At 38.5% G+C, this 72089-nt stretch overlaps 2 protein-coding genes and 1 pseudogene across 5 annotated transcripts; 2 read left to right on the top strand and 1 right to left on the bottom strand.

The window, feature by feature from the left end:
• Window positions 1-55804: 55804 nt before the first annotated feature.
• On the top strand, window positions 55805-57312 carry LOC104118497 (protein PLANT CADMIUM RESISTANCE 8-like). The gene is made up of 4 exons (XM_009629745.4): window positions 55805-56075; window positions 56432-56503; window positions 56590-56802; window positions 57062-57312. The coding sequence occupies exons 1-4, from the start codon at window positions 55913-55915 to the stop codon at window positions 57142-57144; spliced, it is 531 nt and encodes a 176-aa protein (XP_009628040.1). The 5' UTR covers window positions 55805-55912; the 3' UTR covers window positions 57145-57312.
• Window positions 57313-58362: 1050 nt separating this feature from the next.
• On the top strand, window positions 58363-65577 carry LOC104118498 (probable CoA ligase CCL8). Of its 4 annotated transcripts, XM_070197762.1 has the most exons (18): window positions 58703-58838; window positions 59014-59107; window positions 59579-59748; window positions 59951-60124; window positions 60406-60589; window positions 60684-60772; window positions 61375-61446; window positions 61584-61634; window positions 61738-61845; window positions 62325-62423; window positions 62614-62708; window positions 62814-62889; window positions 63053-63157; window positions 63311-63401; window positions 64054-64127; window positions 64269-64448; window positions 64803-64856; window positions 65164-65577. In XM_070197762.1, exons 3-18 carry the CDS (start codon window positions 59599-59601, stop codon window positions 65209-65211), a joined length of 1650 nt encoding a protein of 549 aa, XP_070053863.1. In that variant the 5' UTR covers window positions 58703-58838; window positions 59014-59107; window positions 59579-59598; the 3' UTR covers window positions 65212-65577. The 4 variants fall into 4 exon arrangements, with proteins under 4 accessions (XP_070053862.1, XP_070053861.1, XP_070053860.1 ...); XM_070197759.1 differs by lacking the exon at window positions 59014-59107 and having other exon boundaries at window positions 58367-58838; XM_070197761.1 differs by lacking the exons at window positions 59014-59107; window positions 59951-60124 and having other exon boundaries at window positions 58363-58838.
• Window positions 65578-66515: 938 nt separating this feature from the next.
• On the bottom strand, window positions 66516-67430 carry LOC104118499 (protein NRT1/ PTR FAMILY 1.2-like; annotated as a pseudogene).
• Window positions 67431-72089: the final 4659 nt, after the last annotated feature.

Raw genomic sequence — 72089 nt, 5'->3', positions numbered from 1 at the left:
AAATGAGATTCGATCCTCTTTCTCAAGTCAAAGTGTGTTTTTTATAAATGAATATCACATGTCCCCTATCATTGTCTCTTTTTCTATTTATATGGGACATGTTCCTAGGGAACCCTAATAGTACAAGTGCAGAGAATATCCATTAGAATATTCTCTTTAGTATCCTATCTTGAAAACTAGCCGTTACAATTATGTCAACGGTACTCGACCTCGACCTCGACTCTTATTGACACCTCGACTACGAATCTCATTGTCTCTTCGACCACATATTTTGTTGTTCCTTGAGCCATTTCGACAAACGACGACTTGGGAACTCCTCCCCTAGTACTATCTTGGCTTAAATATTCTAAAGACATATTTTAACCTATACAGTTAGTCCCTCCGCTTATTGAGGCCGGATTCAGGCGGGTTTGATGAGGGATCTTGTTCTAAGTGGTTGACACAATTCATCGAGCTGTGCAGGTCGCAATGGTTGTGGCGAGCTGGCAACGTGGCCCTACGTGGGCCGCATATTTCAAACGCTTCGATTTTTCCGGGTGATTCGCTGGAACTGTGCTATCCACGAGTTAGGATGACGTCATGATGTCATGCATCATTATAACGCATATTCCCGATGAGTTGCTTCGTTTCGTGTATGACCTCTGATTGAACCTGCCGCTTTGGTTTCGGTGCCCAGTTATGATGAACCGTTTTCGGTCTTGGTGCCAAGATCCTTATAAATAGAGATATTTGGGTGTGATTTTGAAGTTTTAAGTTTTCTGTTGTTTCGAAACCCTATATCCCTCTCTTGCTCTTCCCTTGCTTTACACCTCTCCTCTATGTTCTAGTATTTGCATTGTTCTCAATTCTTCATCGCTTGATACTTCTCTTTCTTTTATTAAAATATGTTTAACATACCTTCTGAGTCTAGTGAGGGAAGTGATGCGATCCCTTTAGCGATGGTGTTTCCCCCTCACGAGGAGAATGTACATGCCGTCGTCGAGGATGGAAGCTTCTCATCGGTGGAGGAGATAGTTCCTCGCAACCCTGCTTCCCGATCTGATTTCTCCAAATTACCTGAAGCTGACCCTGGAGACTTTCGGTCGGTGATGACGGTGAAGGAATTGGGAGAGCTTAAGGCTAAGTTCGGCATTCCTAATCTTATTGAATTAATCCCAGCTGGGTGGGATACAGTGCAGGTCCACTGTCCTGGGTACTCGCCTTCTATGCCTACCCTTTCCAAATCGGCTACACTCTCCCTCTCTTTTTGCTGGCGGAGGAATTCTGTCATTATTACGGCGTCTTCCCAGCTCAGCTTGCGTTGTACGTTTACAAGCTTATAGGGATGCTTACCAAATTTGCCGAGCTAGCTGAGGTCGGACTGACTATTCGGCATTTAATACATCTGTGAGCCCCTAGCTTTTATAGGGGACGATGCTGAATCTTTGCCATCGACGAGGCAAGTGCTTGGTGGTGAAGATGGATGACAAAGCCAACCACTAATTCTGGTTCAACTTCTTCTTCGTCAGAACAGAAGACATGGTGGCCAACTCGTAAGTACCTAATTTACTTATATGTAGGAATCTGATTTTTCTCTCGTGCTTGGTCATGGGCTTTGACCTCTTGTCCTTTTCTCATGCAGCCAAGACCTCGCATCCTCCTTTGCTTGAACACATCTCTGACTGGGTTGGTTGACTCCTCCCTCACATCGTAGGGATTCGTGAGTGGTCCGGTTTCTTTAAGAGGTTTGGGCATACTCTTCCTTCGACTGGTAAGTTCCTTTTATCATTGGAGTCTTAGTTCTTTTTCTTTTTGTTTACCTCTGCTGATCTTTCCCTTTCCCTTTGTTTTTCTTAGCTTCATCCATGGGATCTTGGAAGAGGTCGAAAGCTCCCGCACCCTCATTCCGAAATAGGAAAGCTACTGCGTCCTCGACTCCCCTCCCTTCTTCGATTGTGGTTGATTCTGCTCGTGTCTCGGTCCCTCATGTTGTTACATCTGAACCAGCTCCTTCCTCGGCTGTGGGGACTTCGGCCATGGAAACCTTAGCTTCTTCATTATACCGTCTTATAGATGAGGACGATGAGCTTTTGCCTGGCGAGGAAGATTTGATGCCTCATAAGAGGAGGACCGTGGACATCATGGGGGAGAGGTCGGCGGCCACTGATATGGGAGACTATGGCTTTATCCTTCGGGAGATGGCCACAGTGCACATCAAGGAGATCCCAGAGGATAAGGGGAATGCTTATGATGTATGCAAAAAGGGTAAATATTAGGTAAGTGGGGCGAATCAGTTTAGCGGACCCTATCCTCGTGTGTGAAGTGTATGAGATGTCATTCGGGGGTACGTCACTATAGTACTAATGTATGTTTTGGATGTGGAGTAGAGGGGCATCAATTAAGGTACTGCCCTGTCAATCTAAAGTCATCGAGTAAGTCACTCCTTGCTACCTCATTGTGCACACTGCATTATTTTTCTTGTTGTATATGTACATCCATATTGAAGGGGCCTACATAAATATGGTCTTAACCAAAACGCTAAATCACAAAATATTGCACGTACCTACTCTTTGAACGAGACGCAGTATTCGTGAAGCCTCTCGATCATAATTCTCTTATTTACGAGCTCTTGATGAATTGAGTTTTATAATGATTTTTTTAAAATTGAGTCACAATCTTAGGGAAATACTTCCCACTTGCTTCGCTAAACTTCTCAACAGGGGACTACACTTGATGAATTTCTTATAGAACCTTTTCAATTAAATGGATAACATCTGCTAACTTGTGATTATGCATGCACCATCATAAAGTTTACCTATGTGGTATCAAATCCAATGTAAGGCAGCCTAGTGTTGAGATCCTTCTTAATCCACTCTTTCTCTCTTCGATGTATGTGGCTCATATAGCTTGAACAGTCACTCTACTGCTTTGTGAGTAATATCATGGAACCTTTCCACTGTCTAGTAACATGAGAGCATATCTCAGCACCTATCATATGTGTACCTGTCAATTGAAAGGGGCCCACTTATCCGCATAAAGTTTCTGAGAAATTTGAGATTTATCACACGTCACATGAAGCTCTTGTTGTTTGCCCATCTCAGTATGACTTTCATGTTAACCTAAATCGTCTCACACTAAGTAGATCACTTTGTACCTAGTATTGTAGTCTTCCATGAAGTGGCCCGGTATTGCAGTCTGAGAGTTATTATGGCAAAGACATGTCTATCTCATAGAAAAATGTTCATTTTCTCTAACCAATACATGATTTCATCCCAAATATTTAGATGTCCCAGCTATGCGGTTTCACTCGTGAAAGGTTGAAATTAGATGCTTCCAGATTTTGGCACATATCATGAGTATATTGATTTGAAAGACAAGTTTGTCACATCTCTAGTTCTCTCATATAGGATCAACTATCGGAAAGGGGTTAAGCTGTCATAATGATAATAATCTCACAAGCGTTCAACTTCTTTTTTATCCTCGTAGGCTTGTGGCATAGATTCCTTATGCTAGTTATTGTTAAGAGCATAATGCAACTTCATGTATTTTGAAACCCATATCACATTCAGGGTGCTAGAATATTCTCATCTAGAGTTAAACTGATTTTCCCTACATTCCAAGAGGCGACTGGTGTCACGTACATGACTATTTCTCTTTAAGGCCTACTATTGCCGAACAAGGCACATATGAAATGAAACAATTGTTGTTGTCCTTTTCATGACTCTTAATCTTCCAAGAATAACTGACGCTAATGTATTTATCCTCACGACCATGCCTCCCATCGTTGTCCTCCATGCACCCGATGCATCATATATCTAGGTTCCAGAAGGTTGTTGGAAATCCTTTGCCTATCATTCTGGTGGAAACTATTGAAGGTGAAGTTAATGGGTAATTGGCTTATAAGAGGTACCTAGTTTTCATCTCAGATAGAAAAGTCCGAAAATTGAGATCTGCCTCCGTCAAAGTAAAGGAAGTATTCTCACTAGCCTGTATAACCAAATGGTTGTGATTAAAAAGGGTACTTGTTATGTGTTATGATTTAAATATGTGCAACTCATGTCTAGATACCACTTCTGTTAATGTAATGACCTTAATGTTGAAATCAATGTTGTTGATATATATCATGATACTTTGTTGAGTTGTGGATGTATTGTTAGGAGTTGTTTTGGTGGTCCTCTAGCAGGTGGTTAGGCCCAATTACAGAGGAGACTCTGCCGAAATTTCTGAAAAATTTGGGAGTTAGTCAAATTTGGGAGATTAAGATGTGTGGAAGAAGAAACAAGTTATGTTAAGTGTTTGGGGACGGACTCTACTCCTCATTCTAGGACGAATGATCCTAAGTGGAGGAGAATGTAAGGCCCCGTAAAAATTTTCTAATGATTTAAGATTTTAAAGTGTGCCAACGGTATTTGGGAATAACGTACTTGAGTCACATAATTTTGAATTGATAATGTATTTTTAAGATGTGTTGGAACATACTAAGGAGTTTTGTGAATGGCAAGAACTTGTGTGGAACAAGTTGGATACATTAAGTGGAAAGGATGTTTCAATTGGCACAATACCCAACTTCAAATGAATAGAACTCCCTCCATATAATGACTTAGGTGGTGATCTACCTATCATATTAAAGCTCTTTAAGTCTAGTTTCCAAACCATCAAACTGTTAATCATTTGGATATTTCTACAGAAAGTTATGTCCATTTTACTATACCTATGTCATATGCGCGCTCAGATGCGCGGCTGCGCATATTTGAGAGTTTCTGCCTCAGGTGCGCGGCCAAATGTGCGGCTACTTGCCCAGGTGCGTGGCCACGCATGTAGGAGCTCATTTAATACCCCCAAGGTCGGGTAGAGAGAGGGGTTAAGTCATTTTTGACCTAAAACCTAATATTTTAGAGAGAAGTGAGAGTGTTCTAGAGAGAGGAAGTAGATGAAGTGTTTTGTTCATCAAGATCTTGTTTAAGCCTTGAAATCCAACAAGAAAATCTCACAAGATCTTCACTCAAGAGGTAAGATTCAAACCCACAGTCTTCAATTTCGAGTTTGGGGTAAAAGATGGGGGATTGGGAGTATGATTTTTGGGTGTAAGAGTGTTAATTATAAGTGCTTGTACCAATAAGGTTTGTGGGAAGATTGTTGAGCTCAAATAAGTAAGGATTGGGTTGTGGAATGAAGAAAATCTTGTAGAAGAACCTTGTAGCCAAATTTGCACACCTAGTGTTTGATAAAATGCTCAAATGAGCTAAAACCATGAATATCTTTCTAATTATGGTTCAATTTTGTTATGTCTCAAAATAGATTGGGATTGCTAGAATTTTTGGAACATTGTATTAATTTAAGGAAAGCTCAAAGCGAGGTATGTTGGCTAAACTTTCTCTCTTAGAATAGATATCCATAATATTTCTGTAAGATCAAGTATGATTGGCTCAAGATTCCTAACTTCTATATTCCGGGTTATTCTCTATAAACTTGTTTATTCTGAATGAGCCTTATGTCGAAAGATAGATGTTCAAAGTATGGTTTGCGTATTAAAATGTTGTGGCTTTGAGTCGTATTTTAAATGAGAACTAGTATACCAATTGAGTGAGAAAAACTCGATATGCTTAAGACTCATAATTGCTCATATGTATACCTAAAAACTTGATTGGAAGTGTCTTGTTGTTAATAATCTTTAAAGATGCTTGAAAATGAAATAAGCGGATTGAAGAAATAGAGTGTGGCCAACGTGCCAAGAATTTAAGTTATAATTGTGGCTAGTAGTGCAAATGATTTGAGAGGATGCGATAAAGAATATGAAATGAGCCTCAACTCCAATGTTTTAAAAGTGATTTGGAAAATAGAATTTGCCTAAGAGCTTTTATACTCAATTCATGCCCATCAGTGGCTGCTTTAACTAATGCTTGGCTTTATAAATATATCCAGTGCGATTCAAGTTCTATATACTCATGTGTTGAAATTGTACATTGTTATTTCTGGGGAAGAGTATTGCAAGAATAAATAGTGTATTGATTGTTTATGATTTTTCATGTGTGTTTCTATTGTTGGTTGGTATGCCTCATTCTTTGGGAAGAAACCATTTGCGTTTGAAGTTCCCGTTTCAAATGGATATGAAGTATATGATTTCTGAAATATTATATATATTGATATCTGATGGTGATCTTTGAATTTGAAAGAGGTGAAAGTATGGGATATGAAATACGGCCATCGTGCCAGGAATAAAGAAGCTTGTGAATGGCCAAATGAACTAATAAAATATTGTTGTTGTGAGTGATTGGAAATACTAATGAGAATTTATACAATGTGAAAGATGTTGAGGTGAGTACAATTATATTTATGTTACCTTTGTGTTCAAATGAAATCAAAAATATTTTTGGGAGCATCATTAGCAAAATCGAGGAAGAGTGGGTCATAAGGCCCACACCTGAAACTACACGTGTCGGTGTAGGGGTGGATTGTGATTATTCCCCTTATTTGGGATGAAATTGGAACCTTTGGGAAATTGTGATATTATTCCCCTTAATTGGGATGAAACTGAAACCTTTGTGGATTAGAAAATTCAACTCACATGGCATATGTGGGAAGGCAGTCTAGCTGATTGGGTGGAGATCGAATGCCGTGTTGCGCACATGGTGGTACTACACTTGGTAACAACTTTCTTTCGCATCACTTGTCAAATCACATTGTTCGTGGGGAGATGGCCTAACCGATCGGGCGTGGTCGGACTCCGTGCTAACAAAGACGGTGGAATATCGGTGCTAATGATCTCCCAACCAAAATTGTATATGAAGTTTGTATTTTAAAAATTATTATGTTTTAACTGAACATTTGAATATTGTTGATTATGACTTGTTGTTTATATGTGTTGCCTCTTTTTTTATATGGGCATTCTATTTTGAAAGAGGACTTTTAGCTATACATACTAGTGCTATTCGACAGCACTAACGTCCCTTTTGCCGGGGGCGCTGCATCTTTAATGGATGCAGGTGGTTCTACAGTAGGCGGCATTAATCAGTGATAGCAGTACACTCTTTTTAGCTGATTTGGTGATCCCCACTTCATTTTTGGGGTCATGTATCTTTTGTTTCTCATGTACTGTGTTTTGAGGTATAGCCGGGGACTTGTTGCCAGTATTTTCATATTACTCTTCAGTTGTACTTAGAGGCTCCGTAGATAGGTTGTGGGTGGTGTTTGATGTGAGGAAATGAACTAGAAATATTGGTATTTGGAAAACATATTTTTTATTATATCTATAAACTCGTACTATTTTGGAAATATTGAATGATGTTGTTAATGGGAATGAAATGGAAGCGGTTGATGAAATCTTTTTAGTATTTGATTAACGGAGTACATCTCCTCTTTATTCATGGATGAATTTGGGTAGAACGAAATCTAACAGGCTTGATCAGTCGGGTTTACTCGGTTGAGCGCCGGTCGCGCTCCCCGAGTTTGGGGCGTGACAGATATGAATGACATCGACTTGTCTAATAACATTGTTGGCCTTGCCCTTCGGGTATGTACATTTAATGTTAGTTGTTTTCCTTTGGTTTTGTTCTTTCATAATCTCTAACCTCTTTTGTTCGTTTTGTAGACATTCGTCTTAGAAATTGCGAGTGCTTGTAGGGAGAAGAGGCGTAAAGATATCTACGTGAAGTTGAAGGACAAGTTCTTTAGAGTCCTTGAGAAGTACCAGGAGCTTCGGTGTTAGCATTGTGAGGGCGGCGATGTACGCCAATTGAGGGAGGAATTGAAGGCCAGGGATGAGGAGCTAGTCGTATGGTGGGGAAGTACAACGTCCTGGAGAGGACGTTGAAGAGCAAAGAGAAAGAGCTTGAGCTCAGCAAGGGGGTCGAAACTCAATGCAGCGATCTCCAAGCTCAGGTGGTTTCGCTGCATGCCCAGCTTGAGGAGTGTCAATTTATGATGAAGGCTCTAAGTGGCGAGGTTGCCGAAAAGGCAGAGGATCTAGAGAAGACGGAGTCTGCTCGGTCGGAGGCTTTGAGGAAGGCAGAGTCTCTTGAGGTGGTGATCCAGACTCTCCGTTCTGAGCGACAAAATGACTTAGCAATGGCAAAGCTTAAAGAAGAACGCCTTGATGAGAGGATTGGAGAGTTGGAGAAAGAGGCTCCTGGCCTCCACGATCGAGTAGTTGCTTTGGAGGCCGAGAAGGCCCAATTATTGGTGCAACCGTCCTTTTCCTGTGCTTCAGATTTTTCTAAAGTTCCTCGGGATTTATATAAGGAATGGATTCACGCCGAGGTCCAGTTAGATTCTTTCGAAACTTACATGCGACAGGGTTTATTTATGAGGCTGCCCTCGAAGGTGTTCGTGTTAAGGCTCGAGTCGCTTGTGGGTATGATCCCGCTACGCCTGAGGCCAGTGAAGACGAGTGGGCGATGGTGAGGGTGCTGGCGGTCAGGGTGGCGACGCTGTTTAGGGCTAAGTTAGCAAGGATGTTGAAGGTTGTGATGGTGGTGTCCTCTTTTGGTTTTTTGTATACATATATATATATATATAAATATTTTTTATCAGCGTCTTAATGAGCCTATTGTAAACAGTTTTAAGTATGTGAAATATCAAAGTTGTTCCTTGCATCTTCTGCTCTTTCTGTGGTTTATTTTCTAAACTTATGTATATTTTTGTTTCTTTGTTTGGTTGTGGCCAATGGCCGATAGGTGTTTGTTTGGGCGAGGTCGAACATAACATTTTGTTAGATCACGGCCGAGGACCGATAAGTGTTTGTTCGAGCAGGGTCGAACATAACCTTTGGTTAAATTGCGGTCGAGGGCTGGTAGGTATTTGTTCGATCGGGGTCAAATATAAACATTCATTAAATCGCGGTCAAGGGCCGGTAGGTGTTTGTTCGAGCAAACCTTTCATTAAATCGTGATCGAGGGTTGGTAGTTATTTGATAAAGTGGGGTCGAGCATAACCTTTTGTTAAATTGCGGCCGAGGGCCAGTAGGTGTTTGTTCGAGCGGGGTTGAACATAACCTTTCATTAAATTGCGGTCGAGGGCCGATAGGTGTTTGTTCGAGCGGGGTTAAACATAATCTTTTATTAAATTGCGGCCGAGGGCAGGTAGGTGTTTGTTCGAGCGGAGTCGAACATAACTTTTCATTAAATTGATACCGAGGGCCGAGAGGCGTCTGTTCGAGTGAGATCGAACATAACCTTTATATGAGAGAGGGGTGCTGATAAGCATAAGTTTCTTATTGCTTTGACATTGTTGCTTTGGTTACATACTTGGAGAAATTTACAGATTTTTGGGTGTTGGCTGATGTTCCAGTCCCAGTCCCAGTCCTAGTCTATCTAGTCCCTTGATTGGTCGACTTGGAGAGTATTTAGAAGTCGAGAAATGAAATAGTAACCACGACCCTACCTTCGCGTACTTCGACTATAAGTGTTCCCTTCTCCGCCTCGTTAAAAACCTCCTTGGGAAAACCTAAATAGGATAAAACTCAAGTGAGGGAAAAAATAGTACGACTTGGGGGATGCTTTTTCTCTCAGAAGTTAAAGTATTTGAGGCGGCTGATATTCCAATTGTTTGGTAGTAACTTTCCTTCTATTGTCTCTAGTTGGTATGAACCTTTGTTCGCTTTGGCTGTGATTTTATACGGACCATCCCAATTTGTTCCCATCTTGCCCTCTCTGGGATCTTTGCTTGCTTGAGTTTTAGCTTTCAGTACGTAGTCCCTGACTTTGAGTGGCTTGACTTTTGCTTTCTTGTTGTAATAATGTTCTGCTTGTTGTTTTTGGGCGACCATTCTTATGTAGGTCATATCTCTTCATTCGTCGACTTTGTCGAGTTCCTGCTTTTTGCTCTCGCCGTTACTCATGCCGCTTTCATGGGAGTACCTTAGACTGGGTTCTTCAACCTTGACTGGTATTACTGCCTCGGTCCCATAGACCAGAGAGTAGAGCGTCTCTCATGTGCTCGTTTTTGGAATTGTTCGGTAGACCCATAATACTTCTGGTAGTATTTCTGGCCATGACCTCTTGGTGTCTTCGAGCTTTTTCTTCATAATATTTAGTATTGACTTATTGGAGGACTCTGCTTGCCTATTACCCGCGGGGTGATATGGGGTTGAGAGTATCCTCTTGATATGCCATTTCTCGAAGAATTCAGCGGTTTCTTTCTTGTGAACTGGGGTCCGTTGTCACAACTGATTTCTTTGGTTAGGCCAAAATGACAGATGATGTTTCTCCATATAAAGGTGATTACCTCATGTTCCCGTATTTGGGCGAATGCTCATGCTTCCACCCATTTAGAGAAATAGTTAGTTAAATCCAAAAGGAATCATACATTACCTCGTCCTGTTGGGAGGGGCCCCATGATGTCCATTCCCCATTTGGTGAATAGCCAAAGGGAGGTGACCGCGTGGAGATGTTCGCCTGCTTGATTAATCATTGGGGCGTACTTTTGGCATTGCTCGCATCTCCTCACGAAGTCTGCGACATCCTTTTTCATGGTGGGCCAGTAATATCTCGCCCGTATGAGGCATCTGACTAGTGCTCGATTGCCGGAGTGAGCCCCGCAATGGCCTTCATGGACTTCTTCGAGGACGCGCTGAGTTTAGCTTGGGCCCAAGCACTTCACCAGAGGGCAGCCTTAAGTCCTCGTGTACAAGTCGATGTGGAGGATATTGTATCTGGATGCTTGCATTCTTAATTTCTTGGCCTCTTTTTTTTTTTGATAGAGAGTGTGTCGTCCTGCAAGTATGTGATAATATGATTGTTCCTCGACTTGGTCTAGTGATGAGTTGAGGAGATGGACCACATTTTTGTCTCCGGTCGTGATGCTTTTGGTAGCTATGGCTAATTTGGCGAGGCCATATGCCTCGGTATTCTGTGCTCGCGGGATTTGGTCGAGCCGACATTCGTCGAACTCAGGCAATAACTTGCAGATTTCGGTATGGTATTTTTGCAATCTTTGTTCTTTGATTTGAAAAGTCCCTGTGACTTGGTTGACTACGAGCTAGGAATCACAGCGCAGAAGTTTCAACCGTTTCGTTACATATTTGAGTGCTAGCCTTAAACATGCAATTACAGCCTCGTACTCGGCCTCATTATTAGTCATATTCGGGCACCTTATGGACTAGCGAATCACTTTGCCTGTCAGGACCTCGAGTATGAGTCCCGGTCCGGACCTTGATGCATTGAATGCTCCATCGATGTATAGGACCCATAGGTCTCGTGGTTGGAGGGAAGCTTGGACGACTTCCTTTTCGACCTCAGGCATTATTTTTGTACTAAAGTCGGCGACAAAGTCAGCGAGTACTTGTGATTTTATCGCAGTTCGTGGTTGGTACGTGATATCGTGCTCGCTGAGATCGATGGCCTATTTGGCCAGCCTTCCCGATAGCTTGGGTTTATGCAAAATGCTCCTTATGGGAAAATTTATAACGACCGAGATGGGGTGGCATTGGAAATAGGGTCTAAGCTTCTATGAAGCTACGACCAAGGCTAGAGCCATATTTTTGAGGTGTGGGTACCGCGTCTCGGCGTCGACGAATGTTTTGCTAATGTAATAATAGATGGGCGATTACGTACCTTTGTTTTCTCGAATTAAGATTGCGCTTACAGCTATCTTGGATACGGCCAGGTAGAGGAGAAGTTGCTCCCCCGACTTGGGTTTTTAGAGTAAAGACGGTGATGAAAGGTATGCCTTTAGTTCTCACAGAGTGTGTATGCACTCGGAAGTCCATTTGAGACTGTTATCCTCTTCGACTATGCCAAAACATTTATGGCATCTATCCGGCGACTACGAGAAGAACCTTGATAGGGCGGCGATATGACCAGTCAGCCTTTGGACATATATTTTGGTGGTTAAGAGTTCTGGTATCCCCTCGATGGTTTTGATTTGGTCTGGGTTGACCTCGATCCCTCACTGTGATACCAAAAAATCCAAAACTTTTCTCAAGGCTACACCGAACACGCATTTTTCTGGTTTCAACTTTATTACATACCGTCTAAGTATGTTGAAAGTTTCTTTCAAATGATCGATGTGACCTTCCACCCTTTCGTATTTAACCAGCATGTCATCTACGTATACCTCCATGGTTTTGCCTAGCAGGTCTTTGAACATTCTTGTTACCAATCTTTGGTAAGTGGCCTTTGCATTCTTTAGTCCAAACGGCATGACCTTATAACAATACTTTTCTTGGGGGAGTGATGAACGTGGTATTTTACTGATCTTCCTCCTCCATGAGGATCTGGTTATAGCCCGAATAAACGTCCAAGAAACTTAATAGCTCGTGCCCGACTGTTGTATCGATAAGTTGGTCGATATGAGGTAACAAGAATGAATCCTTCGGACACGCTTTGTTCAAATCTGTGAAGTCCACGCACATCTACCATTTCCCATTTTTCTTTTTGACCATCACTACGTTGGTGATCCACTTTGGGTACTTCGACTCCCTGATGGAGCCGTTTTCTAACAGTTTTCCACCTCCTCGCGGACCACGTCGTTGATAGCGGGGTTGAATTTATGCCTTGACCTATCTTACTGGGGGTGGAATGGGTCGACATTTAATTTGTGCGTGGCGATTTCCTTTGGGATGCCCGGCATATCTGCATGGCTAAAAGCAAATAAATCTGCGTTAGCTGTTAAGAACTGACAAAATTTACCTGGTTCTTGAAGTTTGCAACCGATATAGGCCTTCTTGCTATGGTCATTGAGGTCCAATTGAATGTGGTCGAGGTCTTCTATGGTGGATTCTGTAGCTTCGATCGTGTCGGGATCCTTAATGACATCCCCGTTCTCGTCTTGCTCCGACCTCGACCATGTTGATTGCTATGCTTCTTTTTCTTTGTCTTTTCTCTGTTGGGTGGCTGTGTTGTCAAAGGCAATGCGGTAGCATTCTGGGGATGTACGTTGTTCTCCGTGTGTACTGCATATCCCTCATGGTGTTAGGAATTTAATCACTTGGTACAGGCTAGAGGGGACGACTTTCATGGGATGTATCCATGGTCGTCCTACTATGGCGTTGTATGCCATGGCATGGTCTATGATGTGGAATGTTATCTCTAGAGTTACGCCGCCGTCCAAGATAGGGAGTGCAGTTTCCCGGGATGTCTGTTCAACTGCATTAATAAAATCAGTTAGTGTGATGCAGCGCGACACTATCCTATCTTTGAGTCTCATTTGGGCGAGTACTCGGGGATGGATAATGCATCCGTCTATTCCTTCATCTACCATAGTGCGTTTAACATCGGTATCTAAAATGCGTAAATAAATAACGAGGGTGTCATTATGAGGAAATGTCAAATTGTCGGTATCTGACTTGTCGAAGATGATACTTTCTTCGAGTTCGTCGTACCATTTGCGGGTGATAGATCGTTTGAGTTTGTGGGTGATGGTGAACATCTCGCTATTGATAGAGGCATCATCGCCGTCGCCAATGATCATGTTGATAGTACGAGCTGGTGATGGTGGTTTCAGCGGTCCTTGGTGTTCGCATCCTCTGGCAAAATTGGTTCTTCCCCTATCGCTTAGCAACTCTTTAAGGTGTCCTTACCACAACATGTTTACGACTTCTTGCCTGAGGGCGATGCAATCTTTGGTTTTGTGCCCCTCGTTCCTGGTGGAACTCAGAGAGGGCGTCTGACTTTCTGGTGTTTGGGTCGGATCTCATCTTCGGCGGCCACTTTACTTTTGTTCTAAGGTTCTCCATAGCGTAGACTATCTCTGTAGGTGACACACACAAAATGTAAACAGATAATAAAAGAGGCATACCTCTTTCGCTCCAATGAGTTTCTGTCCTTATCCGGGATGGGCCTTCTTCGTAACGGGAGGGCGCGGTGGCCGTCCTGACATATGGTTGGTGTCGTTCCCTGTTAGGTCGCGGAATTGGATGATCTCTTCTGGTGCTGTCTTTTTGTTCTTTTTTGGATTCAGCTTGTACTGAGGTTAGTCGGTGAGTTGGCCTGTTGAGATCGTCCTCGTCTGCTCGGACCTCGGCACAGTAAGCATTGTGGATTTAGTCCCAAGTGGTTGGGGGTACTTCATTAACCGGCTTAGCACTTTTCTAGTTGCTCTTGAACCATCTTTACTCAGCCCGTTCTGAAAGGCTAAGACCGTCATTCCTTCGGATATGTTTGGCAGAGATTGGTGGAGCTAGAAATAAGTGGAGTTGAAATTGGTGGAGATTCAAATGGAGAAGCATTCTGGGACCTAGGTTCTTATACCAACTTGTCACGACCCAAAATCTCACCCGTCGTGATGGCGCCTATCTCAATACTAGGCAAGCCGGTAATCTCAATAAATCACATATCTTTTAAATTTGAAAACATAATAATTTAATTTAGCGGAAGAAATCTCATAAGTATAAATATAAGTACTCCCAAAACCCGGTGTCACTGAGTACATGAGCATCTAATATGAATGCAAGTCTGGACAATACAGTCCATAATAGTCTGAGACCAGATACAGTAAATAAGGAGAGAGGGAAGGAGAGGCAAGGTCTGCGAAACACGGTAGCTACCCATGAATCTCTGGAAAAATCAACTGTGCGAAAAAAATCAACACCCTCTATGTCTGGGAACATTTGAATCTGCACACGAAGTGCAGGGTGTAGTATGAGTACAACCAACTCAGTAAGTAACAATAATAAATAAAGAACTGAGAAGGTAGTGACGAGCTATACAAAGATAGTTCATTTTCAATAATTCCTGCAAAGAATAGACATGCTTTCAAATCCGGCAATTTAAATCAAATCAGTTTTATACAGTTCAAGTTCATGTAATCCGGATATAAAATCTTTCAGAAATTTCACAACAATGACAGATAGCAACTAAGTGCAACAACAAATGAAAAGCAAGTATAGCCTCTCAGGGTAACAATCACCCAACTCGTCACAACGGCTCAACCACTCGGCTCTCATCCCTCAGCACTCACACTCAATGGGTACCCGCGCTCACTGGGGGTGTACAGACAGGGGTTCCTACAGCCCAAGCGCTATAATCCGCACACACAACTCACGTATTGCACGTACAACTCACGTGCTATAGTATCAATATCTGGATCCGCACGGACAACTCATGTGTTGCACGGACAACTCACGTGCTATAGTATAATATCTAGATCCGCACGGACAACTCACGTGCTGCACGAACAACTCACGTGCTATAGTATAGTAATATCTAGATCCACAAGGACAACTCACGTGCTACATAGACAACTCACGTGCTATAATAATATCTCACAATCAGGCCCTCGGCCTCACTCAGTCATAAATCTCTCCAGTCTCTCGGGCTCTCAGAAATCATGAAATCAGCCCAAACAACAATGATATGATGCATCAATAATGAACAACAGAGACTAAGATAAAATAAACAAGTAAACTATGATTGAGTACAAAACAACCATTAAGAAGATAGTTCAACATGTATACGACCTCTGTGGGTCCTACAGTGCCAACATATAATTTAGACATGATTTGTGGTTCAATTTCTCTACTACATGGAGAATGTACAGATAACAACAGATTATTCAACTTTACAGTTTCACGGGACGGACCAAGTCACAATCCCCTCGGTGCACGTCCACACGCCCGTCACCTAGCATGTGCGACACCTCCATAATAATCACATGACACAAAAATCCGGGGTTTCATACCCTCAGGACCACATTTAAAACTATTACTTACCTCAACCCGTGTAATTTCTTATTCCGCTATGCTTTTGCATTGTGAATTGGCCTCCAAATGCCTCGAATCTAGCCACAAATAATTCGATTCAGTCAATAAAAATTGTAGGAATTAATTCCATATGAAAATATAATTTTTTCATAAAAATCTAAAATTTCATCCAAACATTGCCTGTGGGGCCCACATCTCAGGACCCGACAAAAGTTACAAAATATGAACGCCCATCCAACCACGAGTCCAACCATATAAATTTCACTAAATTCCGACATCAACTCGACCCTCAAATCTTCAATTAAAGTCTTCAACAAGCCCAATTCACCCATACATATCCCTTTTATCCTTAATAGATTTCATCTTTGGCCTTTAACCCCCAATCTAGGTTATATGATTCAATAGTTAATAATTATTAAGCTATTGAAGCACTAGAAACACCAACCATCCTAACAAGATTCAAAAATTCACTATTCATCTTCTTCTCCATTCAAGAACCCTAACTCACAATACCCATTTCAAGGACTTGCATAATTCTTCAACCAATTGATACTTTCTACTTCACAATACATTCCAAATACTTAATCCATAGTTGTATTTAAGTGTAGGGTGGAGAATTTACCTCTTGTAGCTCAAACCCTAACTTGAACCCTTTTGAATGATTCTTGAAGATTAGAGAAATTACTATGAATTTCAATCCATGTAGATGTTAATACTACCATTAACTAGTGTTAATCCATTATAAAAATATCATAAAACTCACCTTTGATGTGTATTTGGGTTGAGGATGCTCCACCTTCTCTCTAGAACCCAAAACTTAGCCAAAAATCTTATCTTTTTCTCTCTCCCCGAACCTCCCTTGTTTTATAAAAACATGAACTGCGTAGGCTGGCTGCGTAGCCTACGTAGATTGGCTACGCAGCTTAACCTTCCCCTCACTTCCATACTGATTTTGCCTACGCAAATCTGCGTAGGCTACGCAAGACTCGCATAGCTGTTCTATCACTCTTTAGTAAAAAGGTCATAACATCTTGTAGAAATCTCCAAATGACGAACGGTTTGATACGTTGGAAACTAGACTCAAAGGGCTTTACTTTGATAGGTTATACACCATATAAATCTTCATATCTTGAGAGTTATGCTCGTTTAAATTTAGATCTTGTGCAAACTCACTTGAAACTTTATCTCATCATAAAATTTTTAACTTGACTTAGCCTTAGGGCTCTTCTTAGACCCTAAACCATTTTTAATGCACCTCATACATATATTATCATGATCAATTAATATCATTATATTACCAGTCTTGTTCATACCCGAATTGATATAATTAGCACCCGCCAATCTTCTTAATGGTCTTAAAACACTTAGAAATTTTTTCGGGGTGTTACATTCTCCCCCACTTAAGAACATTCGTCCTCGAATGTTTTACAAGTCATTATTAGGCACAGTATTATCCTCTTTTCACCTTAACCATCATCTCTAATCGTTCTTGACTTCATATAGATCTTAGATATTCTTCCAACATTTCAACTTCCTTAAGGCCCCAAAATTTGGCTAACTCCCAAATTTTTTAGAAATTTTGGTGGAGTGTCCTCTACAATTAGCCTAACCACCTGCCAGAGAATCACCAAAACCAGTCCTAACAACATATTCATGAACCAACGACTCAACATAACATTAAAAAAAAATGCCAACCGTGGCCTCACGATCAGTATACTACCAAAAAGGAACATCTTTAACATCAGCTATACAGTTGATGCATAATTCATAGAAGGTAACTCTTAGCATTTTCGCAAAACACAACTTTATAAATACATGACTATTCAAACAAATGAGGGTACTTTTTCTTTATTTCCTCCTCGGCTTCCCAGGTGGCCTCTTCAACCTGTTGGTTTTGCCATAACACTTTCACGGAGGCAATTTCTTTATTTCTCAACTTTCGAACCTGTCAGTCTAAAATGGCCACCAGCTCCACATCATAAGTCAAATTACCGTCCAGTTGCACTGTACTGAAAATTCAGAATATGAGACGGAACCCCGACATACTTTCGGAGCATGGATAGATGGAATACTGGATGAACACCTGATAGACTAGGCGGCAATGCAAGTTCATAAGCCACCTCTCCAATCTTCTTAAGTATTTCAAAAAGGCCAATATATCGAGGGCTCAACTTGCCCTTCTTCTCGAATCTCAACACACCCTTCATAGGTGAAATCTTGAGCAGAACCTTCTCCCCAACCATGTAAGCAACATCACGGACCTCTCGGTCGGCATAACTCTTTTGTCTAGACTGCGTCTGCTCCTGAATCAATTTAACCTTCTCCAAAGCATCCTGAACTAAATTAGTACCCAATAGTATAGTATCACCCGGCTCAAACCAACCCACCGGAGACCGACATCGTCTCCCATATAAAGCCTCATACGGAGCCATCTGAATACTTGATTGGTAGCTGTTATTGTAAGAAAACTCTATCAATGGTAGAAATTGATCCCAAGAACCCCCGAAATCTATAACACAAACGCGTAGCATATCTTCCAATAACTGAATAGTGCGCTCGGAATGTCCGTCCGTCTGAAGGTGAAATGTTGTACTTAGTTGAACCTGTGTACCTAATTCTCACTGTACTGCCCTCCAAAACTGTGATGTGAACTGCGTGCTAAGAGTTGTTCCTAAACCTTCGAATCACTATTTCACCTTACTACGCACATACTCGGGGGTGATCTCACGTCATCATATTCTATATAGGCCTGACAACACAACATAACTGAAAATCATTAATTTAACCTTAGCCCAAAAACCTTGGAGCCAAATTTCTAACATTCAGAATTCTTTTCAAGACCCGAATCTCACATCTACACACGGTATTAGCCTGAACAAGCCGTATCCAGCCATAACCATAATCCCAGATATAATCGCATAACATACTACACAACTCGCATACTCGTAGCACCATTTCTGATCACAATAACTACTCAAAACCAAGCAAGTACTAGTATAAAACCCTGCATTCAACAGAACCTCATTCCAAAACCTTCGTACACTGTCAAAGATGAAAGAAACAATCAAAAACTCATAACCACTCATCAGATCAACTAGCCATAGAGCTCTCTCGCCCCAACTATAACCACAATCCTCTCCTAAGCCGACTTTCAATATTATCCTCCCGAATATACCATAATCAAGCATGATAGTACCCATTCTAGGTCCAATGACCTTATTTTATTAAACACAATTATCCCACAGACAAGCCACATCAATATAACTCAAGCCACAACTGCGCGATCCATGTAGCTAAATATGGGAGATGTTCCAAGGAAGAGAACTATATTGCAAGTTCAACAAGCACCACCACAACCATAATGTTACAACCAACTCCTCAAATTTCATGAAGAGGATAATCATAGGCACATGTGCATAATTGTAGAGGAAGGAAATTAATGAATCAGATAAATTATCATAGAAATAAAATTTCCACATACTGCACGGATAACTCACGTGCCAATAATATGAATCGCTTGACATGGTCACACGCCTCCAGTCCCAGCATATCATACATAAGCAATTAAACAAGTACACATTTATATGATAATAAAATAAGATTTTCATGCTCCTGGACTAGTATAAATAACATGCCATAGCATAAGCATGTGCAAAGTCTGCTATCACACTTCAAATCGGCAATTTAACGCAGAAATAATAACTACCCCATTTATTTAGGGAATTAGCCTCTTTGTAACCTCAAGTGTAGCCCAGATAGATCTCAACAAAGGTAAGAACACGAGAAACGTTATAACTTTACGCTTAACAGTCAACTCTAGGCATATCATAGCCTAAGCATCCTTTCGAGTATAAATACTTGCCCCGATACCCGCGCATTGGCTCAAACCTTACATATATGCACACTTATAGTGCGTAGCTATCACAAATAATTAACGCAACTAGTGCCTCCACTGAGTTAAAATAAAATACTCACCTCAAACAGGCCGCAACCCTAAACAATATACTTCTGAGAACTCCCAGTCTCCAAATTCATCAAACACATGAATCACCGTAACTGATCCCAACTCCAGCACTAGAATGACTAACACATCTTCCATTCACGATCTTCCATAAGGAATACTTTCATAATTCTTCCGTGCCACATAGCAACAATTTGAATATCAACAGTCTATCAAGCAGGTGAGTACTGCAATATCAATGAACATCCGTATGTCAAAACATAATGTGCCTTTTGAAATACGCACCCTTTTCAGAGATTACCGAGCAGTTGTAACATTCATCTAATTATCTAAAATTGACCATTCTGTCCAAAATTCGTGATCTGCCTTTCAAGAATGAACTTCCACCTTGTGCATGTAAATCTAAATCCAGCACAACACACCACATCTATCATGTGAAAGGCACAAAAATCTCATTATAAACTCTAAGTCACCAGCAAATTACATACCCTATTAGTTAGAAACCTCTCTCTTGCTTCTTTCCAGGAGGAAATCACAATACACAACACGTTCCATACACCGGTAGAATATATCCGGTTCAACCCATGGTAGAAACCATTAAGAACACTTTGAAATCCATTTGCACATAACCAAACTATCAGCACTGAATTCCTCAACTCCACTAAGCCACACAGGTTGCCAAATCCGAGAGTATTGCCACAAAACACCCGTAAAGCCCCACCCCATCATAAGAACCAAAAGAACCGAGCATACCATTACCATACTGATCCAGCATGTTACCCATTTGTCCTATTTTTTTTCGAGTTTCTTCTGAATTACCCTCAAGTTGACATTTCTCCTTGTCAGAACACTACTATCCTTACCCAAAGCCCATTACAAGACATCCTAAGATAAAACCACATCGCCCTAAGGCCCATAAGCCATTGTGTTCTTCTTAAGCACCTCCATAAATACCCTAACCGTAACACTCACTCTGAAAATACCTTATGCAAATTTAAAATTGTTCCTCTTTCCTTTCTTATACTGAAATGTAGAATCCATAGTCAAACAGAATTACCGCATGTCCCGATACCATCCAGTGTAAGTAACTGATTCTAGTGATATACTATTCGAAAATTTTTCAATTTCCACATATACATTTTGAATCCATTAGAACCCTCTTGAGAGTAATCCACTCTGCTCAAATCTAATTTACTCTGCCCCAAACGGGCTGAAAGACATGTGCTCCTTTAGCACAATCAATACTCAAATAAGTAACCCTGCCTTAACACGACCAATCAAACTCATATTTCGTATGCACTACATCCTTCAAAATAACAACTTAATCATTCAATAATTTTCATAGTTTCACAAATTGCAATGTAACCCATATCCAGGAATTTACTTACCAGAGTCATCCTCGATCTCCACCTCTGTAAGTCATAACTAAACCACAAGTATGCCTCAGACCAAAACTAAAATTTAACATATATCCATGAAATTGAATTGTCAATAGCAGACTCCCCCACTTGGCTTAAAGCCATAGAACAAAACACTCGATAACTTATAATACCCATACTTTATTACTGGCATAATACTGCAGTCAGTTCAACGGAAATACTTCTCAAGCTTATGCAACACCCACCATAAAATACCTCAATCATCCGCTAAGTTCGCATTTATTTTCGCGACAATCAAGTCAACTTTCTCAACCAGATTCAAATTCAAATCTCAACACATACGCCCCCGCTGGTAGAAAAGAAACTCTCCACTCAACATTATAAGGAGCACACCTACGTAGATTACTCCACATGAGATAACTCACCTGCTTAGCCTCAAATTGGCATCTTGCTATATCCTTTCGCACCCATAATTACCACGGAATCACTTAATATTTCTGAGTTTGAACTCATCAACATGACATGAAAATCTACTTCGCTCCACAATTAAACAACATGACAGATCCCTCAATGCACTCACAGCTCAAAACTGTACGTCACATCAAAACAGGTATCAAGTACCCAATAGAAGACTCTTGAGTCACAAGTAAACTTTATCCGTCTCATTCAATCCACCTGGAACATGCCACATTCACACCATACTAATAATATAGTCATTTCCACCGCTCATCGAGCCACAAATTCCAGTCGTAGGGACAGTATCGGACATATGAGTCCAAATGTACAAGTTCTCACAACCAAAACTACCGAGCCTAAGCTGCGGGCTAACCACGGCCTCAAGTCCTCCAGAAGCCCATCATCAAAACACAGAATACTCACCTTGAATCTCATTCTTGGAATCACAAGTCGGCGATACACAGCTGATATCGAGCGCTCACATACGCACACGAATGCGTGGAAGGAATTCAAATAGTTATGTTTCAAGCTGAATCAATTCCGCACAATAGAATACAAGAAAGTGAAATTTTTCTAAGGGTTCGGCAGCCTCTCGAAGATAAGTACAGACGTCTCCGTACCGATCCGCAAGACTCTACTAAACCTACTCATGACTCGTGAGACCTATGTAACCTAGGCTCTAATACCAACTTGTCACGACCCAAAATCTCACCCGTCGTGATAGCGCCTATCTCAATACTAGGCAAGCCGGTAATCTCAATAAATCACATATCTTTTAAATTTGAAAACATAATGATTTAATTTAGCGGAAGAAATCTCATAAGTATAAATATAAGTAATCCCAAAACCCGGTATCACTGAGTACATGAGCATCTAATATGAATGCAAGTCTGGACAATACGGTCCATAATAGTCTGAGACCAGATACAGTAAATAAAGAGATAGGGAAGGAGAGGCAAGGTCTGCAAAGCACGACAGCTACCCATGAATCTCTAGAAAAATCAACTGTGCGAAAGAAATCAACACCATCTATATCCGGGAATACCTGAATCTACACACGAAGTGCAGGGTGTAGTATGAGTACAACCAACTCAGTAAGTAACAATAATAAATAAAGAACTGAGAAGGTAGTGACGATCTATACAAAGACAGTTCATTTTCAATAATTCCTGCAAAGAATAGACATGCTTTCAAATCTGGCAATTTAAATCAAATCAGTTTTATACAGTTCAAGTTCATGTAATCCGGATATAGAATCTTTCAGAAATTTCACAACAATGACAGATAGCAACTAAGTACAACAACAAATGAAAAGTAAGTACAACCTCTCAGGGCAACAATCACCCAACTCGTCACAACGGCTCAACCACTCGGCTCTCATCCCTCAGCACTCACACTCAATGGGTACCCGCGCTCACTGGGGGTGTACAGACTTCGAAGGGGCTCCTACAACCCAAGCGCTATAATCCGCATGGATAACTCACGTGCTGCACGTACAACTCACGTGCTATAGTATCAATATCTAGATCCGCACAGACAACTCACGTGCTACACGGATAACTCACGTGCTATAGTATAATATCTAGATCCGCACGGACAACTCACGTGTTGCATGAACAACTCACGTGCTATAGTATAATAATACCTGGATCCGTACAGACAACTCACGTGCTGTACAGAAAACTCACGTTCTATAATAATATCTCACAATCAAGCCCTCGGTCTCACTCAGTCATAAATCTCTCCAGTCTCTCGGGCTCTCAGAAATCATGAAATCAGCCCAAACAACAATGATATGATGCATCAATAATGAACAATAGAGACTGAGATAAAATAAACAAGTAAACTGTGACTGAGTACAGACAATCATTAAGCAGATAGTTCAACATGTACATGACCTCTGTGGGTCCTACAGTGCCAACATATAATTTAGACATGATTTGTGGTTCAATTTCTCTACTACATGGAGAATGTACAGATAACAACAGATTATTCAACTTTACAGTTTCACGGGATGAACCAAGTCACAACCCCCTCGGTGTACGCCCACACGTCCGTCACCTAGCATGTGCGTCACCTCTAAAATAATCACATGACACAAAAATTTGAGGTTTCATACCCTCAAGATCATATTTAAAACTGTTACTTACCTCAACTCGTATAATTTCTTATTCCACTATGATTTTGCCTCTTGAATTGGCCTCCAAATGCCTCGAAATATGAATGCCCATCCAACCACGAGTCTAAACATACAAATTTCACCAAATTTCGATATCAACTCGACTCTCAAATCTTCAATTAAAATCTTCAACAAGCCCAATTCACCCATACATATCCCTTTTATCCTTAATAGATTTCATCCTTGGCCTTTAAGCCCCAGTCTAGGTTATATGATTCAATAGTTAATCATTATTAAGCTATTGTAGTAGTAGAATCACCAACCATCCTAACAAGATTCAAAAATTCACTATTCATCTTCTTCCCCATTCAAGAACCCTAACTCACAATACCCATTTCAAGGACTAGCATAATTCTTCAACCAATTGGTACTTTCTACTTCAATATACATTCCAAATACTTAATCCACTGTTTTATTTAAGTGTAGGGTGGAGAATTTACCTCTTGTAGCTCAAACCCTAACTTGAACCCTTTTGAATGATTCTTGAAGATGAGAAAAATCCCTATGAATTTCAATCCATGCAGATTTTATTACTACCATTAACTAGTGTTAATCCTGTAAGGACCCGTAAAAAATTTAAACCAAAAACTCGGAGTTTCGTGGTGCCAAGTTAGATTCCTGCGTTATTATAGTAGAAAGCTCGCCGCGGTTCGGACTTTTTGGATTGAACAGTACCCTACGGACTTAGAAGAAAATATTTTGCGGAAGAACGCATTTCTGCGGCCCATTATGCGGCCGCATAATCACTCTGCGAACCGCATAATGACCGCAGAGTGAAGCAGTACGTTGGCCAAATTGAGGTCAGCTTTGCGGTCGATTATGCGACCGCATAACTACTATGCGGACCGCATATCGGTTGTAAAATACCTCTTGCGTTTTTGCGAAGGGAGTTCTGCGGTGCATTATGCGACCGCAGAACAAGTATGTAGACCGCATACTGGTCGCATACCTGGGCCGAAAGTTCAGGCCCGTGAGGGCCCTTTTTTTGGTCACTTTGCAGACCGCATAACCATTATGCGGTCGCATATGAGACCGCAGACATGTATCGGGAAACCCATTTTCTTAATTTAAAATCCGACCCCCATTCCATTAAAACAACCTTTTAGTCTATTTTGAAGCTCATTTCTGATATTTCTAGTGTGAGAGAGAGATGGTTCTAGAAGGAGGGCCTAATTTTCATCAATTAATCTTCAACCATCACTCAAGGCTTTGAAAATATTCAAGTAGAGCACTAAATTCTTCATCCAAAAAGGTAAGACCTCATCATCCCAACTCTTAATTTCAAACATAGCTATAATTGGGGTACTAGGGTGATACTTCATGGGTATGAGGGTGGTTCATCTTGCATGCTTGTGATAAAGAGTGTGAAAAAAATAATAATAATAAAAAGTGAACTAGAACCATGAACGGTTTCCTAATTTTGAGTTCAATTTGTATATTGCTAAAATAGATCGAGGTTGCTAAGGGTTCCGGATAATTGTAGATTCTAAAGAAGCACAATTGAGGTATGTATGGCTAACTCTCTTCTTCTTAGAATCGAACTCCTGGTGTCTAAATAATTGGTGTAAGTTCCGACTTGATCATATTAGAATTGTTTGCCTTAGTGTGTTGGATTGAACGATTCATGCCCCCAAATTGTTCTAGATGTTCACCGTGTCATCATGCTATTTGAGAACGTAATTGTGATACAAGCTCCTTCTCTTATGTGTGCAATGCCTTGTGTGATGGTACTTATCGACAAGAATGATGATGTTACTTGAACGAATAAAAAGGGAAAGACTTGAATTGTAAAATGTGCCAAAGTTCCAAGAACTATCTAATAAATGAGGATGTTTGTGCCATGTAATGAAAGATGGGAAAGAGATGTGAATTGAGTGAACAATTGAAAGAGGTTATGTCTCAAGTGAGATGGCTTAGCCGATCGGGCCGAGATCAGACGCCATGCTGTACATATGGTGGCATTTGTGTTGGAATTATTGATTTACATTGTAGATATGGATATGTCTCACTTGAGATGGCTTAGCCGGTCGGGCCGAGACCGGACTCCGTGTAAAAAAAACACGGTGGCATTATGAGTTGTGGCTTTGGCACTAAAGATTATTAACCTAAAAAGATGGAAAAATTGAACTGGAAACTATGTGATCCTTACTTGGTGTTTCTTTGTATTTCTATGAAGTACTTATTGATTATTATGACTGCCTTCTCTTTGTTTCATTGTTCATTCTACTAAGATTGGTGTTTGCCTTACATACTAGTACTATTCGACAGTACTAACGCCCCTTTTATCGGGGGCGCTACATCTTTGAATAGATGTAGGTGGTTCCATCGTAGATAGTGCTGATCGCATATAGTGGTGCTCTCCCTCACACTCATCACAGTAGTTTTGGTGAGCCCCATTTCTTCCTGGGGTCATGTAGTCCTTCTTTTGTATAAGTTTTCATATTTTGAGGTATAGCCGGGGCCTTGTTGCCGGCATTGTCGTGTTGCTCTTTCGTACCCTTAGTGGCTCCGTAGACGTTTATGTGGGTCATGTATGTGTGTTGGGGTGGTCGTTGGATCGAGATGTATTTTGGAAACTTAACTATGTCATACTGTATATAATGAAAAATAGACTAGCAACGTTTATGCATGTATACCTGATCTCTCCCCTATTTAGTAGATGATAACGCATCCTCTTTTCGGATCATGAATGAGTCGGGTAGGGAAGGTCTAATAGGCTTGCTCGGCCGGGTTCACTCGGTTGAGCGCCGGTCGTGCTCCCCGAGGTTGCGGCGTGACAATATTGGTATCAGAACCTAAGGTTTTAAAGTGTTCTAGGATGTCTCGGAGCCGTGTCTAGTAGAGCCCTTCTTATCGGTGTGTTGTCGACCACATCTATAATTAGTGGGCTACTTGGACATTTAAGAATGATACCCTTCATTGTTGTTCTATATCGTGCGATAGAGCGGAACGTGAGGTTGTTTTCCCCTAACTCGTGCATTGTTCTAACTTTCAGTAAATGGCACCTAAGAAGAAAGCGAGAATTGGCCAAGAAGCCAATACCACCCCAGGAGTGGTTGTTGATCCCTTACTTGATAATGCGGGTGAGGATAATCCCCCTACTATCACGCTGCCTGATTCGTCTACTCCAGAACATACTACCCCCAGCTCCTACACCCGTGGAGGATACCACAATCCCTCCTGCTGATATACCTGTTCCACCTCCAGCCCCAGCTCCTGGTCCCGGTATTTCCGATAGGGATCTTAGGGGAGCTATTCAGATGCTGACTCAGTTAGTAGCTTCCCAGGCTCAGAGGTCAAATGTTGCACCCACCTCATTTAGCTTGCAAGGAAATTTTTCCGGTTCCAGGGTAAACAGGTTCCTTCAGTTAGACCCTCCAGTGTTCACAGGTACTGATCCCGGGGCAAACCCTCAAGATTTCATTGATGAGATGCCTAAGACTCTCCGAGTTATGCGTGCTACAGAAACAAAGGGAGTAGAGTTGGCCTCCTATCGTCTGAAAGGGGTGGCATATTCCTGGTTTGAGATGTGGGAGGATTCCCGTGAGGAGGGGAGCTCTCCGGCGGGATGGAGTGAGTTCGCGGATGCCTTCATAGACCATTTCCTGCCTGCCGAGACTAAGGCAGCCCATGATGTGGAGTTTGAGATGCTTAAACAGGGTAGTAGGAATGTGTGGGAATATCACATGGAGTTCGTGCGCCTGTCAAAGTATGCTGCTCATATGATGCCGACTACGGAGACTAGGGTGCATCGATTTGTGCAAGGCCTTAGCCCTTTGGTCATTAATGAGGCTGCCACAACTGCTCTAAATTCCGACATGAACTATGGAAATATGGTGGCATTCACCCAAGCTATGGAGGCTCGAAAGTTAAAGCTCAGGATGGAACGCGAAAGTAGTAGTAGGGCCCGATCAGCGGGCAACCTTGGGAATTCATTCGGAGGTGGGAGATCAGCTTTTCGGGGAGGATCATTAGGGCCGCCCCAGTCTTATGCTCAGTCTTCAGCTAGTGCCCCACCATCAGGGCACGATCAGCAGTAGGGGAGTCACTTTAGGCCCGGTCAGGGCAGCAGGGGGTCCCACCATCAGGGCCGATCAGGAGGGAGATTCCAGCAGTAGCAGAGGGTCCCATGCCCTAAGTGTGGGAGGATACATTCGGGAGTCTGCTACCTGGACATGCCAATATGTTATGGATGCGGAATGAGAGGTCATATTCAAAGGGAGTGTCGTGCATCCCGTCAGGGTGTATGCAGGGGCACAGCTCAGTCATCCAATCCTACAGCCGCTACATTTTTAGCACCCCCTCCAGCTCGAGGCTCTCCAGCACCCACAGGGCATGGTGCAGCTAGGGGTGGTGCACAGAGTTTGGGAGGACCCAACCAATTCTATGCTATGAGTGGTCGACAGAGTGCAGAGGCTTCCCCAGATGTCGTCATAGGTATATTTACTGTTCAATCTCATGATGTGTGTGCCCTTATTGATCCCAGATCTTCTTTGTCCTATGTTACTCCTTATGTTGCTACGAGCTTCGGAATAGAACCGGAACAGCTTCATGAGCCGTTCTCTATATCTACTCCGGTTGGCGAGTCTATTATGGCCGCACAGTTTTATAGGGATTGTGTTGTCACGGTGCGTGGTCGGGATACCATGGCCGATCTTATTGAACTAGGGATGATTGATTTTGACGTAATAATGGGAATTGATTGGCTTTATTCATGTTTTGCCAAACTCGATTGCCGAGCCAGAATCATGAGGCTTGAGTTTCCTAACGAGCCAGCTATTGAGTGGGAAGGGAATAATGTTGTGCCAAAAGGTAGGTTTATTTCTTACCTTAAGGCTGCGAAGATGATCAAGAAGGGGTGTATTTATCATTTGATCCGAGTTACGGACCCTACTGCTGAGGTGCCTATCCTTGAATCTGTACCAATTGTGAATGAATTCCCTGACGTATTTCTGGATGAGCTCCCTGGAATTCCTCTAGACAAGGAGATTGATTTTGGGATTGATGTGATGCCGGACACGCAGCCTATATCCATTCTACCTTATAGAATGGCACCGGCAGAATTAAAAGAGCTAAAGGAACAACTAAGAGATTTGCTAGAGAAAGGTTCATCCGACCGAGTGTGTCGCCTTGGGGCGCATCGGTTTTCTTTGTCAGAAAGAAAGATGGATCGCTGTAGATGTGTGTTGATTATCGGCAACTCAACAAAGTCACAATAAAAAACAAATACCCATTGCCTAGAATAAATGATTTGTTTGATCAATTACAAGGTACTACGTTCTTCTCCAAAATTGATTTGCGGTCCGGGTACCATCAATTGAAGGTAAGGGAACATGATATTCCGAAAATAGCTTTTAGAACCCGGTATGGGCACTTTGAATTTTTGGTAATGTCTTTCGGGCTAACAAATGCCCCGACAGCTTTCATGGATCTTATGAATCGAGTCTTCAAGCTGTTCCTCAACTCCTTTGTGATAGTATTCATTAACGACATCCTTGTGTATTCACGAAGTCGAGAGGATCACGCCGACCACCTCAGGGAAGTTCTACAAACTCTTCATCAACACCAATTGTATGCAAAGTTCTCGAAATGTGAATTTTGGCTTGAATTTGTTACATTCCTGGGTCATGTCGTCTCCGGAGAAGCAATTAAGGTTGATCCTCAAAAGATTGTAGCGGTGAAGGATTGGCCTAGACCTACTACTCCAACAGAGATCCGTAGTTTCTTGGGTTTGGCCGGGTATTATAGGAGGTTCGTGGATGGATTCTCCACTCTTGCCTCTCCATTGACTAAATTGACGCATAAGGCGGTTAAGTTCCGGTGGTCCGATACTTGTGAAAGGAGTTTCCAGGAATTGAAATCAAGATTGACTTCGGCGCCGGTATTGACCCTGCCAGAGGGTACCGAGGGGTTTGTGGTGTATTGCGATGCTTCAAGGATCGATTTTGGGTATGTATTAATGCAACATGGTAAGGTCATAGCATATGTTTCAAGGCAACCTAAGAATCATGAAAAGAACTATCCAACTCATGACTTAGAGCTTGCGGCGGTAGTTTTTGCATTAAAAATTTGGCGTCATTATTTGTATGGAGTCCATGTAGATGTATTCAAGAACCACAAAAGTCTTCAATACATTTTCAAGCAGAAGGAATTGAACTTAAGGCATATAATGTGGCTTGAGTTGCTCAAAGATTATGACATCGACATTTTTGTATCATCCGGGGAAAGCTAATGTGGTGGCGAATGCTCTTAGTCGGAAATCTATGGGTAGTTTGGCTCACTTGGAGGCATGTCAAAGGCCCTTGGCCCGGGAGGTTCACCAGTTGGCCGGTTTGGGGGTTCGTCTTGCAGACTCTAATGAAGGGGGAGTGATTGTGCGAAATAAGGCAGAATCGTCACTTATGGCGAAAGTCAAGGAGAAACAATATAATGATCCAGTGTTGGTGCAGTTGAAGGAAGGGATTCATAAACATAAGACTACAACTTTTTCTCTTGGCGTGGATGACGGTACATTACGGTACCAAGGACGACTATGTGTTCCAAACATAGATGGTCTTCGGGAAAGAATCATGGCAGAAGCTCATACTTCTAGATATTCCGTGCACCCAGGTTCTACAAAAATGTATCATGACCTCAAAGAAGTTTACTGGTGGAATGACATGAAGAGGGGTGTGGCGAACTTTGTGGCAAAATGTTCAAACTGTCAACAGGTGAAGGCCGAGCATCAAAGGCCCGGTGGGTTAGCACAGAGTATAGAAATTCCAATGTGGAAATGGGAAATGATCAATATGGATTTTGTGGTAGGGTTACCGCGCACTCCGCGTAAGTTCGACTCAATTTGGGTGATCGTGGATCGACTCACGAAATCAGCGCACTTCTTGCCAGTTAAATCCACTGACACTGCGGAACAATATGCTCAATTGTATATCAAGGAAATAGTCAGGCTTCATGGCACTCCAGCTTCCATCATTTCCGATCGAGGGGCCCAGTTCACCGCTAATTTCTGGAAGAAATTTCAGCAAGGTTTGGGTACGCAGGTAAATCTTAGCACGGCTTTCCATCCACAGACTAACGGGCAAGCAGAGCGGACTATCCAAACATTTGAGGACATGTTGCGTGCTTGTGTGCTTGACTTCAAGGGTAGCTTGGATGATCATTTGCCGCTTATAGAATTTGCTTATAACAACAACTTCCATGCCAGTATTCAGATGGCGTTGTTTGAGGCCTTATATGGTAGAAGATGTAGATCGTCGATTGGATGGTTCAAGGTTGGAGAAGCCAAACTAATAGGACCAGACCTTGTGCATCAGGCTATGGAAAAGGTTAAGATCATAAAAGAGCGGTTGAAAACTGCTCAAAGTCGTCAAAAATCCTACTCGGATGTCCGTCGCAGAGACTTAGAGTTCAAGGAAGATGATTGGGTGTTCTTGAAGGTATCTTCCATGAAGGGGATCATGCGGTTTGGAAAGAAAGGAAAATTAAGTCCGAGGTATGTCGGGCCGTATAGAAGCACTCAAAGGATAGGTCAGGTGGTGTACAAGATTGATCTACCACCTGAGATGTCATTAGTGCACCCGGTATTTCATGTGTCCATGTTGAAGAAGGTAGTTGGAAATCTGTCCGCTATCGTGCCGGTTGAGATTATCGAGGTTAGTGAAGAATTGTCGTATGAAGAGATTTCGGTTGCTATCCTTGATAGATAGGTCCGGAAGTTGAGGAACAAAGAAATTGCATCTGTAAAGGTATTATGGCGAAACCAGCAAGTCGAAGAAGCTACTTGGGAAGCCGAGAATGAAATGAAAAAGAATTACCCCCATTTATTTGAATAGCCATGTAATAGCTCTATAAAGTTGCCCCCCTAAATTTTGTATCACTTGTTCGGCTAATATAAAGACACTACTTTCTAGTTATATGTCCCCCCATGAGGCTTCGGTTGGTGTTATTTTGCATTCTGTTGTGTCATTTAATTCTATATATGTTGCTAAGGTGTGTTTCGGGGGCTCTCTGACAGGTGGATATGCCTAAATACAAAGGAAACTCTAGCAAAATTTTCAGAAAGTTAGGAAGCTAGGAAAATTTGGGGCTGATGGTATGTGGTACAACTGAAACTGTGTTAAGCAAACCTTGATCATCATTCGAGGATGAATGATCTTAAGTGGGGGAGGATGTAAGGACCCGTAAAAAATTTAAACCAAAAACTCGGGTTTTCGTGGTGCCAAGTTAGATTCCTGCGTTATTATAGTAGAAATTCTTCGCGGCGAGCTTGCTCGCCGCGGTTCGAACTTTTTGGATTGAACAGTACCCTATGGACTTAGAGGAAAATGTTTCGCAGAAGAATACGTTTTTGCAACCCATTATGCGGCCTTATAATCACTCTGCGGACCGCATAATGGTCGTAGAGTGAAGCAGTACGTTGGCCAAATTGAGGTCAGCTTTGCGGTCGATTATGCGACCGCATAATCACTATGCGGACCGCTTATCAGTCGCATAATCCCTCTTGGGTTTTTGCGAAGGTAGTTCTGTGTTGCATTATGCGACCGCAGAACAAGTATGTGGACCGTATACTGGTCGCATACCTGGGCCGAAAGTTCAGGCCCCTGAGGGCCATTTCTGCGGTCACTTTGCGGACCGCAGACCTGTGTCGGGGTACCCATTTTCTTAATTTAAAACCTGACCCCCATTCCGTTAAAACAACCCTTTAGTCTATTTTGAAGCTCATTTCTGATATTTCTAGTGAGAGAGAGAGAGAGGGTTCTAGAAGGAGGGCCTAGTTTTTATTAATTAATCTTCAACCATCACTCAAGGTTTTGAAAATATTCAAGTAGAGCACCAAATTCTTCATCCAAAAAGGTAAGACCTCATCATCCCAACTCTTAATTTCAAACATAGCTATAATGGGGTACTAGGGTGATACTTCATGGGTATGAGGGTGGTTCATCTTGCATGCATGTGATAAACAGTGTGAAAATAATAATAATAATAATAATAATAAAAGGTGAACTAGAACCATGAACGTTTTCCTAATTTTGAGTTCAATTTGTATATTGCTAAAATAGATCGAGGTTGCTAAGGGTTCCGGATAATTGTAGAGTCTAAAGAAGCGCAATTGAGGTATGTATGGCTAACTCTCTTCTTCTTAGAATCAAACTCCTGGTGTCCAAATAATTGGTGTAAGTTCCGACTTGAACATATTAGAATTGTTTGCCTTAGTGTGTTGGATTGAAAGATTCATGGCCCCAAATTGTTCTAGATGTTCACTGTGTCATCATGTTATTTGAGAACGTAATTGTGATTTCCAAGCTCCTTCCCTTATGTGTGCAATGCCTTGTGTGATGGTACTTATCGACATGAATGATGATGTTACTTGAACGAATAAAAAGGGAAAGACTTGAATTGTAAAATGTGTCAAAGTGCCAAGAACTATATAATAAATGAGGTTGTTTGTGCCATGTAATGAAAGATGGGAAAGAGATGTGAATTGAGTGAACAATTGAAAGAGGTTATGTCTCAAATGAGATGGCTTAGCCGATTGGGCCGAGATCGGATACCATGTCATACACATGGTGGCATTTGTGTTGGAATTATTGATTTACATTATGGATATGGATATGTCTCACTTGAGATGGCTTAGCCGGTCGGGCCGAGACCGGACTCCGTGTAAAAAAAAACATGGTGGCATTATGAGTTGTGGCTTTGGCACTAAAGATTATTAACCTAAAAAGATAGAAGAATTGAACTGGAAACTATGTGATCCTTACTTGGTGTTTCTTTGTATTTCTATGAAGTACTTATTGATTATTATGACTGCCTTCTCTTTGTTTCACTATTCATTCTACTAAGATTGGTGTTTGCCTTACATACTAGTACTATTCGACAGTACTAACGCCCCTTTTGTCGGGGGCGCTACATCTTTGAATAGATGTAGGTGGTTCCATCGCAGATAGTGCTGATCGCATATAATGGTGCTCTCCCTCACACTCATCACAGCATTCTTGGTGAGCCCCATTTCTTCCTGGGGTCATGTAGTCCTTCTTTTGTATAAGTTTTCATATTTTGAGATATAGCCGGGGCCTTGTTGCCGGCATTATCGTATTGCTCTTTCGTACCCTTAGAGGCTCCGTAGACGTTTATGTGGGTCATGTATGTGTGTTGGGGTAGTCGTTGGATCGAGTTGTACTTTGGAAACTTAACTATGGCATACTGTATATAATGAAAAATAGACTAGCAACGTTTATGCATGTATACCTGATCTCTCCCCTATTTAGTAGATGATAACGCGTCCTCTTTTCGGATCATGAATGATTCGGGTAGGGAAGGTCTAATAGGCTTGCTCGACCGGGTTCACTCAGTTGAGCGCCGGTCGCGCTCCCCGAGGTTGGGGCGTGACAAATCCGTTATAAAAATATCATAAAACTCACCTTTGATGTGTATTTAGGTTGAGGATGCTCCACCTTCTCTCTAGAACCCAAAACTTAGCCAAAAAACCTATCTTTTTCTCTCTCCCCGAACCTCCCCTGTTTTATAAAAAAATGAACTGCGTAGGCTGGCTGCGTAGCCTACGCAGCTTAACCCTCCCCTCGCTTCCATACTGATTTTTCCTACGCAAGACTCGCGTAGCTGTTCTGTCACTCTTTAGTAAAAAGGTCATAACTTCTTGCAGAAATCTCCAAATGACGAACGGTTTGATGCGTTGGAAACTAAACTCAAAGAAAGTTAATTTGATAGATTATACACTATATAACTCTTTATATCTTGAGATTTATACTCGTTTGAAGTTAGATCTTATGCAAACTTACTTGAAACTTTATCCCATCATAAAATTTTCAACTTGACTTAGCCTTAGGGCTCTTCTTAGATCTTAAACCATTTTTAATGCACCTCATACATATGTTATCATGATCAATTAATATCATTCAAATTACTAGTCTTGTTCATACCCGAATTGATATAATTAGCACCCACCAATCTTCTTAATGGTCTTAAAACACTTAGAAATTTTTCGAGGTATTACGGTGCCATAGTGAAACATCTCTTCTTCTCTGCAGTAACAATCAGTCCTCTGCTTATTGAGTCATCATCAGAAACAAAGAGATATAAGCCTAATTTCTCTCTACCAATCCCCTTCACCCTCCTATTTGAGAGGTCCTGGAATAAACAAAAGTCAGGGAAAAAGGTAACAGAGCAATAAAGGTCTCTAGTTACTTTTGACACTAACATCAAGTTATATTGAAAATCAGGAACAAATAATACATCCTTCATTACTGTATCTTTCGAGAGTAAACAGTCCCCAACATGAGACATTGAAGTCACCTGGCCATTTGGCATTTGCACTATTTTACTTCTTAAGGAATCAACTTTGCGAACAGAATGCAACATATCTAAATCATATATCATATGGTTTATTGCACATGTATCTATAATCCAATCCTTCTTTGCTACACTAGCCATAAAGGAATGAATAGTACCTGCCATATTTGCCATATTTTCCTGAGAAGGCTCTTTGTTCCGCATTCTGAGGATTTGATTGTATTGATCATTAGTAAACACTGGTGGCCTAGGCATCTCACTCAAAGCAGCTGTGTCTCCATCATCATTTCTACCTGTATTAAGTCCAGGAACATTTGGTGCATAATTCCCTACATTGGCATTGTAAGCAGTTGAGTTGCCCTGTCCTTTCTTTCTGAACTTGAAGTCCGTAGGATAACTACTATTTTATAACAATTCTCCTTACTATGCCCTTTCATCTTACAAAATTCACACTGAATGTTTCAATTCTTCTTAGATTTTGGATAAATGTCTACTTTTGTGGACAGAAAAGTTGTGGCTTCTGACCCTTCTCCTAACATAGATGCATTTGAGAATGATCTCTTACTTTCTCTCTCAATTTTCATAGAATATGCCTTGCTAACACTTGGAGTGGGATTAGTCATAAGGATTTGACTCCTTGCCTGCTCATAATTCTCTTTAAGTCCCATCAGGAATTGCATTAGAGCCCGTTTGGATTGGCTTATTTTAAGTGCTTTTAAGCCAAAATAACTTTTAAGCCATTTTGTAGTATTTGGATAGAGTAAAAAAGTGCTTTTAAGCACTTGTTTTTAAGCTAAAATGACAAAAATAAGCCAAAAGCCAAAAGTTAGAATTCATAACTTATGGCTTAAAAGCTATTTTGGCTTAAAAGTCACTTAAAATAAGCTCATCCAAATGGACTCTTAGCTTTTGCCTATGCAAATACTCATTGAAATCTTTAGATCTCCTACAGTCACAGCTTGGAGGAGTCATGCTCTCGTACTCATCCCATAACTCTTTGAGTTTGGTAAAATATACAGAAACATTGTTTGTCCTTGATAAAGTGTTGCAATCTCCTTGTGAAGCTGATAAACCCTAGATGTGTTGACTTTATCAAAGCTCTCTCTCAGATCTTCCCAAACACGATATGCATCTTTTGCATACACTATGCATGTTAACAATTCCTTCGAAACAAAGCTCATTATCCATCCAAGCACAATTGCGTTGCACATGTCCCACTGATGACCCAGATCCTCCTCAAAATCCTCTCTTTTCAGAGTTCCGTCGATCAACCCTAATTTGTTCTTTCCTAATAGCTGGATTTGCATCGCACGGCTCCAAACAGAGTAATTTTCAGTTTCGGTCAATTGAATTGAGACTATCGACGCTCAGGTAGTGTCTGAAGGATGAAGATACAAAATGTGATTGTGATCGAGATCTGTTTTCGCCATTGTTGAGATCGAAGAATTTTCGAGATCAGATTCTACCATTGAACAATTGACAGCAAAATCGAAGGTAATTAGCTCACAATTGTGGCTAATTGCCCTAATACCATGTCAAGTTTAAGCTAGATCAGTAATGGAAATCCCTAGATTGGGAGAAGAGAGAGAGATAGAGAGAATAAAAGCGCACATGCAAGCTCTATATATTGATGAGCAGAATGAAAAATGTTCTGAAAATATGAATAACAGATGTACAACCACTAACTACTTATAAGAAAAGGTAATAGTATTAACTAACTCCTAACAATATCTAAACATAATTAACCGACTCTCTAACAACTATTTACAATTATACCCTCAACTAAGTAACACCTTCATCTACACCATCAGCGGGGTACAAACCGAACCGGAAAATCGTACCAAATCAAAAAGTCAAACCAAACCGATTAAAAAATCCGACTAGGTTTGGTTTGATCTGTTTGATGTTGAGTAAAAAATCTAAACCAAATCGACATATAAATATATAATTTTAAATATACTTTTAAGATTTTATATAGAATTTTCTTTTAAAAATGTCTAGAAATATTTGAGATTCTCTTACGGGATATAATATTTAAGAAAATGTGAAGTGCTCCATTTTTATTAATCTTAAATAATGAGTTGTATGATCACTTTCTTATCGAGTGTTACTGAAATACGTCATTCTCTTTGTTCTTCCATATTCATATGCCAAGATCTATTAAATTCTTATATCTTTTTTGAATTTGAAGTGGTTATTATTATTTAGGTATCATATTGATTTTTATATTTAATTACTAAATTCGGTTAATCTTGAAAGTGTATATCAACGAAAATTATTGTCAGACAACTAAAAAACTAACTATCATGTGTTACTAAGTAAATTCACCCATAAAAATATTTAATAGATAATATGTTTGTCAATTTTTTACATTTTTACTAAATATATTTACTTAAATTTTTTTTAACAAAGTAAGATTGAAATAATATTTAAGTAACTAAAAATCCAAAAAACTCGAAAAATCCGCCAAAATCGAACCAATCCAAACTGATATAGTTGGTTTGGTTTGGTTTTGATACAATCCGAACCAACCCTATCCATGTACACCCCTAACCCTAAGTTACACCGACCTAAAAGTTAGAGTATAGCCTGAAAATGATTACAATGAAGAATGTTTTTTTTAACTTAGTTTTGTTCCTTTCTGTTTTATGGAGCTGGTTATATATATATTTGACGGGTTACTTGCTTTAGTTTCAAGTTTTAATCCAAGTATCATGGTTTCTTACTTTCTTGTGAACCAAGGTTTTCGATGGAATTAACCTTTTCTACGAGTAAATGATTAGCAAAAGAGGTTAATTCTTCAGTTAAAGGAAGCAGTATAATTAAAATATAGAGAGACATCATAAAGTTGGAGAAATAATGATGCCAAGAAATTGGAAAGGAAAATCTTTATGGGTTATTATGGATTGCAAATCATTATTCTTTTGCTTTGAGAAAGGATTAACTGATACCAAATCTGTTTTCTTTGGGAATGTGTAAATTCTTTAAAGAGAATATAAAGGATATAAGTTGGAAGAATTAACCTAAATAGTTGTATTCTTAATCTCTTAAATTAAAAGTAGCCATCAAATATATAATATATGTCTAATTCATATATAATATATGTATAATTATATATAATTAATATATAATTTATGTATAATGACTAAAAAAAGTAAATATTAAATCTGACCGGCTATTTGTGTAACAATAGTTACCATCTGGTACGATATCCTAAATTAATTAGCGAATTAGCAACATGACTAAACTAATTATGCATGACATGTGTGATGTGTAACATCTGTATATAAGATTAACTAATTCAATTAATTCAAATTTGCAAAGATAGACCCATCAATGTGATAAAGCACTTATTATCGAGCTGATTCGATTAGTTTAGATTAACGACGGGTAGGGTATGGCCATTAAACTGATAAAAGTCACATAAAAGTTTTATATTTTTAAGGCTCGAACATGAAACCTTTAGTTAATAAGAACAAATAGATTTACGGCATATGTTCATTTATGCTTCATATATACTTCCTTAGGTCCACTTTAATTGATTTTTTAGTATTTTTTTTGTGGTCCACAATATTTGATTTTTTCAGATATCAAGAAGAAATTAACTTCTTTTTTCCAAAGTTACCCTTGAAGTAAAGAACCTATGAGTATTTGTTATATTTTTAATGAATAAATTAAGGTTAATATAGTCAATTTTATAGTTAATTAATGCTAAAAAGATGAATTCCTTAATATGTGTAAAAATAAAAAAAAAATCAATTAAAATGAGGGGGGGGGGGAATTTTAGTTTTGGAAGACAGGTGAAAAGCAACTATCAAAAATAATAATGGTGAGGAGAAAAGCACTAAAGTTGATAATAATGAAACACAAAAATAAAGTGCAAGAAAACAAAATGTCTCATGATATTGTTGGTTTGTTGAGTCGAAGACAAGAGAGAAATTAAAGATATAGGGCCCAAAAAAAACAAACATAAAAAGAGACTTTGATGAGTGCCCGGACACTTTCTTTTAATGTGGTTCGTTGATGAACGTCATTACTTGTTAAATCACTTAGTGTGTTGACAAATTCAATACCTATATTACAAATTATCCCACCTCTATTTGTCTCTTCTCTCTTATTGAACTGTCCCTAAAAAAATCTCAACATATATACTGGTCTCGATCTATCTATTTATTTATTTGACACATGATTTATTTCAGGCCGAAAACTTGTCCCAAATCCTGGAGTTAATGAATTTATTATGAATGGACATAATCCAACACTCCTAAAATGGACGGGATATTTAAAAAGGAATTTAAGAAGAAAGATTATATAAATACTACTCCCTCCGTTTCAAATTAACAGTCGTGGTTACTAAAAATAGTTGTTTCAAATTATTTATCATTTTAAAAGTTCAAGACAAAACTGGTTATTTTTTTCCTTTTTTACCCTTAGTGATAATTGTTCTTAAAGATGGAGATAACACATAAATAGAATAGATATTCAATGAAGAGAGATTATATCTTATAACATAAATAATGGTAGAATAGTTCAATCCCTTTTCTAATTAATATTTCTGAGAAACACGACACATAATACAGGAGGAGTAATGTTCTACATTGAATAAGCATTTTACACATGATTTCTGATTTGAGACACGTCTAGTTGTACACACACTCCTTTAAGTTTGACAATTTAGTAATTTCATACTATTATATTGCTCCAAGGCAAGTATCCTTTTTCTAAGATTTTTGTACATTCATTAAAAAACTAATAGTAACATTTGATTAAATTACCTTGATTCTCTCAAATTATTTTTTCTCTCTCCTCAGATTAATTATTTTAAATCTCTTTTCAGACTTTTTAAACTATTTATTGGAATTAGGGTAAATTTGATTAAAAAGAATATTTATTAATTTTCTAGAACGATAATTATTTTGAATCAAAATCTTTTGGCTCAAAAGACACTTATCTTGAATTCGGAGAGAGTAATATTTTATGACACAACCCTCTAAACTATACCTGTTAATCGGGCCGGGCTGACCCGTTTACAACCCGGGTCAGCCCGGTACTGTAGCGTGGGGGCGGGCTGGGACGGGTTGGGCGGGGAGCGGATTTCAAACGAACAGTTTTTTGATACCGGTGCACCGGAACCCGTTAACGGGCTACAGCTCGGTTCAGCCTGATTTTTAACTTTTTTTTTTACCGTTGCCAACGGTCAAATTCAAATATGACCGTTGGTCAACGACCCTTTTTTTTTTGCAGAAATGGCCATTTCGGCTTACCCCCTTAAGAAAATAGCCCCCACACCCCTAGTATTTGATAAATTATAATTTTAACCTTTTAAAAACTATAAATAGCCCCCTTCTTCTTTATTTTTCCTCACAATTCACTCTCTTACTACTCTAATTCTCTCTTGATATTATTGATTATTGTTCTTAAATTCTCAATTACTTATTATTTCAAGTTTCATCAAATATTTAGTTTAGCTATTACAAAATTATTATTATTATCAAATATCAAGTATTCAAGTGAAGTGTGGTATCAACTATCAAGTATCGATCTATCAGTTGAAGTTTAGTTTTTGATATCAAATTTAGTGCGGCATCCGAAATCCCGGTACACTTGTTCTATATCTTCCTCTTATTTGGTATATATTTATTTTATTATTTACAATTATTAATTTAATTTACATAATGGATATATTTAGAGCAGCCAAAAAAGCGTGCACTAGTAGAGGTGGTAGTAAGAAAACTTTCAAAAGATCAAGAGGTGGTGCTTGTTCTTCTAGTAGCTTTACACATATTTCTGAAAGTTCACGTGAAAATTTAAATGTAGATTATGAGGGACTTCAAGAGTGGCCTTGAATTATTTAGAGATGATATCACTTTAGTTAGAAGAGTTGTTGGTGTAATTCAAGAAAATAATAGAAGTGCTAGATTAAATGCATTTAAAGAAAAATATGTACACTATGGACTAAAATCAAGACTCATGCCTGAAGAAATAGTTACTAGGTGGAATTATACTAATTTATTCTTAAAATGTTGTTATAAATATAGAAGGCCTATAACTGAAGTTGCTAATTCTCATTGTACCGATCCTAGCCGTCTGTTAACATCTAGAACTTGGGATGTCATTGAAGATGTTATAAAGTTTTTACAAAAATTTTATGTGGCTACACTTGAGTTTTCTGGAGCTTATTATCCTAATATTGCAAATGGTTTAGTTCATATTGCTGAAATTTCTCTTTTACTACATAATTTGAAGAAGAAAAAAGGATATACTTCTGTTGTTGAATCTATGCTAGATAAGTTTAAAAAATATTTTTACCCAATTCTCCCTATTTACCTAATTGGTGTTATTTTAAACCCTTCTATCAAAATGGCCACTTGTCGCCAATTAATCATTGTTTTATATTCTTATATGGATATTGGACCAACTGAAACTCCTGATATTGACACTTGTATTTTTGATCTACAAAAATATTTAGAAACATTATATAATTATTATGCTAACATTGTTGATGCTTCTTCTGTTGTAGATGCAAATATTCCTTCAAGTTCAGTTTCAACATTTGGGACCAGTGCTTTGGATGATAATGATGGTGTTGAAGATTATAGGGGAGCATCAACAAACCAGTAGTAGGAATATTGACGAACTTCAATTCTACTTGCAAAAGTTAGCAGAGCCCCGCACAAAGAAATTTCTACCACTGGGTTGGTGGAGGAGCAACTCAAATCAATTTCTTGTTCTTTCGACCATGGCTCGAGACGTGCTAAATGTGCCGATTTTAACAGTCGCATCAGAGAGCGCATTTAGCCAAGCAAGACAGCAACTAAGAGAAACCCGTCATTCATTGGGTAGCAACGCTTTGAAAATTCTAGTGTGCTTCAGAGATTGGATAAGATCAGAACGACAAAATCAAGGGCGTGACGAGGTAGATGAAGTGGAGGACCAAGAAATTGGAGATATAATGGTTTATAGTTCTGATTCAACCAATGCCGGAAACCAAGAACCTCATGTTGACATGGATGAACTAACAAAAATGATGCAAAGCATGTGATGTACTATTTCTTTTCTTTTTTTTATATAATTGTTGTAAACTTTTAATTTGCAAGTTCAAAAATAACAAAATCAAAAAAGAACTTGCAACTTAATTTGAAGTATTATATATTATTCAATAAAAATATCAAATGAAAGTCTTCGGAGTTTGATCCTTACATATTGCCTATTGGTCTTATTAAATAATTTTTTGTAGCCACTTACTTTCAAATTTTAATTTTAAAATTATAAAATTCAAATTTCAAATTTCAAATTTTAAACTTCAAAGTTTAATTCTAAGCCTTAAAAGTTTGCAAACACTTAAGTATCAATAACATTGAACAAGAAAAATAAAATTTACTTAAAAAAAAAAAATTCACAGCCCGCTAACAACCCGCTAAGCCCGAACCCGGACGGACAAAAAAAACCCTGAAAAAGTACAGTCCGCTAACTCAGCCCGTAATATTAAAGGGACGGGCTGATGTTTTTTGTGTCCAACCCGTCCCAGCCCGCCCGTTAAACACCCATACTCTAAACCCTTTTAAACAATATTTTTCTTTCTTTTGTTTGACAAATAACCTACAACCGGTAGAATAACATGAGAAGAGATGTATTTTAGAAAGTGAAGAGATGGAGACAAGTGTGCTTTTATATGTGCATGGATTGCTAACACACCAAGTCATGTTTGTCTGCTCGTTTTACAAAGAAAATAAAAGGTGCCCTATACTCTAGAGTAAATATTTATACTTCCAATATTTACATCAAATAAAATAATTTAATTTTAGAAATTAAAAACTAAATAATAAATATAGTTATAAAAATTTAGGATCTGCGATCTACTTTTCCCATACTTAATTTATTTATTTACAGTATATATCCACTAACCGCAGCTGCGTAGTGCGAGTCTTTCGGGCTTTCTCCTGACTTATGTGAAAATAGCACGGGTTAACCAGTTTTTGGATTGGTAATTGAAAAATAGCCAGCTTTTGTAAAGTCATTGAAAAATAGCCATTATTTTGCTGCAACACGAAAAGTTCCAGCATAATATATTGAAAATTGGTGCACCTGTGTATGAACTTCCAGCATAATATGTTGGAACTCCAACACACGGAAAATTCCAGCATAATATACTAGAGATTGGAGCACCTGTGTATGAACTTCTAGCATATTATGCTGGACCATATACTGGAGTTCCGACATAATATATTGAAGTTCCAGCAATATTTTCCGGATTTTGAATAGTGTATTCATTCAGATTTATCTTTACATGAAAAATGGCTAAATTTAGATTACTTTTGAAACCATGACTATTTTTCAATTACCACTCGTAAATCTGGTTATTTTTGAATTTCACCCCAAAAGTATTGAGCGAAAGGGGTAATTTATTGGGCTCAGTTATTTCTCATAGGCCCATATATTCTAATAGGCCTGGTCTGTGATAATCTCGAATAGTAGTTCCTTGGCTTGTGAGTTTGCTCATAGCTGTTATCGCATATTGGAAGTGACTCCTCCGCAAAGGTATCAGAATTCTAAAGCATTCTTCCCTTCACTCCCTGTTTATTCACGTCGCTACTTTTTCTATTATACATGGTTGGTTTCAACCCGAGGAAAACTATGTCTCCATAAGTGTGCGGTTGTGGTGTAGCCGGGTATTTGCATGTGAGTTGTTCGATGAAATGCTTCGCTGAAAATTTAGGTGTTAGACGTCTTGGATTAAGTATTTAGTTGGTTTCTCCATAACTTGTTTGCAGCTTTCGTGGGAAATTCTGGTGTTGAGAGGAAAGCTTAACTTATCTGAAGACTATCTATGGAGGGGGAAGAGGATCAGGTGAAGAAGGAGAGGGTGGTAGAGGCAAGAGCAAGAAATATCAGCCACAATGTCAGGTGTACAGAGTGTGGTAGCCAGTCCATTGAAGACTCTCAAGCTGACATTGCCATTCTCCTCAGGAAGGTATTTCTTCTATCTTACATTTTCACTCATTTGAATCACTAGTTTCCACAACAATAACAATTCTAAGCTAGTTGAGGTCTAATTCTCACAGATAATGTCGCTCCATTTACGAGGAGCAATTGCAAAGAGCAAAAGGCCTAAAATATTTAAGAAAAGGTTGATTGCCCATGTTGCTCCAGCTTTTATGGCCAGAGTTCGTGATTACCAATTGGCCGCTAAAATAGAAATATTGATGTTTTCCTATTTCTTTATTCTTGCAAGATTAATGTATACTAATTTGAGATCAACGGCATTGGATTCAAGAGCTAGGATTTTATTTGGCTTATAATAAAAAATATGTAAATTTACATAGCTTTTGTAGTTTTGGTTTGCTCTCGGGCACAAGATTCATAGGTTGCCTGCTATCATAAAACAATGAAGAAAGCCTTGCCGAGTTGAGCTGGATGGTTTCCTGCTGTGGTTTGCGGCGCCGTGCATTGTGATCAGAGAGCCTCCTGCGACAGCTTCTCTTCGTTTCATCAAATTCAGACAAGCTATGGAACCTACTACAATGTTGACAAAAGCAGCTTGCTACACCTGTTGGGGTTTAAAGCTTAAATGTAGCTTAAAAGAGGGTAAATGGGAAATGGAGTGAAATTAAAAATATTTGAGTTTCCCTCCTTGACAAAGGGACATTGTCCCATATTGGAAGAGGAAAAGGTTTTGATGGGTATATATACAATTGCTTGACTTCTAGCTCTTAAAGAGTTAAAAAGAAGGCAAGTCTCGCGTCATCGTTGTCACTCGCTCGGCTCGGCTTTGGCTTCAGATTCAAATTTAGATTTATTCGGATTTGGACCAAATTTATTTGTTAATAGTAAATATTAACAGAAATGTTATTAAATATTCGTTTTTCTTGTAAACGAAAAATTAATATTAAATCTAACGGAACATTATATAACTTTTCAGTTTTTGTAAAAGTCATTTACATTATGTCCATTTTACACAAACAACCCTTCTGAATAGTTGCACCTCTTCAGTTTTGAAGAGTCACACCTCTTCGGTTTAAGCTCAACATTGGCTATAAATACAAGCCTATTCTCTCAGATTTAAAAAAAATAAAAAATGAATTTCTAAGTTCTCCTCCTTTCTTCTGCATTGTTTTAACTATAAAGAAAGCACCAGTAAGTGCGATTTGATATCGATCTTTGTGTTCGCTGAAACACTGGGGTTTGAAGTACCGCTACACCAGTGTGTAATTCGTTCTATCCTGGGAGGAAATAATCCATAACCTTGGGTAATAGGAGGGGATTAAATTTCTTAAGGAAACACTGGAAATTTAGTGGGCACGGATTAAATTATGTTTCTTTTACATTTCTGTTTATATGTTATTTTATCTTCTCCAGAATTCTTTTACAGAAAAGCTTACTATCAAGCTTAAGGAATTTAAAATTTTCTGTATTTGTATTATACTCACTGTTCTGGAGACTAAAACCTTTGTGGTTTTCTACTCCATTGGAGATTAAAATCTACGTGATTTTAACGTTTGTTTGTGTCATTCTTTTACAGAAATGACGAATGACAACGGGAACCAGACTGTTCCTATGGTAACTGTCAATGCATCGACAAGCCGAACAACACCGGCATTGGCACCGATAAAAAATCTCTGAAAATTTTCCGGGATTGATTTCAAGCAATGGCAGCAGAAGATGTTCTTCTACTTGACGACTTTAAGTCTGCAGAAGTTCATTAAGGAAGACGTTCCTGTTCTGCCAGACGAAACTCCAGAAAATGAACGCTTTTTCGTGACTGAGGTGTGGGAGCATTCTGATTTTCTATGCAAGAATTACATTCTTAACGAACCGGAGGACGATCTGTATAACATCTATAGTAATGTGGAGACGTCAAAACAACTGTGGATAGCGCTTGAAAGGAAATACAAAACGAAAGATGCCGGGTTAAAGAAATTCGTTGCCGCTAAATTTTTGGACTACAAAATTGTAGATAGCAAGTCTGTTATTACCCAAGTCCAGGAATTGCAAATGATTATTCACGATCTCCTTGCTGAAGGTATAAGTCAAATTAATACTAAAAATATTAATTATATTGTTTTTACTAACAGAATTTTCATTGAAGGTCTTGTCATCAATGAATCATTCCAAGTTGCAACGATGATTGAGAAGTTGCCTCCTTTGTGGAAGGACTTCAAAAACTACATGAAACACAAACGCAAGGAGATATCCCTTGAAGATCTCATTGTTCGGTTGAGAATCAAAGAGGACAACAAAGCTGCCGAAAAGAAAGGCCGTGGAAACTTAACAATAATGGGAGCAAACATTTTTGAGGATACTCCTCAAAATAATAGAAAGAGGAAGAAGGCTTATGGATCGAAAAGCAACCCAAGCAAGAAGCGGTTCAACGGAAATTGCTACAACTGTGGAAAAGCTGAACAAAAATCTGCAGATTGTCGTGCTCCAAAGAAAGACAAGAAGAAGGGTCAAACAAACATGGTTGAAAAGCACGAAGATGTTGATGACTTGTGTGCTATGCTTTCTGAATGCAACCTGGTGGGAAATCCTAAGGAGTGGTGGATTGATTCTGGAACCACTCGCCATGTTTGTGCTGTTAGAGAAGCGTTTGCTACATATGCTCCTGTTGGACCCGAAGAGACGCTTTCTATGAGAAATTCTGCAACGGCCAAAATTGAAGGATGTGGGAAGATATTTCTGAAAATGACTTCTGGTAAGGTGGTGACTTTGAACAACGTCCTTCATGTTCCAGAGATTAGAAAGAACTAGGTTTCTGCTGGACTTCTTGTTAAGAACGGGTTTAAGTGTGTTTTTGTATCCGATAAGGCTGTAATAAGTAAGAATGAGATGTTTGTAGGAAAAGGTTACCTCACTGAGGGCCTTTTCAAGCTGAATGTAATGGTTGTTGAGAACAATAATAAAATTTCAGCTTCTTCTTACTTCTTTGAGTCAAATGAATTATGGCATATACGTTTGGGTCATGTCAATTATAAAATCTTGCGGAAAATGATTAACTTGGAAGTATTGCCTATGTTTGAATGCGACAAATCAAAATGTCAAATATGTGTGGAATCTAAATATGTTAAATATCCTTATAACTCAGTTGAAAGGAATTCAAATCCTTTAGACTTAATTCACACAGATATTTGCGACATGAAATCAATACCATCTCGCGGTGGAAAGAAGTATTTCATAACTTTTATTGACGACAATACTCGATATTGCTATGTTTACTTACTTAATAGTAATGATGAAGCAATAAACGCATTTAGGCAATACAAAAATGAAGTTGAAACGCAACTTAACAAGAAAATCAAAATGATAAAAAGTGATAGGGGTGGTGAATATGAATCTCATTTTGAAGAAATATGTTTAGAATATGGAATTATTTATCAAACAACGGCCCTTTACACGCCCCAATCCAATGGGATTGCGGAAAGAAAGAATCGTTCAATAAAGGAGATGATGAACGCATTGTTGATAAGTTCTGGTTTGTCACAGAACTTGTGGGGGGGAGCCGTTCTTACGGCTAACCGGATACTAAATCTAGTATCCCATAGCAAAACACAATCCATTCCATATGAAAAATGGAAAGGAAGGAAGCCCAACTTGAATTATTTTAAAGTGTGGGGGTGTTTGGCAAAAGTGCAAGTTCCAAAACCCAAAAGAGTAAAAATAGGACTGAAAACCGTTGATTGTGTTTTCATAGGATATGCGATCAATAGTAAAGCATATCGATTTCTGGTTCATAAATCAGAAAATCCGACATTCATAATATTATAATATTATGGTTATAGAATCAGATAATGCTGAGTTCTTTGAAAATATATATATCCGTATAAAAAGGAATGTGAGTCGATTGGTGAAGGATCTAAACGACCTCGGGAAGAAACAAAAGAAAGTACATTTAATCAGGAGGATCCAAGACGTAGTAAACGTCAAAGAACGTTTACTTCATTTGGACCAGATTTTGTGACTTTCTTATTGGAAAATGAGCCTCCAACATTTAAAGAAGCTCTGTCTTCTTCGGAATCATTGCCATCCAATGAGATTGACCTGGATTGCTCGTTATTCGACTCAATTTACTTATAGCACAAGCTATATTTGGTCGTGTATAATTCATGATATACATTAAGCATCCAAACACACGAGCATAATCCAATTCCGAAGAAGACATAGCTTCTTTAAATGTTCGAGGCTCATTTTCCAATAAGAAAGTCACAAAATCTGGTCCAAATGAAGTAGACGTTCTTTGACGTTTACTACGTCTTAGATCCTCCTAATTAAATGTACTTTCTTTTGTTTCTTCCCGAGGTCATTTAGATCCTTTACCAATCGACTCACATTCCTTTTTATACGGATATATATTTTTAAAGAACTCAGAATTATCTGATTCTATAACCATATTATTATGAATGTCGGAATTTTCTGATTTATAAACCAGAATCGATATGCTTTACTATTGATCGCATATCCTATGAAAACACAATCAACGGTTTTCGGTCCTATTTTTACTCTTTTGGGTTTAGGAACTTACACTTTTGCCAAACACCCCCACACTTTAAAATAATTCAAGTTGGGCTTCCTTCCTTTCCATTTTTCATATGGAATGGATTGTGTTTTGAGATGGGATACTCGATTTAGTATCCGGTTAGCGGTAAGAACGGCTTCCCCCCACAAGTTCTGTGGCAAACCAGAACTTATCAACAATGCGTTCATCATCTCCTTTAATGAACAATTCTTTCTTTCCGCAATCCCATTGGATTGGGGCGTGTAAAAGGCCGTTATTTGATGAATAATTTCATATTCTAAGCATATTTCTTCAAAAGGAGATTCATATTCACCACCCCTATCACTTCTTATCATTTTGATTTTCTTGTTAAGTTGCGTTTCAACTTCATTTTTGTATTGCATGAATGCGTCTATTGCTTCATCATTACTATTAAGTAAGTAAACATAGCAATATCGAGTACCGTCGTCAATAAAAGTTATGAAATACTTCTTTCCACCGCGAGATGGTATTGATTTCATGTCGCAAATATCTGTGTGAATTAAGTCTAAAGTATTTGAATTCTTTTCAACTGACTTATAAGGATGTTTAACATACTTAGATTCCACACATATTTGACATTTTGATTTGTCGCATTCAAACATAGGCAATACTTCCAAATTAATCATTTTTCGCAAGGTTTTATAATCGACATGACCCAAACGTATATGCCATAATTCATTTGACTCAAGTAAGTAAGTAAGAAGCTGGAATTTTATTATTATTCTCAACATCCATTACATTCAGCTTGAAAAGACCCTCAGTGAGGTAACCTTTTCCTACAAACATCTCATTCTTACTTATTACAACCTTATCGGATACAAAAACACACTTAAACCCGTTCTTAACAAGAAGTCCAACATAGACTAAGTTCTTTCTAATCTCTGGAACATGAAGAACGTTGTTCAAAGCCACCATCTTACCAGAAGTCATTTTCAGAAATATCTTCCCACATCCTTCAATTTTGGCCGTTGCAGAATTTCCCATAGAAAACGTCTCTTCGGGTCCAACAGGAGCATATGTAGCAAACGCTTCTCTAACAGCACAAACATGGCGAGTGGCTCCAGAATCAATCCACCACTCCTTAGGATTTCCCACTAGGTTGCATTCAGAAAGCATAGCACACAAGTCATCAACATCTTCGTGCTTTTCAACCATGTTTGCTTGACCCTTCTTCTTGTCTTTCTTTGGAACACGATAATGTGCAGATCTGTGTCCAGCTTTTCCACAGCTGTAGCAATTTTCGTTGAACCGCTTCTTGCTTGGGTTGCTTTTCGGTCCAGAAGCCTTCTTTCTCTTTCTATTATTTTGAGGAGTATCCTCAACAATATTTGCTCCCATTATTGTTGAGTTTCCACGGCCTTTCTTTTCAGTAGCTTTGTTGTCCTTTTCGATTCTCAGCCGAACAATGAGATCTTCAAGGGACATCTCCTTGCGTTTGTGTTTCATGTAGTTTTTGAAGTCCTTCCACAAAGGAGACAACTTCTCAATCATCGCTGCAACTTGGAATGCTTCATTGATGACAAGACCTTCAATGAAAATTCTGTTAGTAAAAACAATATAATTAATACTTTTAGTATTACTTTGACTTATTTCTTCAGCAAGGAGATCGTGAATAATCACTTGTAATTCCTGGACTTGGGTATTAACAGACTTGCTATCTACCATTTTGTATACCAAAAATTTAGCGGCAACGAATTTCTTTAACCCGACATCTTCCGTTTTGTATTTCCTTTCAAGCACTATCCACAGTTGTTTGACGTCTCCACATTAATATAGACGTTATAAAGATCGTCCTCCAGTCCGTTAAGAATGTAATTCTTGCATAGAAAATCAGAATGCTTACACGCCTCAGTCACGAGAAAGCGTTCATTTTCTGGAGTTTCGTCGGGCAGAACAGGAACATCTTCCTTAATGAACTTCTGCAGACTTAAAGTCGTCAAGTAGAAGAACATCTTCTGCTGCCATCGCTTGAAATTAATCCCGAAAATTTTTTCGGGCTTTTCTGCCGGTGTTGTTCGGCTTGTCGATGCATTGGCAGTCACTATAGGAACAGTCTGGTTCCCGTTGTCATTCGTCATTTCTGTAAAAGAATGACACAAACAAACGTTAAAATCACGTAGATTTTAATCTCCAATGGAGTAGAAAACCACAAAGGTTTTAGTCTCCAGAACAGTGAGTATAATACAAATACAGAAAATTTTAAATTCCTTAAGCTTGATAATAAGCTTTTCTGTAAAATGGAGAAGATAAAATAACATATAAACAGAAATGTAAAAGAAACAGAATTTAATCCGAGCCCACTGAATTCACAGTGTTTTCTTAAGGAATTTAATCCCCTTCTAGTACCCAAGGTTGTGGATTATTTCCTCCCAGGATAGAACGAATTGCACACAGGTGTAGCGGTACTTCAAACCCCAGTGTTACAACGAACACAAAGATCGGTAGCAAATCACACTTACTGTTGCTTTCTTTGTAGTTAAAACAATGCAGAAGAAAGGAGGAGAACTCAGAAATTCGTATTTTTTTAAAAAAAATATATGAGAGAATGGAATGGTATTTATAGCCAATGTTGAGCTTAAACTGAAGAGGTGCGACTCTTCAAAACTGAAGAGGTGCAACTATTCAGAAGTGATGTTTGTGTAAAACGGCCATAATGTAAATGGCTTTTACAAAAACCGAAGGTCATATAATGTTCCGTTGGATTTAATATTAATTTTTCGTTTACAAGAAAAACGGATATTTAATAACATTTATGTTAATATTTACTATTAACAAATAAATTTGGTCCAAAAAATTAATCAATCAATCGATCATTTGACCAAATCCAAATCTGAAGCCCGAGCAAGCGACGACGACGCGAGACTTGCCTTCTTCTTAACTCTTTAAGAGCTAGAAGAAGAGCAATTGTATATATACCCATCAAAACATTTTTCTCTTCCAATGGGACAATATCCCTTTGTCAGGGAGGGAAATTCAAATATTTTCAATTTCCCTCCATTTCCCATTCACCCTCTTTTAAGCTACATTTAAGCTTAAAAACACAACAATTCCCCACATGAACGGGGAATGGCTATATCACGGAAATATGCATGAAAAACTGTGTGATTCGCAAGCAAGAATTAATTGCATCTGGATAAGTAGGTTTCCCTTTGAACATTCCGTAGTGAACTTATATCGGGTATACTCGGTCAATCGGTAGATTTGATATCTTTGAACCGTCAAACTTTGGTGTATACCTGGACAACCATAAGTCACACAACCAATCCTTAACCGTCTTTGGCTCTCATTGTTGTGTTTGTTTCAGCCATGAACACCGCCTGTTTTCATAAGTGCGTAGAGAACTGGCCTTACAAAATTCTCCTTGAAGCGGCTAACACTTCACACTTACATAGGTGATTCCTAAACGTGTCATCCCGTAGATACACTATTTGATATACCCCGTATCAAATTTAGAAATCATTAAAAAGCCTTAATGCTTTATCCTTGGTACTGAACATTGTCTCATTACGAGAATGGACCAAAATTTTAGTTGACAATGTTGAACCGTCATTAATGACTTTGTTTGATCTCCTTGAACCTAGATCTTGGGATCTCCAGTCTTCTAGGTAGAGTTACCTTCACAATGGCTTGTTCTCGGCCATAGTTCCATTCCCCTCGATGATTTCTCAACTACCTCTCTAGTTAGGCCTTTTGTAAGTGGATCCGACACATTATCGCTTGACTTTACATAGTCAATCGTGATAATTCCTCTAGAGAGTAATTGCCTAATGGTTTTATGTCTTCGTCGTATATGACGAGATTTACCGTTATACATCACGCTCCCAGCTCTTCCAATTGCCGCTTGACTATCATAATGTATGCATATTGGTGCCAACGGTTTGGGCCAAAATGGAATGTCTTCCAAGAAATTCCGGAGCCATTCAGCTTCTTCACCGGCTTTATCTAAGGCTATGAACTCAGCCTCCATTGTAGAGCGGGTAATACAAGTTTGCTTGGACGACTTCCAAGGTACCGCTCCTTCACCAATAGTGAATACATATCCACTTGTGGACTTAGAATCAGTTGAACCAGTGATCCAATTTGCATCACAGTATTCCTCAATCACTGCATGATATTTACTGTAGTGCAAAGCAAAGTCCTGGGTATGTTCTAAATATCCCAAAACTCGTTTCATTGCCATCCAATGAGATTGACCTGGATTGCTCGTGTATCGACTCAATTTACTTATAGCACAAGCTATATCTGGTTGTGTACAATTCATGATATACATTAAGCATCCCAACACACGAGCATAATCCAATTGTGATATGCTTTGGCCTTTGTTCTTTGCTAATGCAAGATTCACGTCAATTGGAGTCTTTGCAACTTTAAACTCTAAGTGCTTGAATTTTTCAAGTACTGTCTTAATATAATGAGATTGTGACAATTCCAGACCTTGAGGAGTCTTATGGATCTTAATCCCAAGAATTAAATCAGCAACTCCCAAGTCCTTCATATCAAACTTGCTAGTTAGCATACGCTTAGTCGCATTTATATTGGCAATGTCATTACTCATTATCAACATATCATCCACATATAAGCAAACAATGACTATGTGATTTGGAGTATTTTTAATGTACACACATTTATCACATTCATTTATCTTAAAACCATTTGACAACATTGTTTGGTCAAATTTCGCATGCCATTGTTTGGGTGCTTGTTTTAGTCCGTAAAGGGACTTAAGAAGTCTACATACCTTCTTTTCTTTACCTGGAACCACAAACCCTTCAGGTTGTTCCATGTAGATTTCTTCCTCCAAATCTCCATTTAAGAAGGCCGTCTTAACGTCCATTTGATGAATTTCAAGACCATAAACTGCAACTAATGCTACTAACATTCGTATGGATGTAATTCTTGTAACTGGAGAGTATGTATCAAAATAATCAAGACCTTCTCGTTGTCTATACCCTTTGACTACAAGTCTTGCCTTATATTTATCAATAGTGTCATCATCTTTCATTTTCCTCTTAAAAATCCATTTAGAACCCAAAGGTTTATTTCCAAGAGGAAGATCAACCAATTCCCATATATGGTTGTGTAATATGGATTCTGTTTCACTATTGACTGCCTCTTTCCAATAATGATTCCGAAGAAGACATAACTTCTTTAAATGTCCGAGGCTTATTTTCCAATAAGAAAGTCACAAAATCTGGTCCAAATGAAATAGACGTTCTTTGACGTTTACTACGTCTTGGATCCTCCTGATTAAATATACTTTCTTTTGTTTCTTTCGAAGTCATTTAGATCATTCACCAATCGACTCACATTCCTTTTTATACGGATATATATTTTCAAAGAACTCAGCATTATCTGATTCTATAACCATATTATTATGAATGTCAGGATTTTCTGATTTATGAACCAGAAATCGATATGCTTTACTATTGATCGCATATCCTATGAAAACACAATCAAACGGTTTTCGGTCATATTTTTACTCTTTTGCCAAACACCCCTACACTTTAAAATAATTCAAGATTAGCTTCCTTCCTTTCCATTTTTCATATGGAATGGATTGTGTTTTGCTATGGGGTACTCGATTTAATATCCGGGTTAGCCGTAAGAACGGCTCCCCCCCACAAGTTCTGTGACAAACCAGAACTTATCAACAATGCGTTCATCATCTCCTTTATTGAACGATTCTTTCTTTCCGCAATCCCATTGGATTGGGGCGTGTAAGGGGCCGTTGTTTGATGAATAATTCCATATTCTAAACATATTTCTTCAAAAGGAGATTCATATTCACCACCCCTATCACTTCTTATCATTTTGATTTTCTTGTTAAGTTGCGTTTCAACTTCATTTTTGTATTGCCTCAATGCGTCTATTGCTTCATCTTTACTATTAAGTAAGTAAATATAGCAATATCGAGTATTGTCGTCAATAAAAGTTATGAAATACTTCTTTCCACCGCGAGATGGTATTGATTTCATGTCGCAAATATCTGTGTGAATTAAGTCTAAAGGATTTGAATTTCTTTCAACTGACTTATAAGGATGTTTAACATACTTAGATTCCATACATATTTGACATTTTGATTTGTCGCATTCAAACATAGGCAATACTTCCAAATTAATTATTTTTCGCAAGGTTTTATAATTGACATGACCCAAACGTATATGCCATAATTCATTTGACTCAAGTAAGTAAGTAAGAAGCTGAAATTTTATTATTATTCTCAACAACCGTTACATTCAGCTTGAAAAGGCCCTTAGTGAGGTAACCTTTTCCTATTACAATCTTATCGGATACAAAAACACACTTAAACCCGTTCTTAACAAGAAGTCCAACAGAGACTAAGTTCTTTCTAATCTATGGGACATGAAGGACGTTGTTCAAAGTCACCACGTTACCAGAAGTCATTTTCAGAAATATCTTCCCACATCCTTCAATTTTGGCCGTTGCAGAATTTCCCATAGAAAGCGTCTCTTCGGGTCCAACAGGAGCATATGTAGCAAACGCTTCTCTAACAGCACAAACATGGCGAGTGACTCCAGAATCAATTCACCACTCCTTAGGATTTCCCACCAGGTTGCATTTCGGTCCAGAAGCCTTCTTCCTCTTTTTATTATTTTGAGGAGTATCCTCAACAATGTTTGCTCCCATTATTGTTGAGTTTCCACGGCCTTTCTTTTCAGCAGCTTTGTTGTCCTCTTCGATTCTCAACCGAACAATGAGATCTTCAAGGGACATCTCCTTGTGTTTGTGTTTCAAGTAGTTTTTGAAGTCCTTCCACAAAGGAGGCAACTTCTCAATCATCGCTGCAACTTGGAATGCTTCATTGATGACAAGACCTTCAATGAAAATTCCGTTAGTAAAAATAATATAATTAATACTTTTAGTATTAATTTGACTTATACCTTCAGCAAGGAGATCGTGAATAATCACTTGCAATTCCAGGACTTGGGTAATAACAAATTTGCTATCTACCATTTTGTAGTTCAAAAATTTAGCGGCAACAAATTTCTTTAATCGCAATACGGAGATTGAAGTTATTCACATTCACACTACGGTGTGTTAGAAAGAAGTTGAAAAAAGAATATAGTCGCAGCTTTCTTACCCATCTACAAATTACAAAATGAGCAAAACAAAGACAATTGACTTAATCATACCAATGACTTTGCAGTGTGCATTTACCCAGAAAAATCGGCTAGTTGCATGTGACCTTAGCCAACTGGGCTTCTTATAGTAGCATAGTTTTGATTTGAAGTCAATACATTGGAAATCCTTTTCCAACTCGGTGATTAGATAAAAGTCTAAATGGTAGTATAATTAAAGGGAGTGCCATTGACTATAGCGGATTTGAAGTGTCTAATCGATTAGTTTTTCAAAGTCTACGCAAGCTTTCTTCTTGCTTATCAAGTATATTGACCAAATCCTTCAAAATATATAAGGACCTCATTTCTCTTCTTCCTGCTCAGACTCCAAAGCTTAAGATACAATGGGTAGAATTGATTCCTCTAATGAAGTTGAAGATCCTCAGCCAGTGGCCGGTGCCTCGTATCCTGCAAAATATCAAGGAGCTGTACACACACCAACACCAACACTAACAGGAGCTCCGTGGAGCACTGGCTTATTTGATTGTCATTTGGACCAAACTAATGGTAAATTATTTACACTTTTTCTCCTTTAACATGTATATAATCTTAGTGTCAATCAAGTCTTACCCTGGAGTAGTGTATCACGTTAAACTTTCACTGTCAGAGGTGTGATGGAATGATAAGGATTCCTCATTACTTAATCAGATGTCTCAGTTCGAGGCCTAGGAATATGGTCTGTTTGGTAGGAAGCGATAATTACTCCATAGTGGACTTTTAAGGCACGATTTTGGATTCGTCGGACCAATGAGTATCGGATGTCCGAAGGCTAAAGCTTAAAAAAAAAAAAAAAAAAAAAAAAAATCAATCTCTCTTTATCTGGTGGAAGTAATAACGATATTAACATTCTTGTTTGTGTGCAGCTACTACGACAGCATTTTTACCTTGTTTGACGTTCGGGCAGATAGCTGAAGTTCAAGATGCAGGAGAAACGAGTAATTAAATCCTCTTAAAAATCCATTTGAATTCTGTTCAATTGCCTTGTAAAAGTGTATGTTAACTCTTTATGTTTTGGTTGCAGCGTGTCCATTGGGGACTTTCATATACCTCTTGATGATGCCTGCAGTTTGCTCTCAATGGGTTATGGGCTCCAACTATAGAACAAAACTGAGGCGAAGGTACAATCTGGTGGAAGCTCCCTATTCAGATGTTGTTTCTCACATCTTTTGTCCATGTTGTTCACTTTGTCAAGAGTTCAGAGAGCTTCAGATTAGGGGCCTTGATCCAGCTCTAGGTATGAAATCATCCTTAATATTATGGTTTTACTTAGTCACTGGCGAATCTAGGAACTAGAGTCAGTAAAGTCAGAATGAGTTTGGTATAACTATACGTATGCATTTTAGACGCTTTTGAGTATACATAATTCAAGTTAGAAATAATGGTTCAATTGAATCTACATAACTCGTCCTGGATTTGCTTATGTGCTTATTACAAGTAACATTTTAAAGAGAAGCAAACAATTTGCTGACATGTGTGTGTAAAACTTACTGCAGGTTGGAATGGCATACTTGCTCAGCAGCAGTATGGGAATCAGCAAATAAATCAAGCTCCCAAAGTACAATCCATTTCCAAGTAAATTGAAGACTGATTTGTTATTGTTTAATTTAAGTTTGTAATTTTATTTTTTCCTCATTGTTTCCAAATTCTATTCATGTTTGAAGTTTGCATCCTTTAATTCTAGCACTTTGCTATTGTAATATTTTTCCCATTTCAATCGGATTTTTGATTTTACTGAAAGAAATGCCTCTAGCCCCTATTCCTTGTTTTGGCAAACAAACTGTTAAATGTAGTTCGCCTACGGTCTTAAAATGTCCTAACAAGGCCTTTCAATTGTATCCCTTCTCCGAAAAATTATACGTTGTCCAGTTTCTTTTTTTTCTTAAATATTCACTGATTATTGAGCAAAAATATGACCTTTGGGCGTAACTATGAAAAGAATTACTCCATTGTTTATCTTTTCAATAAAATAGAACATGCAACAAAAACACGTCACCCTTCCTGCATTTTTAACGAAAAAGGGCAGCCCATCGCATTAAGCTCGATAGCGTGGGTCAGGAGAAAGTCGGACCACAAGGGTCATCTATTGTACGTACCCTTACCTTGCATTTATGTAAGAGACTGTTTTAACGGCTCGAACTTATGACCTCATGATATTTTTAACAAAAAGAATAAAAAAAATTTAGGTGCAAGTGCAACTATCTTCTCTTTCTATTTAATAAAATGAAGTATCTTTTACATAGTCAACAATGATTTTTTTATTAATTCCAGATGGATAAAATTCAGCAGCTCGTGCCTGCTAATTCTAATTGTAATAACTTGTCCATTAATTAGTCGAAGAACTACGTGGTAGTCGCCATAGGAAAAAAGGGAAATGACAAAATATGTTACTAGCGATTAGATATAGATTTAGTTGAAATATGTTTTTTTTTTTTTTTTAAAATTGTATTGAAAAATATTTTTTGAAGTTGAAGTTGTGTTTAGACTTTGGACATGAATTTTATTTGAAGAAAACTTAAAATTTTATGGATGAAAGAAAAAAATTCACCTATAAACTGTCTCAAATCAATTTTTTTGAAACTTAAAAAAAAAAAATAATAATAATTATATTTTATGAATAAATAATATTTTTAAAAAGTTGATAAAAAAATAGCCAAAATCAATAGGCGAAGGGGAGTTTATCTCCCAAAAAAGGGTAAAATGGAAAAATAAAAATAGTAAGTGCTACCCTTTACCCAAATCCGTATTTCTATGCTCCGAATACATTAAAGTACTTGGTTGTCTTGTTCGGAGTTCAAAACTTCAAATACCAGTTAACGGTATCGGGCAGCAACCATTTATAACCGGATAAACCCCCCGCCCCGCCTTTTGCTCTGTTTTCTTTTACGTCCAAAACATTTTGAGGTTTCTCCGATCATAACCCCAAACCCAACACTGCCGGCGGTAATGATTTAGACTAATGGAGGAAACAGAAAATATAGAGGGTCGCCACGTGCAGTAATGACAACCAAAACAGTTGGATGGCCATAAATTGATTACGTTTTTAACTCGTTTTTTGTTGGGGTTGTTGCTTGTAGTAATAAAACTTGCCAACTAAAAACATGAGCTCATTTAAGTTACTCAACCACTTTCTCATCCTCAGGTCGTCTACACCTCTGTTTTACGCTCCATTTCGCTTCACTTTGTGTCGCTCCTATACAGCTATTCGACATTGTTTTTCTTCTCATAAAAACCCTATTTTTCTCTCCTCCCAATCTCGGTTATTCTCTTCCGGTAAGTTTATCGAAACTTGTCGATTTGAGTTCGTCTTTTCTGTGTTTGCTTCTGTGTGCGTATAGATTATCTTAGCCATGTATATGCTATCACCCGATCAAAATGGAGATTCTTCAACTGTATGATTTGGTGATTGAAATTTATTGACATTTTTGGGGGTTGGAAAATGGTTTAGGGACCAGAACTCTGAAATTTTCTGAAACTGGCGGAGTGGAATTCAATGAGATTGATTTTCTTGCCGTGTGGTATGGCATTGTTTATCAATTAAGGTTAGACTTTGCTCAAGCAATCTTAGCAACTGAGTTTTATTAGTATTAATTAGTAGTACGAAATGACTAATTTTGCAAACTAGTAAATGAATCAGAAACATGGAAAGAAAAAATAGTACGTATTGGCTCCTTTCAAAATTTAATGTATTTGATTGGCTCTTTTACTCCCATGAAATTCTTTGAAGATAATATATCTAGTGTATAAGGTTAGACTTTTTTGATTTGTTTTTGTTTCCCTTTCTATTTGATCTCTTAAATGCGTTTGATGGCAAGTTGCATCTGGAACAATCTTCTGTATTCTTGGTGTAACTTTTGTATTGTTTGCTGATTATCACACGCAAAGGTACAGTATTGATCCAGGATTACCTTGCGTGCTGCATATCTCCTGTTCTTTTGTGCTTCAAAAAGTTAGAGATGGCTGATACTGATGAAAATTTAGATAATTTTCGTTTGCCTACTTTCATATTACAGCTTCAAATATTAGTATCTATATGGAGCTGGTTAAAGAAGTTGCCAGCAAGGGACCTGAGTCCCAGGAGAATATTGCAATACGAGCTGATGAGAAGAGCTATACTTACCTTCAACTGATATCATCTGCAAGGAGGACATCAAATTTGTTAAGCAACCTAGATCTTAAAATTGTGAGTTTTCACATATTAACTCCAAAATAATTTAAAGTTGCATCTGTCTTCCTTTGGTTATAACTTGAATGGAGAATGCTTTCTAGTTTGTCAAGACACTGTTTTTTTTCTCCTGTTTACATTGTTCTTCCAATTTCGTAGCCATCTAGATATTTGTCCTTTCCTGCATTGCGTTACTATTCAAATGCTTCCACCTTTTTAGGGCAATGGCATAAAAAGAAATGTGGATCTTGATGGAGCAAGAGTAGGAATTGTAGCCAAACCCTGTGCTGAGTTTGTTGCTGGAATACTAGGGACTTGGCTAAGTGGAGGTGTTGCAGTCCCTCTTGCGTTAAGTTACCCGGAAACCGAACTGCTACATGTGATGAACGACTCGGTTTGTCCATGAATCTTCTTTCTGTCATTGCTGCTCAGCTTTTCCATGACTCACGAGATATTTGACATACATAGACGATGATGTGTTACCCTTTCTCATACTTAACATAAATAATATAGCTTGCATTTGTCTTCTGGTTATTCTTCTAACCTCATACAATTAGGTCATCTTCAATCAGGTTGAATATTTCCTTCCACTGCATCTACCAGAACACAAGGTCCTGGCCACTTATTCTCTTGTTTCATGATTTACAAAAATCCTTGTACAAATTTGATCTGTAGGACATCTCCGTAATTCTGAGTACTGAAGACCACCAAGAACTTATGAACACAATTGCAGTTAAAACTGGTGCCTGTTTGTCTCTTATTCCTCCTATTCCTGATGCCGATTTATCGACCAAGCATGACCCTCCAAAAGATATGGTGTCTGATGGTCCTAGAAATTTGCCTCAAATGACAAACTGTGGTGAGATAAAGGAACTGTCTTTTGATATGGTTGTTTATTTCTGCATTGAGATTGTTAGAGCTCATCAACAATCCTTTTTAATGTTACCTTGCAGGTGAGGATCCAGCTATGATCTTGTACACCAGTGGTACAACAGGGAAACCAAAAGGAGTAGTCCATACACACAAAGGAATTTTAGCTCAGGTTCTTGTCTGTTCAAGATTTAATGTTCTGTATTCTGGTCCTATTAGGAAGTTGTGATAAAGACGACTTTTAAGTTGTTTCTGCCTGGTTGTTTCTTATTAACTTACCTGCTGGGAGTGATACCTTATGTTGGATTTATGGTCTAACTATGGATATATTTAATCTGCTTCATTCATCTACTTCTCTGTTACATTTTGCTTTCATGTTCTGTTGGCAACTTGATATGCTATAAATTAAGGCCCAGTAGATGCCATGCCTACCAGAGAGCTTGGTCGTGGCTGGTAAATTACACAATTTGCTTTGAATTTTCTTGATCTTCTGTAGTTAGAGAATTTCTATCTAATCTATCAATTCTTAGGATCAGATATTCTGATTATACTTGTGTCAGTGCATCTATTGCTGAGAGATGATACCACCTAGGATTAAATATGATGAAGAGTTTATGATCTCTCTGACTTGCATAACTAATCTTTTCTTTTCAACCGTCAGTAATTTGGGAGGTTGAAGGTTCTCTTGATTGGAAGTTATTAGTTACTAGAAAGTCAACCTTATGGATCTCAGATTTCTGGAAGTTAACTATTTCCGTCTTTATACTGTTTCAGATTCAAATTTTAGCAGAGGCATGGGAGTACATGTCCAAGGACCAATTTCTGCACTGTTTGCCACTTCATCATATCCTCAGCTGCATTATTTTTTTCTCGGATATGTTATGTTGGTGTTTCATTCCTTTGCATTGTTATTTATCTAATGGGATATAAATAATGTGATGGAAAGTCTTATATTTTTCTGATCCTTAACTTGTACCTTACATGTGCATGGGCTCTTCAATGCATTACTTGCCCCTCTTTATGCTGGTTCCACGGTAATTACTAAAAGAGAGTTCACAACATCAAACTTGTTTCTCCAGCAGCATATGTGCCGTTTGGACAGGATTTTCATGCTACTGCATCTGCTTTTCTTTTAAGGTCGACTTTATGCCAAAATTCAGTGTGAGGGGGATTTGGCAGAAATGGCGTGAATCTTATCCTACAGATGGGACTAAAACTGATAATGCTATAACAGTGTTCACTGGAGTAAGTCGTTCTTTTACTCAATATAGTTCCGTTGAAAAAAAAAAATGAAATATGGTTGCCACGAGTTGGCATATTACTTATCTGGTACATTGTTTATACATGAGCTTTCGTTCTTAAGCTTGCCAGGGAAGATCATATACTAACGAGTTTCCTTAGTTGCTTGCCATGTGCTTGAACCAGAATAGCATGCCATCGTCTCCTTTTCCTCCTTCCTCGATGTGGAGACTTTTACAATAAAACCTCTATGTAATGTCAGATCTCCAAAGTGTTCATGATTTTATGGTCATAGCTTGGAGCCTAGGATACATTTTATATACTTGGCTAGGATTCACTAACACCATGGTGTCTACTAACAGCTTTCATTTTTCACAACCACCTTCCCTCCCCATACGGCACGCACGCCAAACCCCCTTTTATGATATGTAATTTAGGTTGTTTGTTTTTGTTTTACTTTATTCTAAAATTCTCTCATCAAATAGGTTCCTACTATGTATACACGATTAATACAAGGTTATGAAGCAATGGATCCAGAACTGAAAGCAGCCTCTGCTTCAGCAGCAAGGCACTTGCGTCTTATGGTAAGAAACTTGGTTCCCCTCGGCCGTTAAGTATTTGGATAGACCATACAAAACAGAATTAGGACCCTATCATGTGTGATGAATAGAATCTTTGTTATTTATTTCCTTTTTTCGCTTTTGAAATTTCAGAATGTAATTCCACTGTATTCCAATTCTTGGAAATGACTGAATAATTGGTTTGTGTTTCCAGATGTGTGGCTCCTCTGCACTTCCTTTGCCCGTCATGCAGCAGTGGGAAACAATTACAGGTCATCGGCTATTAGAACGTTATGGCATGACAGAGTTATTTGTTTTCTTCATAGTCACTTAATTTGATCTGGTGGCGGCTCACTACTTTATTGCTCGTTAATTCATTTCCATCTTTATGTGAACGGCCAATTGTGTCTAGTTTGTGATGGCAATATCTAATCCCATTAAAGGCAAACGCAAAGGAGGTACTGTTGGCAAACCCTTTTCTGGTGTCCAGGTTGGTGAATTCTTTCTTTTATGGTATTCAACATCTAACATATTGCTTCACCAAAGCTCATATACAGTCTGTGAATGGTGTTATCAGTTATCCAACTTCTTATTGTTGTAACTGCTGTGGTTAATTAACTTCAAATATTCTGTCATTTACTGGTTTCTGATAGGCCAAGATCCTTTTGGATGATGAGAGTGGTAGTGATAAAACAGGAGTAGGGGAGCTTTGCATTAAGAGCCCTTCATTGTTCAATGAATATTGGAGACTACCTGAGGTAATCACCATACATTCAGTAGTACCATCCCCAACCATTTCCTGTTTTGGTATTCTTTTCTGCACCAAACAGCCTTTTTTCTTAAGAAATTGATGACCTCTAACATCATTTTTTGGTCTTTGAAAATCTCTTGCCCATCTGGTGAATTTCTAGGTAACCAAGCAATCATTTACTGATGATGGGTTCTTCAAGACTGGAGATGCTGTTACAGTGGATGAAGATGGATATTACATCATTTTGGGACGTAAGTTTATCTAGATATTCTTTGTATGGTAATTTGTTTGAATTGGATATTGTATAATTTTTCAGTACCAATCGATATTATGTCTATCATCTGCCATTATGATTTCATCATTTGAATGAGGTTATGGCAGCTTTTGGGAAAGCGTATTCTTGCCTCTATCCCTTTCCAAATCTCTTACCGAGGATAATTCTTTCCATGACTGCTTTCTCAAAGCAGCTGAGCTTAAAATCTAACACCTAGTTTCTTTGATTTGGTAATATCTAGTAATTGAAGATTGTCTCAAACTGGAAAAGTATGCTTCCATGCACCTTGTAGAATTTCCACTAAGTCTTTTAGAAATTACAACGCTCTGATAGTTTCTTCATTTTCTAATTGTGTAAAAGTGATAAAAAAAAATATAACTGAGAAACCCCTGAGAGCCAGTGAGGTCTTTCAGAGAGTTATATCTTCAAATATACAGCCGATTCTTCCATTAGAAATGTCTTTGAAGATGATAGACTTTTTATCAAAATGGAAGCATTAAGCTATATAACAGTTTGATGTTTATCAACCAGTTTATTTTCCAATCCTTAAAGCATCGACATAATAATGTCTTTCGCTTATTGAACTGTATCTATTTGAGGAAAAAATGTTCATTGTTTTCTTTTTTCAGGGACCAATGCTGATATTATGAAGGTCGGTGGATACAAGTTATCAGCATTGGAAATTGAAGCAGTACTGTTGGAGGTAGTCTTTTGTCCATCTACAATATAAACTGCTCTTTGAAATTTCCTTTCATTAGATTTTTTTCCTCGGAAACGTCTGTCTGAAAAATAGATTCTGACTGCCAACATATTTATTCGGAGTTAACACATTTCCTTTCCACAGCATCCAGCTATTTCAGAATGCTGTGTGTTAGGATTACCTGACAAAGACTATGGTGAAGTGGTGTGTGCAATTGTTATTCCTGACCCCGAGCTCAAAAGAAAGCGAGACGAGGAATTAAAACCTGCGCTAAGTTTGCAAGAACTTTCAGATTGGGCAAAAGAGAGACTTGCCCCTTATAAGGTATTTCTCCTTGTTTTGGAAGTACACTCCCCCTGAGCTTAAAAATTACTCGTCCATATTTTAGGTAAAGGAATTTAACACAAAATCCTTATGCAAGAACTCGTCGTATCTTAGACACATAATTGCCCTTGTTTGGGAAGTGTTAGTGACATAGATCAAAAAGAGAGGAGAATGATTGAAATTACATAGCCTAGGGATAAGGAATATGTGCTCTTATTCTGTTCATAATGTTTTACTATTACTTGGGACAAAAAAGTATTGTTTTGTGATTTGGTTCTTTTGCAAGATAATGCAGCATACGAGTACCAAGATATGCATGCTAAATTAATTCTTTCCATTAAACCTATGTTACAGATACCTAGTCGTCTGTTTGTGTGGGACTCATTGCCTCGCAATGCTATGGGGAAGGTGAGTTGTTCCTAACCTTGCTAACCTCCAAACCTGATGCATGCACTAAACCAATAAGTGCGTGACACATGTCTTTTTCATAAACATTATCACTTACTTATAGTTAATTAATGAAGTATATAATATTATCTCAATTTATCACTTAACTTTGGTAAATTAACATAATTCATGCACCTAAGTTTTTTCCGTTGAAAGAACATTGGTTCGCCATTATCTTGCTTATATTTGTGTGCATTCACAAGTTCCTAGCTTTAAGAAACTCATTTCAGGTCTGTGCTCTCATGTCCCCTTTTCTCCGTTATTGTAGGTAAACAAAAAGGAGCTGAAGAGAAAGCTAGCTGATGATCCAAAATAAGTTTAAAGGTCTGCTTAGAGGAATAAATGTGCGCTAGGACGGAGGTAAATTATCAGTCAGCGGTCAGCCGCAATCCGCATATCTTCTTCCTGTATTTATTGCTCTCGGGCACCACAGGGGAAGACTCAATTCTCACTCAAATTCTTTTATCTTTCTTTGTAATATCAATTGTCCAGATATGAGAGTAGATTGGAGTACCGTTCTGCACAAAATTGTAGTCATAATGTATATGATTCTTCAATTAGGAAAGCGATACATGTATGCAGTGTAGAATTAGTTGATCCATGGACCTTACCAGTTTTCTCTCTTTGTATTTCCTGGGACGTATAGGCATACACTCAGTCAAAATTTCAGCTTCTCTCTTCAGTTGTGTCTTCTGTTTGTTCCTGAAAAGATGCATTGTACTCCTCTTCAACAGGGACTGATGCAATAATACGTATAAAGAAAAAGAACATATACAGAGAGACCCCCACAAAATTATTGGACTGAAGCAAAATTAATAGTCTTTGCGTCCAAGAAACAACAACTAGGCAAAACGACAGAGATCTCCATATTTTCCTTTTGTCTTCACTTATCTTTAATATTCTTGTCCATTCGTTTTCTTCATATCCTTTTCATCTTTCGACCAACCCAATGAAACGTATGAAAGGGAGCTAATTGATGAGGTTCTCATCTTTGTCTCTTCTAGGTATTTACCCCTGATTGTGGTCTAAGTTTCAGTGTTTGCCTAAAATTATTATCAATAGTATAATTTAAGCCGTATGTTACCCAAGTATAAACGAGAAAAAAAAAATGAAATCAACTCAACCATTATATGCAGCAAGCTTTCATACTTCAGTTGTTGATCAAACCCTTTTTAGATTTTTATTTTCATTTTTTGTTATTTTGGATTTTACGTCCTCAATATTTTCCCCTGGTAAGAGAGATCAATGAAAAAACGAGGCAAAGTTACAGTATAACAGACTAACTAATAATCTAAACGCATTTTGGTAATATATGATTCTGTATAAATACTATGTATACACTAAATAATACTTCATCCGGTTCATTTTAAGAAATTTATCTTTTAGCACTAATTAACAATAAAATTGACCATATTAACCTTAATTTGCTCATTGGAAATATAACAAGCTACTCTTATGCTCGTTACTCCAAGGACAACTTTGGCAAAAAGAAGTTAATTCCTTCTTGATATCCGAAAATATCAAATATTGTCCAAAAAATCACTTAATGTGGACCGGGGGGAGTAGCAACTAGCCTAATGCGAATTCAATTCAGGTCTAGACACATTCTCCTGTGGCATCTCAATTCTCATCATCACTACCCTCTAACATTCTCTTGCTGATATCAACGTCAACTGTTAGTCCATATGCTCAGCTACAAACCATAAAATACACCAGATTAAAAGCTGTCATAATAGCAAGAAGCCAGTAGTAATTCTCATAATGACCCTTGTTGATATTGCTTGAAATCCAACTTTCTTCCCCTTCTCCTTTAGTAAGTTTATCCACAATACTAAAGATCACGCTTGCTAACAGATTTGCCACGGCCGATCCTAGTCCAAAAAGAGCAGATGCAAGACTTGACATATTCTTTGGCAGCTCAGAGTAATAGAACTCCGTTTGGCCAATTGCAATGAATGCCTTAGCTATACCATTTAAACTATGTTGTATAATGAGCCACATTGCGGACATTGCCACCAATCTGTTGGGGTTGTTCAACAGCCCTTGGCTTATTGCTCTTCTTCGTCGAACATGTTCCACAATACCAGAGACTAACATGGACATGCAAGAGATGAATATGCCAATTCCTATTCTTTCTATAGGTCTAAGCCTTACTTGTCTTCCTTTGATTTTAGATGCCAATGGAATGAGCACGCGGTCATAGATAAGAATCCAAATTGTTAATGCAATCATCATAAACATCTCGAATGAGCCAGCTGGTATTTCAATTCCTTTAGTTAAATATCTGTCCATAGACAGAGCTTGTAGAAAAGGGAATGAACTTTGGCTGAGGTTTATTGATATCATGATCCCCGTCGACCACAATGGCATGATTCTAATGAGAGCTTTTAGCTCCTCGACTTGGTCTATCGTGCAAAGGTTCCACGGGTTGACTGCAACTCCATTTGGCTTAACATCTTCAGGGCTCTTAATGATGCAAGCTTTGTTTAAGAACCTAGAAAGACTAAGAGCATGAATTGCCACGCTGTTGCAGATTTACAGGCCTGCCCTACTTGATTGCAAGGTGGAAGCCTTGCTTTCGGAATCATAGCTATTAACCACAACATAGTAGAAGGTATGTAGACTTGTTAAGTCTCTTTACGGACTAAAACAAGCACCCAAACAATGGCATGCGAAATTTGACCAAACAATGTTGTCAAATGGTTTTAAGATAAATGAATGTGATAAATGTGTGTACATTAAAAATGTTCCAAATCACATAGTCATTATTTGCCTATATGTGGATGATATGCTGATAATGAGTAATGACATTGCCAACATAAATGCTACTAAGCGTATGCTCAATAGCAAGTTTGATATGAAAGACTTGGGAGTTGCTGATTTAATTCTGGGAATTAAGATCCATAAGACTCCTCAAGGTCTGGCATTGTCACAATCTCATTATATTAAGACAGTACTTGAAAAATTCAAGCACTTGGGCTTTAAAGTTGCAAAGACTCCAATTGACGTGAATCTTGCATTAGCAAAGAACAAAGGCCAAAGCATATCACAATTGGATTATGCTCGTGTGTTGGGATGCTTAATGTATATCATGAATTGTACACGACCAGATATAGCTTGTGCTATAAGTAAACTGAGTCGATATACGAGCAATCCAGGCCAATCTCATTGGATGGCAATGAAACGAGTTTTGGGATATTTAGAACATACCCAGAACTTTGAATTGCACTACAGTAATTTTCCTGCGGTGATTGAGGGATACTGTGATGCAAATTGGATCACCGGTTCAACTGATTCTAAGTCCACGAGTGGATATGTATTCACTATTGGTGGAGGAGCGGTATCTTGGAAGTCGTCCAAACAAACATGTATTGCCCGCTCTACAATGGAGGCTGAATTCATAGCCTTAGATAAAGCCGGTGAAGAAGCTGAATAGCTCCGGAATTTCTTGGAAGACATTCCATTTTGGCCCAAACCGTTGGCACCAATATGCATACATTGTGATAGTCAAGCGGCAATTGGAAGGGCTGGGAGCGTTATGTATAACGGTAAATCTCGTCATATACGACGAAGACATAAAATCGTTAGGCAATTACTCTCTAGAGGAATTATCACGATTAACTATGTAAAGTCAAGTGATAATGTGTCGGATTCACTTACAAAAGGCCTAACTAGAGAGGTAGTTGAGAAATCATCAAGGGGAATGGGGCTATGGTCGAGAACAAGTCATTGTGGCGGTAACTCTACCTAGAAGACTGGAGATCCCAAGATCTAGGTTCAAGGAGATCAAACAAAGTCATTAATGACGGTTCAACATTGTCAAATAAAATTTTAGTCTGTTCTCGTGATGAGACAATGTTCAGTACCAAGGATAAAGCATTAAGGCTTTTTAATAATTTCTAAATTTGATACGGGGTATATCAAATAGTGTATCTACAGGATGACACATTTAGGAATCATCTATGTAAGTGTGAAGTGTTAGCCGCTTCAAGGAGAACTTTGTAAGGCCAGTTCTCTACGCACTTATGAAACCAGGCGGTGTTCATGGCTGAAACGAACACAACAATGAGAACCAAAGACGGTTAATGGTTGATTGTGTGATTTATGGTTGTCTAGGTATACACCAAAGATCGACGGTTCAAAGATATCAAATCTACCGATTGACCGAGTATATCCGACATAAGTTTACTACGGAAAGTTCAAAGGGAAACCTACTTATCCAGATGCAATTAATCCTTACTTGTAAATTACACAGTTTTTCCATGCATACTTTCGTGATATAGCCATTCCCCATTCATGTGGGGGATTGTTGAGGTTTTATTTTTAAGATGAAATATTCTTAAAATGAGGGTGAATGGGAAATGGAGGAAAAATAAAATTTTGAGTAAAATTTTAAGTTTCCCCCTCTTTATCCCATATTGGAAGAGGAAGACTTTTTTGGTGGGTATATATATAATTGCTCTTCTTTTAGCTCTTAAAGAGTTAAGAAGAAAGCAAGCCTCGTGCCGTCGTCGTCGTCGCTCGCTCGGCTCGGCTTCGGCTACGGCTTCGGCTTCGGCTTCGGGTTCGGGTTTGGATTTGGATTTGGATTTGGTCAAATGATCGATTGACCAGGCGGTGTTCATGGCTAAAACGAACACAACAATGAGAACCAAAGACGGTTAATGGTTGATTGTGTGACTTATGGTTGTCTAGGTATACACCAAAGATCGACGGTTCAAAGATATCAAATCTACCGATTGATCGAGTATATCCGACATAAGTTTACTATGGAAAGTTCAAAGGAAAACCTACTTATCCAGATGCAATTAATCCTTACTTGTATATCACACAGTTTTTCCATGCATACTTCCGTGATATAGCCATTCCCCATTCATGTGGGGGATTGTTGAGGTTTTATTTTTAAGATGAAATATTCTTAAAATGAGGGTGAATGGGAAATGGAGGAAAAATAAAATTTTGAGTAAAATTTTAAGTTTTCCCCTCTTGACAATGAGACATTGTCCCATATTGGAAGAGGAAGACTTTTTTGGTGGGTATATATATAATTGCTCTTCTTGTAGCTCTTAAAGAATTAAGAAGAAAGCAAGCCTCGCGCCGTCGTCGTCGTCGCTCGCTCGGCTCGGCTTCGGCTACGGGTTCGGGTTCGGGTTCGGGTTCGGGTTCGGTCAAATGATCGATTGATTGATTGATTTTTTGGACCAAATTTATTTGTTAATAGTAAATATTAACGTAAGATTATCCGTATTTGTAATGGATATTTTTCAATCCGTGTATTGACCATTTGGCAGTCGCCTAATACTCTTCCTACCATGAATATTCCTTAAGGAAACACTGTGAATTCAGTGGGCTCGAATTTATTACTGTTTCATAACGTTAACTTATATTTTGCAGAATTATTATTTACAAATACAGTAATATTGGCGGGGATAACAAATGCAAGTGTTGTGGTGGTGGCAGTGGATGCTCATGATTTGTTGCTTCAAGCCTTTGGTTCTCGGATTCAATCCATTGGTTAGCCGATCATTGCTAAAGCTATTAAAATTTCACATATTACAAAAAATCAGTTTACAAAATGGCGGGTGAATGGCCTAAAGATACTTTATGATGTGATTTTGTCCGTTTTCGGTCAAGCTTGCATGGTTTCCCCCAAAATGTCACACACCGTTAAGAGATCTCTATACCTTATATTTAGGCTCTCAATCTTTTCAGCTACCAATATGAGACTTTGTTCGCACACCCAACACAATAATTAATAGGAGTACTATTTAATTTTGTTCAAAAATGTCATTCGCAGTTTTTTGACTTTTCTTAGCCTGGGGGTGGTAAAATGTGAAATACACTAATTCAGAATGGTGCAAGCTTTTCTTTGATTTCCTAGTGCATTTAGACAAAGAGATGAAGTTTCTTTAAACAAAAACTAAAACATTTGTAGCAACAAATAGGATAGTAAGGTAAGTAGTTTTCATCAAAAGTTTATATACTGCATTGGATCCTCCAACTGCAATAAGCGGAACCTTATATTATTTTGTCGGGATAATTAAATAAGAGACGTACTGCAGTAGTAGTAAGAATCAGTGGCACTTTCTTCAAAAAAAAATTAATTCCATTAACTTGGCGTAGGCATTTAAATTTTATCTAATTTAAATTGATAAAATATTTTGGACTATATTTTAAATTCAAGATATATCGGTCCAAATAAATATTATGGGCTAATATAATTAAATTAATTATTTAAGTCCAATAAATATTGACTGGGCTAGTCCATTTAATTGGGCTACAAATGATTAGCCCACCTTATTAGGTCCAAGATGTCATCTTCCTAGAGGCCTAGTGCCACGTGTCAAATGGCGTGGCACGCCAAGTCAAATGGAATGGCCAATAGGATCATGCCACGTGTCAAAATGACAAGGCATGTCAAGTCACGTTAAAATGCTAATGAAATCGTGTCATGTGTGTAAGTGACATGTTCTGGCCAATCAAATGCGGTCATGTCACACTTCAATTTGATTGGTCGGAAAGAGTTTGTTCTTATCACAACTCCTCACTTCCACAACTATAAATAGGGGTCTTCATAACCCAGAAAAGGGACCAGAAGTTATAACAAGAAGCAAGATGGAGCTCGTGGTTCAAACGCTGCGGATTTCTCTAAAAGCTACAAGCATTCACGTGTTCTAAGGATTAAAAGATCAAGACGAAGATTCAAGAACAAGCTGCAAGCCCTTGGATTAAAAATACGTCAAGATCAAGATCAAGATTCAAGTACTTGGATTAAAATAAAATAAAATTCAAGATAAAGCTCAAAGGCTCTTTTATTTACTATTGAAAAGTAGAATTACTGGATTCATAGAGATTGTACACTCATAATATTTGAAATAAAATACTACGATTGTTGCGATATTTTCGATCTTAATTTTATTTTCTCGACACAAATTTATTGTCTACACTTGGAAAAAAGAAAAAGAAAAGAATATCTGTGTAACGGATAAACGTTACACATGTTCGAAAATTTTAATTAAGTGGGCATTTGTAAAATATGGAAAAAAGTGAAAAAATTTAAGTGAAAATGATATTTGAAAATTAGAGTTGTGTTTGGACATGAATATAATTTTGGAATGTTTTTGAATATTTGTAAGTGATCTGAAGTGAAAATTTATAAAAATAACTTTTTGGAGTTTTTTAAATTTTTAAAAA

The sequence above is a fragment of the Nicotiana tomentosiformis genome, chromosome 3 (genome assembly GCF_000390325.3).
Source record: "Nicotiana tomentosiformis chromosome 3, ASM39032v3, whole genome shotgun sequence".
In the NCBI taxonomy this organism is placed as follows: Eukaryota; Viridiplantae; Streptophyta; class Magnoliopsida; order Solanales; family Solanaceae; genus Nicotiana; species Nicotiana tomentosiformis.
This window is presented reverse-complemented; position numbering and strand designations above follow the sequence as displayed.

Excerpts from the sequence above, each read along its gene's own strand:
- LOC104118498 (XM_070197759.1), top strand. The coding sequence starts at position 58,667 with ATGAGCTCATTTAAGTTACTCAACCACTTTCTCATCCTCAGGTCGTCT. Across the intron at positions 62,709-62,813 it reads CGTTATGGCATGACAGAGTT|TGTGATGGCAATATCTAATC; the intron begins ATTTGTTTTCTT and ends TTGTGTCTAGTT. Across the intron at positions 62,890-63,052 it reads AACCCTTTTCTGGTGTCCAG|GCCAAGATCCTTTTGGATGA; the intron begins GTTGGTGAATTC and ends GGTTTCTGATAG.
- LOC104118497 (XM_009629745.4), top strand. The coding sequence starts at position 55,913 with ATGGGTAGAATTGATTCCTCTAATGAAGTTGAAGATCCTCAGCCAGTG. Across the intron at positions 56,076-56,431 it reads TCATTTGGACCAAACTAATG|CTACTACGACAGCATTTTTA; the intron begins GTAAATTATTTA and ends GTTTGTGTGCAG. Across the intron at positions 56,504-56,589 it reads TCAAGATGCAGGAGAAACGA|CGTGTCCATTGGGGACTTTC; the intron begins GTAATTAAATCC and ends TTTTGGTTGCAG.